Raw genomic sequence first — 72089 nt, forward strand, 5'->3', positions numbered from 1 at the left:
ATTTCATAGATACCCCAACAAATTACCCCATTTTAAAAACGACACCCCTTAATGTATTGACTGAGGGCTGTTTTTACCCCACAGTTTCTTTTCAGGAATTAATGCAATTTAAAGGATAAAAAATAAAATGTCATATTTTTGCAAATATGTCATTTAAGGCTGCGTGTCCTCGGGTGGGACGGAATATCGCGAGCGATATTCTGCTGCGGGGGAGCACTGTCACCGCGCTTTTCCGTGATGAACCTATCCTAATGATAGGTTCATTGCAGAGAATCGCGGCATGCCGCAATTTTTAGTTGCGGGCAATTTTCTGCTTGTGTACATTGGGCTGTGCCTTCCATAGTTATCCTATGGAAAGCATGTCATGCGTGCTCCGACGTGCGATTTATCACTGCAGATCACGCTATGACAAATCGTCCATGGACAGCCAGCCTTAAAGACAGGATTTTTTTTTTGTAGTCTACATAATGAGGATTTGCACCCAAAATGGATACCTCTGTTTGTCCTGTGTTCAGAAACATACCCATTGTGGCCCTAATATTATGTCCATATGCACAATGGGGCCCAAACTGAAAGGAGCATTAAACGTCAACTGTGTTTTAACATTGGATAACGGTGATCACGTGACTGGGGACCACTCACCACGGCCCTCGGTCAGTGTTCCAGACTTTAAATTTCCCAGGCCCTCCCCAGCTTCTGCGCTTGTGTCCGCCATTTTGCAGATGGGCGCATGTGCCGAAGTTGGGGAAAGGTCCGCAGATAAAGATCCCGTAGGGGGACAGCGCCAAAGGACTTAGGTGAGTAATTTTCCCTCCCCTCACTGATTGGATCCGTGATGGGAGGTGAAACTAACTTTTTCTGTACTTTTACGTGTGACCATGTGACTGGGGACCGCGTACTGCGCCCACCCCCCATGAAATCTCAAGGCTCTTGGCTACATTTGGTAACCAGGAGCAGGGAGATTTTAAATTACCCTGTCAATCTGCAGCTTTTGCACATGCGTTGGCCATTGTGGCGGATGGCGCGTGCGCAGAAGTCGTGGTAAGGTCTGTGGACAAATCCGGGGGCCTTGCGTACAAAAACTTAAACTTTTTTTTCTTTTCTTTACTTTACATAATCGCTGTTATTAATTGGAGAGCAGCTATCATGTGACCAGGAACCGCATACAGCAGCTCCCAGTGATATCTCTCGGGGGGGGGGGGGGGGGGGCGGGGGGCGTGGCCCGGGATGACAGCTTCAGGTTGACGGCTACCTCTGGGAGCTGACAGCATGGAGCTGTTACATCCACAGCCTGCATGGTTTTACATCCCTGAAGATTAAAGCCTAGCAAACCAGGACATAAAAACACTATGGGGTGGTCACTAAGGTGTTAAACACCCGTCCAGCTCTGCAAACAGCTGCCCACACATTCCATTGTTCACTCCTGGCTAGCATAAACATGTCACAGACAGAAGAGCATGCAGTCTATTGAAAGATAAATGTGTTTTCCTTATCTTTCAGTGGCTGAATGACAGATTTTAAGTTAACCTTAAAATCATCATTCAAGTGATGCCTGCATTTACATGTTACCATTATCGCTCATTTTCGACCATTTGGACAAATTTTGAACGATAATCGTTGTGTGTAAAAGAGCCTTAACTCTTTTATCACTAATCAAGTAAATAGGGAGACTGATAAAAGTATTAATCACTTAAAAGTACACAAATACCCATCAGGGATGGTAAATGGACATAAATCCATTGTAAACAAAGGGGATTGATCTGATCTCTTGCAAAAGCTTCTATCTGTAAAAAAAAATCGAGTCCTCCTGCGGAAGTATTTTCAACTGCATTTAGTTGTGCATTTCAGGAAATATGCGAGCTAGTTAATAAATATACCCCTGTTTTGCATATTGATCCTATTTTCGCATCTATTCTCTGCAATGGTCATAGAAATGTAGCAAAGAAAGCCCTAACTATTATTGCCTGATCTGCTTTCTGACTATACTAGTAATTATTAGAAAATTATCATCCCAGTGTTCTAGTGGCGCAATGCACCACACAGCTGTGCTACATGCATGTCACACACACAGCACTGATACATGCATTACTCATCCCATACAACAAGGATAAGAAGCAGAGCACTGGAGATGAAGGACTTGTGATGACATCACCATCATGCTTTGCCCCTGATCACAACTGTGACACTCATCCCAAGTGAATGACTTACATGCTCTGCCCCTGATCACATGACGGTGACGTCATCAAAGGTCCTTCATCGCCAGTGAAAAAGTTACATTCTCTGCCCCTGATTACATGCCGGTGATGTCATCAAAGGTCCTGCATCCTTGTGCAGATTACGGGTGGACTACAAAACCCCTGCAGCTTCAGTTGCTATGGAATATTAACGAACACCTAGCTAGACAACAGCTGGGTGCATACAGGACCTGTGATGATGTCACAGTCATGTGATATGGGGCGAAGCATGTAACTCTCTAACTGGGGATGGACTTTGATGACGTCACCATTATGTGATCAGGGGCGGAGCATGTAAGTCACTCACAAACCCACTCACTCACGCACCGACCAATCATTATTAGTAGTTTGATTAGGTCCATCTGCTACCTGGCTCATGCATCCTGGGTCAAGAGATGTGGACATTTTAAATGTGGGTGTTCGGTTATGCATCTCTCAAAAACATTTATTTCATATGTCACTGGCAATTCATTTGATATTAAACAATATATTAATGGTAACACTCCTTATGTAGTGTATTTGATCTCCTGTGTCTCATCAACTTAAGTATGTTGGCTGCACAACTTGCTGTTTAAAGACACGTACCAGACGTCATATCACTGACATACCAAGTGGGACATCCAGGATTGTTTCTGCAGGTTCTGTGCCTTTTTTCAACATACATGCTGATAATTTATCTATCCATACTGCAGGCATAGAATGGTGCAATTGTCCTGTTAGGGGAAGTGACAGCCAGCAAAAATGACTTAATAGGGAAACATACTGGATTTGTCGGTGGAAAACCAGTGCTCCCTTTGTGTTAAAAAACATCAGAGCTGATTTTGTACTGCTGAGGGTTAATTACCAGGTGTTCTATCTCCCTTTTTCCTGCTGTCATATGATTAGTTTTTGGTTTATTGGTTGTATGTTTCTTTTTACACTCAGCAGGTGCGTCGTGTTCTTATGCTCTAAGAGCTGCTGTGACAGCTTGCAATGCGTCACACAGTCCTTCCTCTTGTGAGTTTAATGGTTTAATAAAGTAGTGATTTTATGGATGCTGGAACCTTTTCTTGTGGTCTTGAACAATTCAATCTAGTTAAGTTTGTGCATCCTGCTGGTTCACTTTCTCTGTGAACACTGGGTTATTAAGATGCCTTCAGACTTCCTTCCAGTTTGGAGGCCCAGAAAAACTGGAGCTCTACTCCCAAATACTGGCACTTGTATGCTGAGGGCTAGTCTCCTTCAATGCCTGTACTGCAGCAGTAAGATCTGACACTGCTGTTAAATCAGGAATTACCACTAGATGGCAGGAGATAGTAGAATAAGTTTTTATAATAGGTTAGTCAGAAAAAACAAACACTTTCTTGAAAGATTCAAGCTCAAATTTCTCCACTAATATACTACATGGTGAGATACTGGTGTTTAGTACAAGACTAGTAATTATTAGGAAGTTATAGTACCAGTGTTTCTGGTGGCATACTTACTAATATAATATAGTGAAAGGGATTGGAGTTGTAAGCGCACGGCTGCTGGTTTAGGACCTGTGATGGCGTCACCATCATTGCGCCTCTAGTGTGTTTGATTAATAGACAGCTCTGCTACATTCACGTTCCCCACACACACAGCTCTACAACATACATTCTTCTTCCCATACAACAAGGATCACAATCAGCATAGCAGAATCCTGCACACACTGATAACCCCCTAGTCATGTGATCCCTGGACTCCTTCCACACAAGTGACTGATCACATGACAGTGACATCACCCGCTGTCAGGCTCTGCATGTTTCATGGTTTAGGACCTGAGATGACATCATGTGATCAGGGGTGGCGCATGTAACACACTCACTCACAGACAGGTAGTTCGTATTTTGGCTGGCGGATCTGTGAAATTAGAGCAGTAGACTGTCAGGAGTTATGGTGCTAAAAAATTATGGCAGAGCCCTTACTGCCCTGCGAGGGACATCTCAAGTCTTTCTTGACCCTGGGAGAGGAAGGTGAGGGTGTAAAAGCAGGCCCCACCATTCCCACTGCTACACACAAAGGCCCAAACACACCACCACTATGCTAAGATAGCCACTCTTAAGGAAGCAGAGCTCTTCACCGTGCTCAGATGTTGTCTGGATCAATGCTTTAACAGGTCTAGAGACCAGGTCACAGGGTGAAGGTAGTCGAAGAATCCCTGGAGTGCCAGTCACGTGGCAACAGTGCACTGCAAATCTGGGTAAGCACTCGCGGCAGGCAAGGGCGCTACACCAGGCCACGGCTGCAGTAAGTATATTGATCTAGGTCCTGATGTCTCGTGGGTGTTACATGCTGCATCGAAGGCTGGAACCCCTCTCAGGTGAATGCCCACAAGTTAATACTGGTGCACAATGAAAGCCCCACAGTGAGAGAGATCCTGCCAAATGGAGGATTAGGAGAATCTTCCCAGAGCCAAATTGAAGCGCGTACACTCGAATTGAAGGTCTTCTATAGGGACGTAATGTGTGTAAAGTTTTAAACAAAAAACCAACAAAGCAGTCACGCGACCTATCTGTAATCTCGGTCACCCCCCTTACAGGATGCGGTGTACAGCTCAGGAATCTGACTAGAGAGCAAGAGGTACATTGGGAAAGACATCTCTACAATTCAAAACCTGTTTATGCCTTTCAGAAGGCCCCCGCCTGCCATGACACCTGCACGCCTCCCTGCGATCTCATCGTGGGAGGGACGCGGGGCCTTTAAAGGGTTATTAGTGCTGATCAGCTGCACGGCTAATTGCAGTTATTGCCCGAAGATGTCAGCTGTAATCAACAGCTGGCGCCCGCGCTGTATGAAGGTCACCTCGCTCTTCATACATACTCCGATACCGCAGGACGTAACTGTAGGTACTATAGCAGGAAGGGGTTAAACGCTAGTGTGAAAGAGCTGAGTTTTGTATTACATGAATCAGAATTATGGAGTTATTGTAATATGGTGGAGTTTTTTTTCTTCCTTTCGATAAAGAGGCTACCATTCTAATAAAAAAGGAGTAAAAAAAGTTAGTTGATGTACAAAAACTATTTTTGCTCTTCAGTCTGATGTACAATGAGCAATATGGAATCATATGGATACACAGTTCAAGAATTTCTGCATTACGGATAGAGTTTTTCCCTAGTAACGAAACATTTCAGGAATGTGGGTCCTTTAAAAGTGTACATAAGTTTTCATAAAGAAAAGTAAAGGTCTTCACTGGATACTTTGCTACTGTTTGCACCCAGTTTGAGCTCTTTCAGTAGTTTGCCATATAGCTTTTTTAATTTTTCTGCTGCCCTGTTGGTAAGTCACTTATACCCCACCCGTATGTCTTAAGCCAGTCATTCTGCTCGTACTGTACTGGCCAGGACTTCCTCTCCCACATTTCCCATGCTACCTTGCATAGTCCTGCTCCAATGAACTGCAAAGCAGCATCTGAATACCTCTGCCCCTCTGTTGCATGTAGTAACTAGTAGCATTCCCAGGCCCCTGTTACAAGAAGAGCTAAATGCTCAACGACAGTCAGTAGAAGGCACTTTGAACTTGATTTTCATTGGTAAGAGAAATGGGGTAGATGTATTAATACTTTCTAACAATTGGACTGTGCAAACTTAGTCAAAGTGCACCAAATTTATCACAGCGATTCGTGCGGGACGACAAGTTTGGCATATCTTAAAAAGAAAAGTTTATAGCACATAATTTGCTTTGTTTACACTAGATTGTGCCATAATTTCAATGTAAATTTGGCATTTTTTAGTGCACAATGTCACATTTCGGCCACTCCTCTTGTCAGACACAAAGTATCTAAATCATCATAAATGTGGTGAAAAGCATGAAAGAATATATTTTCTGGCACAATAAGCACCAGAAAAATAGCAAGTTTTCAATAGTGAATCTGCCCATCATTCTATATTAGAGGGGCTTTCTGAGACCCCACAATTTTAATGAAAGCCATGGATCATTATAAAAGCAGCATATTTCAACCTGTCCATTTTGCTGCCATTCCAGAGCTGTTGCTCTGATGCTCTGCACCGGTCTTAGTTTCCAAAGGGGTAGTGGTTGCATGACCAACTACTCATGACAGTTACAGCCAATCACTGGCCTCAGCGGTCACATGGGTGACCGTTACAGCCAATCACTGGCCTCAGCGGTCACATGGGTGACCGTTACAGCCAATCAATCACTGGCCTCAGCGGTCACATGGGTGACCGTTACAGCCAATCAATCACTGGCCTCAGCGGTCACATGGGTGACCGTTACAGCCAATCAATCACTGGCCTCAGCGGTCACATGGGTGACCGTTACAGCCAATCAATCACTGGCCTCAGCGGTCACATGGGTGACCGTTACAGCCAATCAATCACTGGCCTCAGCGGTCACATGGGTGACCGTTACAGCCAATCAATCACTGGCCTCAGCGGTCACATGGGTGACCGTTACAGCCAATCACTCACTGGCCTCAGCGGTCACATGGGTGACCGTTACAGCCAATCACTCACTGGCCTCAGCGGTCACATGGGTGACCCCTACAGCCAATCACTCACTGGCCTCAGCGGTCACATGGGTGACCCCTACAGCCAATCACTGGCCTCAGCGGTCACATGGGTGACCCCTACAGCCAATCACTGGCCTCAGCGGTCACATGGGTGACCCCTACAGCCAATCACTGGCCTCAGCGGTCACATGGGTGACCCCTACAGCCAATCACTGGCCTCAGCGGTCACATGGGTGACCCCTACAGCCAATCACTGGCCTCAGCGGTCACATGGGTGACCCCTACAGCCAATCACTGGCCTCAGCGGTCACATGGGTGACCCCTACAGCCAATCACTGGCCTCAGCGGTCACATGGGTGACCCCTACAGCCAATCACTGGCCTCAGCAGTCATATGAAACGTCGTTAACGTTAGCATCACTGCACTTGAAGACAGACTTGTAGGGAGGACCGGTGATATAACTCGCCTGTGAATTCTATTTTTATTTTATAACAAGCCATGGCTTTCATTAAGTTTGTGGGGGTCTTTAAAAACCATTAAAAAAATAATTGACATGAAATTCAGAACCATTAAGAAAAAAAAATTCTGGAGCCAAATGAAAGCCATGACACCAGTGTGAACAGAGTATTGTTCCGCTGCGGAATAAGTTGGCGCTATAGAAATAAAGATTATCAATTTATATGAAGAGGAAATATCTAACTGCTTTAAAATATAACAAGTTTATTTTGGTGGCATTTCAACTTTAATGCAGAGAAAACATTTGGCTTTTTTTTAGCTGCAGCATAAACTGTATACTAATACAATGGAGTAAGCTGGAAATGTTACTTCTAATAACGCAAAGTGGAAAATTCATAACTGTGCAAACATTTACTTTTAAAGTATTAGAAGACTATAAAAGTAGTGTTAAAACTCAAATGAATGCATCTTTGAAAATAAAGACATCCTATATATAACATGATACACATGTAAAAAAATAAATAAAAAGTCAGCAAAAAAATATGAACTGTTCACATGCAGAGTATTCTGTATCGGTGTACTCCAAACTAATCACATGATAAAAAGGAGAAAATGAACAAAGTGAGACAGCAGGGGACTCCGTGCTCAGACTGGTGTTTGTATTTCATTATTGTTTATTGAAGAGTGAAGATATTGCCAGACATGCCAAAAAGACATTTCACATTCAAGGGCCTGAAGCTAAATGTTGTCCTATGTCAAACCACATTATTTGGGCACTATGGGTGACCAAACTAATAAAAAATATACCAATATAAATCTGTGCAAAATTAATTTTCTTGACCATCATACTTGAAAATTAATTCTATAATAGGGCAAAAGTCATTCTACAAACACCTGTGTTAATACAATGTGGAGACAAATTTGTCTTGACGATTATAACATCGTGCTTAATTATGAACTTGACATACCACTTGAGAATGGCATGGGGAACACCATTTTAAAAAGCTTCCTAGGCCCTTTGGATGATACCAGATCTAAGTCCAATGCATTTTAAAACCCATCTACAGAAACCAGAGACTTCCAAATTCATTGATAACTGAAGACAATGGTAAGCAGTTTCTTACAACCCACAAAAGTGGAATACGGGAGATATAGGATAGAATAAAATAATCCATTTAGGAGTTAAGAGACCTACGGGGAACATCCATCTTTGCTAGAAGAATCTATTTTAGCCTTTCTTCTCATACTTTGTGGCTTTTTCTAAGGCATGTAAAAAATATTGAATTCCACACATTTTTTCCAAGCTTTTTTGGTTCACAATTTTTGATGTGTATTTTTCAGACTTTTTTTTTTACCCTACAGGAGAACCTAATGGAAAATGCCTGGGATGGAAGGGGGAAAAAAAAAAAACCAAAAAAAAACCTACAGCCTGCTTTATTTCCAAAAAACGGCCCCCCAAAAAGCCACAAAAAAATACACTGTAAATGTGGCAAACACGGCAGGGAAAAAAAAGCCACTATGCAGTTTTTTTCCCCTAGAATGCAGTGTGTGAAACCACTCTTAACATGTTTTTCTCAGTCGGGGGCATGATGCGTTTTTTTCAACTGAAAGGCCTGCAGAAAAACTGCTTAGAAACACTACCGCTCCATTTTTTCCTCAAAACAAAAATAAAGAAACCTAAACAGAAGAGGTAAGTTTATTTTAGGTTAGTTTCCTGCTATGCCAACAGTAGAGGTCTTCACACAGCACTCAGGAGATCTTGTAAAGCCTTCTGCTGAACTGGATTCAGCTGTGATACACATTCTGTGAACAGTCCTCCAGATGCCTTAAAGAAAAAGAAAAGTTGAGTAACACTTAAGCAAAATCAACAGTACCGGGTATATGTAATGCCAACATGTAAGCATATCTTACGGTTTTTTCTTTTTATTTGCAATGGATTTTACCTATTGCCATGGAAAGGGTGAAAATTCCCTGGAAAAATGTGCAAACACATGACGCAGATTGTAGGCTCTGAGGTTCACTTTAAACCACCATTGGTTTTAAAGGGCCACTCCAGCAAATTGCTCCATCCTTGCCGGCCTCACCCTGATTGACTGCCACACTCTGGAGGTCTCCTCTGTATATTGCACCCGCGTCCATGCAGTGCAGCCTCCTGTCTGATTATCAGGCACCATCTTGATGTATACATTTGTGCTTTCACTATTCTGTGTTAACAGTCTCATGATACATCAGCACAGCATTACATGAGCAGCTAGAGTCACTACTATCTGTGTTGCAGGAAAAATATTACATTCTACATTTACGTAAATAAGCTACAGCCCATAAGTATACAGTCAGCAGGATGAGCTGTGATCTCCTCTATTATAACTGTTACAAGAGCTGTGTGATCATCATTAGTAACTGTGATAAGAGTGACTGTGTCCCCTTCTGAAAAGCTTGTATATCACATAGGAGATATGCTGGCTGAGGCACTGACTAGTTTGAGAACACATAAACCGAAGTAAACCTGAGCAGGTCAGAGATGAGATCACATCATCTGCCTGAGGAGGACTTCAGGAGTTTCAGACAGAAAACAACTTAAGCATGGTAATACTAGCTGACATTTATACTTGGGGATTAGCTACATAATGAATTTTTAAAAAATCATGGGAGAGGCTTTTTAAAGTTACTGGTCATGCTCCGGTTTTAACCCATTAGTTTCAATATATGAAATCTCTCATCTATGTATTATAGCCAAAAAAGTAATGCCCTGCTTACATTGTATAGAGTATACAAAAATCTAATTCCGGGTGGGTGGGGGGGAAAGGTCTTTTCGGAAAAGATGGCGCCAAAAGCTGCAACATTTTTTGCACAAAAAAAACTTGCCAAAAAATTTGCGACTTTTGATGCTAGAATTCTGGTGTAAAAACTAATAAACGTCTTTTTTAGTTATTTATAGTAGTTTTCTTCATTTTCTGCAGCTAGAACTTACCTGAACTTGTCGTACTACATTAGCAAGTCTCTTTCCACATAATTCTTCACTTTTAACAGATTCATGGACTCCTCCATCTGCTATAATACTAAATATTCTGGGTAAATTGGAGTTGTTAGGTCCTAGTACAATAGGATTGTTACTGTGATAAAAAACAAAAAGGGAAAACAAGTTACATAATTACATCGATGCATTTTCCTTTAACAAATCCAAGCAACTCTCATCACTTGCTGTACATTGCAGTAATACAAGAGATTATTTTAAAGGGGTTTTAGCACTAAACCAAAGATTTTTCGCTATTACCTGATATTTTGGTAATAGCTCCTATTAATTGCAATGAGAACTGCGCTCGCAATTGATGACACTGATCTCAATGTAGCCCTGGCAGAAGCAGGGTCAGTAACGTTGCCTCCTGATGTATGCTCATTGGTAGTTTAGGCAAAGCTGTCTGTGTGCTGCGCAGTGACTAGTTGGAACACTGTTCCACAGATCCTGTGCTGCTTCCCTCACCCCAATTGTACTCCAGCTATGTACCTTCCTGCTTAAGCTCTTTTAGACAACACAAGCGAACAAGCTGGTGACATCAGCCCAATTGGACTGCACGATTCTCATTCAGTGTTTCACATTCCTATGTGGTTGACAGAGATTTTTATTATAGGAGAAAATTTAAGATCATTCAAATTTCCAACATTCTGGTTATTTTTGAAACCGGAGGTTACAGAATCATTCAGACTAACAAAGTTATATAACCGGTTTCGAAGCAGATTCTAGTTCCTTTCTTCAGTAACATTAACCCCTAATAAAATGGAGATAACAACAAAGGACCAAAAGCAAGGAGACGAGGGAGGAGGTGGGGAAACCCATAAGGGGTGGGGAAAGAAGCCAGTCTAGAATACTTTTCCCATTCCTATGTGAAATACTGAATGAACAGTGCTGAAGCTGCATGACCCTGCGATTTTTATGCCGCTTGAAACTGAAGGACGAACCTCACAATTCTCATTCCGTCGTTCAAACTGAAGGATTTTTGTCTTTTCGTTTGAAAGATTTTGCAAACAATCGTTCCATCTAAAGCACATCATTACCCTACTCTCCTAGTTCAAACAGTGGGGTCTAGGCCACTGGTGTACAGTTTCGGGACTACAGTCCACCCAACTGATCGCATCTGATCAATCACCAATATTTAGGGATTGATCACACTGCTTTTTATGAAAATCTCCCCCCGATAAACTGATCACAGTTTGTTCTGTGGCCGAGACCCCTAACCATTCAGCTATAATTTGTAAAGGGAACTGAAAACCCCTCAAAGCACCACTGCAGAGGAAATTAAGTATTACACAATGGACATTGAAATCAATCGGTTGTATATGTAATGTATGATATGTTGTCTTTTTTTAAGTGCAAAGGTTTTTGTAGTAACTTTTGCTCTTAGGTAGAAAAATCAAAAAATGTTCGAACTACAAATCACTTCTTCATTTTAAAATAAATGCTGCAATCTCATAGCAGTGATGCCTCATTAAACCCTTCAGAGTTACTAAAGACACATTGTTTACTAAAGAGTCTAAAGAGCAGAAAAAGAGAAGGATGCTAAAAAAAAATTAGAAAATTGGCACCTTAAGATTATAATAAAATTTCATATTCACAGGATTTATGCAACATGACCGGAACACATTACCTTTCAAGAAGGTCACAGAGAAAGTTAAATGTATGAACAGCTTCCTCTTTGTCTTCATGCAGGGGCAACCATGACAGCCAATGAGGCAAAACTTCATCCACATTAACGCAATCTGGTCTGTATTTCATTATCTTTCCTACAGCTGAGATACAATTCTCTGTTGCATTGATATTCTCTTTGGTTTTAGAGTCGGGGGCCTGTATAACCCCAACAAGAAGTGGAAGAGCTTCTACAATAGAAAGTAGGGGGGAAGAAAATAAAAGCTTGAACAAAAACTAAAATCCAAAAGCCAATTGCACATGTACAAAAAAACGTCATACCTGTACAGTAAGGACGATAGTTATCACCACCAAACTGGGCCATCACACCAATCCCATAAGCCGCAGCTTGACGGACCTCTGGACTGCTATCACAGATGGACTGTAACAGAGGTCTCAAGAAGTATTCAGCATATTTGAAGGAAGTGGGGCTACAGTGTTCAATGATGTCGTCGAAGATACAGAGTCCCCACTGTCTGTCTGGCCAGGGCCGATGAGGACACTAAGAAGAAACATTTTTGCATATAAGGATATGCAAGCTAGATTTTTTTTTTTTTTTTAAATCTCACATTTAAAAATGCACAATAAAGAGTAAATATATGTTATACATGTTACATTCTCTACTAACTACTTTTGATAGAGTTTCCCACAGCCTTGATGATTGTTACTAGAGATGAGCGAGTATACTCGCTAAGGCACATTACTCGAGCGAGTAGTGCTTTAGCCGAGTATCTCCCTGCTCGTCTCTAAAGATTCGGTGCCGGCGCGGGTGACAGGTGAGTTGCGGCGGGGAGCGGGCGGGAGAGAGAGATCTCCCCTCCGTTCCTCCCCGAATCTTTAGAGACGAGCGGGGAGATACTCGGCTAAGGCACTACTCGCTCGAGTAATGTGCCTTAGCGAGTATACTCGCTCATCTCTAATTGTTACATGTGGACTCAGGCAAATGTATCATTTAAACAAATGATCTTCAGAATTATAAAACATGTCCCTCAAATGGCAATATCGTATTAATAAATCAAGGTGAAAACATTCAAACTAGCACGAAACACTTCAACATGAACTTACAATTAAGTTAACGATTAATGGCAGCAACTGTTCAAACCACGGTAACACCTTCTCTTTGTAGCTACTGAATATAGAGTGCAAAATGTCTGCTACTTTAGTCAGAATGTAAACGTCATTATCATCCTGTGGAGATAAAACAAAGGTTACATGTGAGCAACAAGTTATGGTGAAAAGGTCTACTTAACAAGTCTGGTGAAAACAAAGTTTAGGACCACAGATTATGGCTACACTATGAGCCCCTCTGGCACTGTGAACCATACATTTTGACCAATGCTTTCTCTGTTGGCAGGTATATGAACACAAGTCAAACATTTGCTTAGGGACTATTTTAGCATGCACACTGCGCTTTCATCGCATCTACTTTATGTGAGAGCTTAATCCACAGTTACAATTACTTTACTTGCCTGCAACGAAGTATGGCAATCAGTGTAACTTTGCTGGGGACATTTAAAGAGGGTTATGACGGTTTCTAAAACTGATGGCGTACCCTGAGGATGGGCCATCACTTATGCCATATGAGTATACATTTTTACTCCTCGTGGGTACGGTAAAATGTTTTACGGTAGTATATGACAGGTGAAAGCATTGATCAGAGGGACTGGTTTTAGTCCCACTGACAAAGAGCAGGCTGCATTGTTTCACTATTGACAGATGCGGAAACACTGATTGTGAAAATGCTGCAACGTCCCATAATTCTACTAACACTATGTAGACCGTGAGAAGCTTTTATAGGGAAGCACAAGGAACATTTTACATTTTGCAACTGAAATATGCAAAACAGTATTTGACAGTAGATCTAAGGTATACCTCATCTTGCAATGATTCTTCGACCTGTTCATCATAGTCTTCATCTTGTCTTTTTACTTAAAAAAAGAAAAAAGTTAACTATTAAAGATCAATTTTTTCCTGACAGCATTACTGAAAGATTACAGTTCTCTTGACTCTAAATACACAAATGTGTACTTACAACATTAAAGTACCCATAGAAGAATGTTAAAGGGATTGTCTGGTCACTGGGCAACAACACCCTCGATATCTGTAACTGTGTTAAAATGGTAAAAAGATGTACTTACCCCTCCAGTGAAATCATGATCCCGTGCTGCAGACCCACTGTGGTCCTGGCGTTTGTTGTGGTAGATGTCATCACGAGAAGTCAGGTGACGTCTACAGCGTCACTGCTCTGAACTCCTGGTATCATGGCACCCAGGATGCGAGTGCTGATGCCAGGAGAACGGGCAATGCTGCTGCAACCTCTGCGATGAAATGGTCACCTGACTTCAGGTGACATCTTTCACAACACTGGGATGGGCAGCGTAGCTACAGCACTGGATTGCAGTGACACAGGCGGCGTAAGTACAGCCTTTTTTGTTATTTTAGTAGTTACAGCTATCAGGAAAATGTTGTCCAGTAACTATACAGCCCTTTTTAAAGTGTCACTTTTACCACATCGTGAACACCATGATGGAAAGAAATTTTAAAAAGATTGCACTATTGCTTTTTTTTTTTCATTCTATTGCACAAAAATTAAAATAAAAAATTGAAAATAAAAAAACCTTGCTACAGCAATGATGACAGAAAAATACAAGTTATGGCCCTTGGAAGGCAGAAATGCAAAAGTGGAAAAGTCACGGCCAAAACTTGGGTTGGTTTATCCTTCAATATCACAAAACTTTGCAATGTTTCAACAACAAAAAAAAACGTTTGGGTAACTAAAAAATAATTTCTGGTGGAATTAAACAGGTCTGCCATTTTGCATGGTATTATTCATTAGTGTCAGACTCTGAATGCACGTTAGCAGTTTTAAAAACTAAATTGGGATAAGGTTTTGCTCAAAACCTTGTGAAAGACAAGTGCTTTTTGTACATCTATCCACTATTACAAAGATAACAGCATTTTCTTACATATCGGTACCCCAATACCTTGTCTTAGTTCTTGGTTTTTAAAGTGCTCTTCTAGTTTGCTTTTCAGTATGCCTCCGAGTTCTTCAAAGTGTTCATTGTTTAAACAGCCATCTCCCATCACCTCAATGCACTGCCAGAAAAAGAATTTATGACAGATTAATGGGCAGCACTCATTGGTTAGCACGGCTGCTTTCAGTGCTGTGGTCCTGGGTTCAAAGGACATCATCTGCATAGCGTTTATAGGTTATCCCCGTATGTGTCTCTTCTGGGTAACCCGCACACTCCAAAAACATACTAATAGGTGAACTTAAACGGTGAGCCGCAATGGGGGCATAAAGTGATATTCAGCACTCCAGAATAAATATGCGCTATATAAATGTATTAAATAAGTAAATTAAAATTCAAGTGGTTAATTCCAGGAAAGAGCACTGTGTGCAACTTAAATCTTTTCTGGGACATGTATTTTGTTTTTTTATTGTAACTGATGGCGAGAATTGAGATGACCCGGCAGGTGAAGTTTACCCCCCTCTAAGCCTGGGTTCACACACACTGGAATCCTGGCGGAAATCTCGCGGTTTGGCCACAGCGAACAGTGAGATTTCCCCAGGGAGAAGCGCTGTTTCAAACCCTGCGGCACTTAGCTGCAGGATTTGAAGCAGCCTGGCCGCTAGCTCTTCCGCTGTGTCCGGCGCTCCCATAGATGAGAGCGTGGCCGCAGCGGAAGGAAAAAAAAAAATGTACATGCTGCAGCCGGGAAATCCGCGCCGGCATTACCGTCCCATGTGGACGAGATTTCTGAGAAATCTCATCCACATGGCTGGCTAAACCCGGGATTAGCGGCCGCAGGCGGATTTGCCGCAGCAAAATTCGGGACGGAATTTCCACAGTAAGTCTGCCCTGCGTGAACCCAGCCTTAAGCTTCAAATAAGTGAAGATTGTTCAGATACTTTTTTAGTATCTGAAAATTAGCATCCTGAATTTCTTCCGTTTCCCATCCCTTGAGATGTTGCATCTGTGATGCAAGTACGCCTTAGGATTAGGTAAGGCCAGGGCTCCCTCCTTTTTAGAGTTTTATACGTGGAGTTTTCTTACGCCACATAAGATCCCTGAATAGCCTGTTAATGTTATAGAAGATAACCAAACTTGTATTCTAGTAACTTAAGCCTCGTTAAAAGTAATCCCTAACCTCAGCATTCTAAATAGAGTTGGGCGAGAGATTACATGTAACCACATCGCAGCACTACAGATTACTAATACTTATGTCTGCTTAAGTGTATCAGTAAGATGATCTAAACTAAACATGTAGTAGATAAAATAATATTTGCTGTATAAGTTCCAAAACTTACCTTAGCAAATGAGTGCATTATTTCTGAGAGAACATCAGAATCTGGCTCCGTTCCAATTCCTTTTATAAGAGCGTCGCACATGAAGTGCCACATTTGGGTTAGGTACTCAGGGCCGCGCACCCTTGCACATTCCAACAACAGTGGCATGGACTCCGCAGCAGCTACTCTTACACGTAAAATTGAAATTAAGGAAAAAGATGGGGATTTTATGCAATTCATTTCAAATTCACATTACTTGCAATGGCACATATACTGGGTGATTGGAGTCTTCAAACTGCTCGCAATCCTTACCAGCACAGATTTCAGGTACAGATCTGGAGCCAATATGCCGTTATTTGCTACAGTCATCATTACAGCTACATTTAAGAAAAAAAATTAGCTTTAGAGGTCTTATGTAAGAAGTGACAAAACTAGAATATCTTTATAATCACTTGCACATTTCTTTCCTAAAGCCTTTGGGTCATACCACAAAATTGCAGGAAATCACAAAACCCCACAGCTGTCTAATTTGGAGGCCACCAGCAGTCGCCAGGTAGCAGGAGAGCCAAAATATCCAGTAGTGTCATCTTTTTAGGCCTTGCAGGTTACTTGCCCAATGTGACTAGTTCAGATCGGTCTAGCAATTTTCTTTCGCTAGATCCATATATTAAAGATTCACTTGCAAGGATATCATCATGGAAATAAAATTTAAGGAGTGGAACCATTAGCTTTACAACTTGTTCAGTATATTCCACAAATCCTTCCTTCAGCTCTTTAGCATAGCAAACCTGTAGGCATAATAAGAGAGAATTAAAGAAAAATATTGTCTCTTTCCTTCAAATACAAAATAAAACCCAATTCATTTTTGCAACCATCTCTACCAAACTTGTTCAGGCATTGTGTTCTACAGGAACAACAGTCTAAACCAGGGTTTCTCAACTCCAGTCCTCAGGGACCCCAACAGGTCATGTTTTCAGGATTTCCTCCGTATTACACAAGCGATGATAATTATTGTCGGTGCCTCAGACATTGCCGCCGGTGTTCTTACTATAGGATATCCTGAAAACATGACCTGTTAGGGGTCCATGAGGACTGGAGTTGAGAAACACTGGTCTAAACCAACTATCAGTTATACTGACACTAAACAATCCCAGCCAATCCCTACTGAATGCGGCAGATCTGTTGCAGAAATTTCAGTTCCACACATGTAGAAGGGGTTGGTTCTGCAGCAGGCAAAAAGGGGCAGATTTATTAAGATGGGCAAGTCATAAGCCAGTCTTAAACTGAAGTGCGCTGTAAGATGTAACAAGAATTGCGCGTCTCAATAAATTTGATGCATTTTGGATGCACTACATGAAGTCACTAAGTGAAACCTACAACTACTACAAGCAAGCCTAGATTTGTGTTCCATTTTGCTTCATATTCTAACTTAAACGGGTGTTCCTATCTTGGCTTTTCATGGCCAAGATGGGAAAACCCGGCCCTCTGACCATCTGTCGGAAACGGCGGACTGCTTCAGCGCGGTGCTGTTTGTGCAGCTTTTATTGAAGTGTGTAAGAGCTATGGAAACAGCAAAGTGTGCTGTGCTACATTGTTTTCATAGCTCCCATTCACTTCCATGGGAGTCATGCAAACAGCACTGTGCTGAAGCGCTCAACTGTTTTCATAGCTACATGGTGGCCATCGGATTCCCATCTTGGCTATGAAAAACATTTCTTCTCCATAAAACGCCATCCACTTTTGAAATGTATTGAAAGAAAACGCACAGGTTGTAGGACAAATATGGAATGCACTAAAATATGACTATGGCAGAATACTGGCACAAAGCCACTAATAAATTCCTCCCATAGTTTTCTGCAAGCCCCATTCAGCTGAATAGGACAGTCACAGAAATCTTTGCAAGAAGTTTGCAATGTGTGAGTTCAGATAGCAGAAGGGCCGTTTCCTCTTCCCAGACAGCTTCGTTTAGAAACAGGAAAGGTTAAGCCTAAAAAAATCTGCATGGCAGTCAGTTAACTGCTTGAAATGGAGAACACTGAATGACTATGAAACATTTCAGCTGAAACGTTCACTGCCCTTTCAAGAAACTTTGCATAAATCAATAGTCAAGCAAATATAAGAAACGGAGTGAACAATTGGTGGGGGAGAGCTTGGTAAGTGGAGAATGAAGCATTTATCTCTGATAAAATGAATTGCCAAAATTCAGAAATATGTCTTGTAAACTAACTGCTCACTGCCAGATCAGATTACATGCTGCCTGGTGAAGTCTATGGAGAGAAGGGGTGGGGGGCGCAGGAGGGATGAGGAGCTGAAAGCGAAAAGCAGACACACAGGGACGGTGCTGTAGCTAATAGCATTTCAACGTCTCACAGTTACTGGATTCATATCTTCACTGCTTCTCTAGAATGTCTTCCATGCTGCCAATTCTCATATATAGAGAAAGTGATAGGTAGCAGAATCTTCTTTGTGTGTGCTATTGTATGGGGGACATCCTAGCAGCTAGCCTCCACCCACCAGCTCAGGGAAAATTGAGAATTTGAGATAAAGTCTGCAGAGAGGAAAATTGCAGGATACAAGTCATAATAGCTCACGTATGGTGTTATTCCCCATAGCATCTAATTTTGAAAGGTGACCTGAAAGGTTAGGTACGCTTTAAACCATTTTTAGTCTCACAAAAGGATAGCTGCAAAAAGGTCTTAAAAGGGGTTTTCTATAGCTACACTATAAGCAGAATAGTTCATCAATAATTGGATGTTGGAGTTCCACCCTTCAGCTGATTGAAGCGACAGCGGTGCTGGAGTGAGCAGTGCTGCCCCTTCAATCCATACCAGACACAGCGCTGTACATTGTATAGCACTTGAATGGGACTGAACTGCGCTCAGGACACGTGACCGATGAAGGTCATGTCACTGGCCTGAGAAGAGGCTGCAGCACTTACTCAAGCACTGTGGTCTCTTCAATCTGCAGTGATACCGAGCAGCAGACTCCCACAGATCAGCTATTGATGACCTATCATGAGGATAAGTCATCAATGGTGTAGTCCCCCCAAAAAACGCCGTAAAGACTGTTTATATAGTATTCAATATTTTTAACTGTAAAGATGAGATTTCTGAAGACCCAATTCCAAAATGCATCTTTATACATGTGACACTCACCAACATCTGGCACGCGGTCGCTTTTTCTTCAAGTCCAGCAGTTTTGATTCCAAAACTTTGTTGGTCTCCTAGATTTACGAACTCCCATCCATCATCATCGCCCATGCTCTCCATGTCTTGAGCTTTAAAAATTGAACACAACTATAGTTAACCTCTTACTACTGAAGCCTGTTTTTGCCTTAATGACCAACTGTTTTTTTTTCCATTGTCGCATTCATAGAGCCATAACTTTTTAGTTTTTCTATCAACACAGCCATGTGAGGGCTTGTTTTTTGCAGGACAAGTACTTTTTAGTACATATAATGTATTGTATAACTTTAAAAAAAAATAAAAATATATATATATTTGACATTTTTTGTACACAAACGGCGTTTATGTATTCCAAGAGCCACGACATCTTTCTTCTTCCATTGACTGAGCTCTATGCGGACTTGTTATTTGGCAGGATAAACTCTAGTCTTCATTTATCCCAATTTTGGGAAAGATATGCAAAATTTGCCATGTTTACTTCTTCTCACGGCTTACACTATATATGGCTTAAATAGCGTACTAACTTTATATGTGTCACTACAAAAGCAGCAATGCAAAATTTGTTTTTCTAACCACACATACTAAGGCAAGATAAGGTTTGAACTTTTTTTTTGTATGGTTTACACTTTTTTGACCATTTACTCTTGTCTCACTAGGGACAAGATACGCTACAAAACTTCAATATTGTACTGTATTATATATACTGCATACGAAGCTGAACCGGAGGTTTAACCTCCTAGGTCACCGTAGATGGCAGATCCGAAGGCCATCTTCAAGCCTCTGGGTGCCATAGCAACCCATCGGACTTCAGTGATCGCATTGCAGGGGTCCAATGGATGACAGAAGAGCCCCGACCCTTTGTCAGTCTTTTATATGCCACGATTGATTTAAGCGCAGCATGTAAAGGGTTAAAGAGCAGGGCTTGGTGGTTCTTCCGGTCCTCCCTTGTTAGAGCCAAACCCTTGGTGTTACTGGCATGAGACCTCTGTTACTAGTCTGATGTAGCTCTGTAAAAAGTCATATGCTTCAGAATAAAGCCCCTTACCAACTGACGTAAAAAGTCGAGTGGGCAGTTAAGGGGTTAAATGTACCACTTGAGGGATATTTACATCATGTTTAAAGTTTATATTTGGCACATTTGTCAGAAACATTTTCTTGTGTATGTAACTGTATGCCAGTTATATACATCATCCACAGCTGTCCAAATGAAAGCATAATGAAGGTGGCTTTGCATCTCTGATTATTCAGAGCGCTACCTTTGTACCATTTATGTGAACAGTGGTTTTTAATGTAACATGACTTTTTGGGTATCCTCTACAGTATACTCATTTTTACAACAGTTTTTGGTTGGCAATAATCTCTTTTTCACTAGTTAAAAAGTCTACAAAGGCTCCAAACAAGTCTTAAGAAATACTTACAAATGCTTGTGCATAAACACATTTCACATGCAATGGGTTCCCTATCATGAAAACATTTTGTTGATAACATTTATTTTTTTGAACATGGAATAAAAATTACTAACATCAAGGATCTAAAACTCACTGTCAAGAAGAGCCACCTCGGGTTTGATGGAAGCAGTTTTCATGAGAGGCCCCATGACCACAGGAAGGTACTGCTGGAATTCTTTCCCAAGAATTTTACACATACGTGCCCATGCAGAGATCATATACGAAATCTTGGAAAAACAAAGAAAAAAGTAAACTCACAATTCGAGGGGAGGAGGCAAAACACAAACTTTATTGTTGACTACTATCCATCTTCGATAAATGCTATCCACACATTATCTTCTGTATGACTATTTTACACACAAGCACAAACCCATAGCTACTAATCGGTCTAGTGTGAAACTGACTAAAAAACTTGGAGAGGTGGGCAGAGATTCTGGAGTGGAAGAAACGTGAAGGACTGGAGAAAAAAAAATAAAATTGGTGCTGCCGTCCTACTGACACTAGTACATGACACGTTTCTACCTCTTTCTCAAACAGCTGGAATTCCTGAGGGAATTTCAAGATGAGATGTCAAATGAGTTTATAAGCAATAAAAGGCAGGGCCCTGGTGTTACCACTGGGGTTCAACAAAAGACAGTCATCAGGCAGTAGCTTCATAAAAGGTCATTGGCGTACCACCACAAAGAAAAACGTTTTTCATTATTCACTATTCTCTAGACTTTTGTGGGTCATACCAAGATCCTAGTTCTTGGTTTCTCTCTTCCATTCACTAGTCGGTCTAGGACAGCGATACAAACACCGTGGCAAACACTACTGCTTGCCTTTCTGTGACATCAATCAGCTGTCTCTGAGGGCTAGCTGCAGTAGGACTACAATGAGCACATTCGTTGACTGTGCAAGAAAGCCCTTTTGGTTTATACAGGCTTCAGTCACACATTTACAGGCCACATCTGTGTGACAGGAGCCAGTATTAACCAAAGAGAGCTTACCCATCACAGACAAGAAAAGCACTCCTTTACTTGTAGCGGTCAACATGCCATGACAGAAGACGGGGCTGTAGCAGACAAGTACTACAGTGTGGTGAGAAAGGAGTCAAGAGATGTGCTATGGGGAGGATGGGATGATAAAGCTCTGGGGGGAGAGACTGTGATGGGGAGAAATGTTCTTATGAAGTGGAGGGGGTAATATGATGGGGGGGGGGGGGGGTGACATGGTTCTGCGGATGGGGTCATAAGGTCCATGAGTGGAAAGATTGTGGTGGAGAGACCGTTCTATGCAGAGGAGAAATTATGAAGCAGGAGACATGACTCTGTGGGGGAAGACTGCAGGAGAAACCTGGTTCTGTGGAGGGTAGAAGGTGATTTTGTGAGGGATGGAGTGGAGTGGCGTCCAAGATGCTAAAGTGGGTAGAGAAGAGGCCTTTGAGGAAGAGAGAAATGATGTGTGGTGGGGGGTAAAGCTGCCAAGGAGGCATTTCTCAGTATGGCATTTGGTCTTGATCAACGAGTGCTCCCTGCCGAGTGGATCACACAACAGGCACCAGAAGAGAGATCGGACCAATTGATTTTAAAATTAGTTTATTGTAAATTAATTTATTACCCGTTTGGTTTTGCTTGGCTCCATATACCGTATATTCCTGCGTATAAGGCGACGGGGTGTATAATACGACCCCCCAACTGTCACCTTACACGCCGGGAATACAGTGGAGCAAAAAAAAAAAAAATCATTACTCACCTTCCCCGGCGCTGCTGCAGGTTGTCGCTCCCTCCTGGTCCCTGGCAGAGCATTGCTTTCTGGACGCAGGGCCGTCAGCCAATCACAGCCATTCAATGGCTAAAACACACGTGCCTTCAGCCAATCACAGTCATCCAATGATGTCATTGAATGGCTGTGATTGGCTGACAGCGTGTTAGCCAATCACAGTATTAGCTTTCTGCGTCCAGAAAGCAATGCTCTGCCGGGAACCAGGAGGGAGCGACAGCCTGCAGCAGCGCCGCAGAACGCCGGGGGAGGTAATGATTTTTTTTTTACACTTTCTTTTTTTTGTATTACCGGCGTATAAGACGACCCCCGACTTCAGAGCAGATTTTTGGGGGCTCAAAAGTTGTCTTATACGCCGGTATATATGGTAGTTTTTTTTCTTACTGGTCATATGGCTCACTTATCTGTGCCCTGTATGTAATTATCTGCACCCCATAAGATTATTTGCATCCAATATGGTGTTGTCCTGTGTACTCAGTAGTATTTACATCTAATTTTATAATTTGTGTTTGTGACTTACTGTGCGGTTCAGGCCCGCTTTACTTTTTTGCGCATTACTCCCTCAACTTTTTTTTTTTTTTTTTAAAGTTTGTACCTTAATAAATTTTATTGCAGCCCCTCGACGGCGTTACCCAGAAACATGTACAGTACTCCCCCACCATTTTCATTCAGCATGCACCCAGTGAATGCTCGTCTGTGTTATTCAGACGCCTCTGCATTATGCCAGTCGCTGCATTGGCTGCCCATCCACTGCAGAACTAAATTTAAACTCCTCTACCTCACTCACAAAGCTCTGCATGGCGCTGCACCACCATACATCGCCTCCCTACTGTCAGTACACCACCCAGCCCGCTCACTCCGATCGGCTAACACCCTCAGACTAAACACCCCTGTAATACGAACCTCTCATGCTCGCCTACAGGACTTCACTAGAGCAGCACCCATCCTCTGGAATGCTCTACCCCAAGGCATCCGGACAATTCCCGATGCACGAAATTTCAGACGTGCCTTAAAAACGCACCTCTTCAGGGAAGCATACCAAATCTCCTGACCTAGTCCCCTGCCCCTCACTATGGTGCTCCACCCTGTTTGCCTTCTGATAAATGATCTGTACATAATATTTCCTATTGCCTGTGTTCCCCACCCCTTGCACCTCCTGTACCACCCTCAACCCATTTGTGTCTAACCCAATGTACCTTATATTGTAATTGTTGTATTGTTTTGCATTTATCCATGCCTGAAAGCGCTGCGGAATAAGTTGGCGCTATACAAATAAAGATTATTATTATTATCTTCACTTCCAAATACAGAATGAAGTTGTCACAACACCATGTCATGTGACCGCTGCAGCTAATCACCGACTGAAGGGAGCTTGTGATTGGCTGCAACAGTTGCTGAAAAAACGCAGCGAAGGGGTTGAGGTGGTATGAATTTTTTTAAATGTTACAATGGCGCACTGGGCATGTTTTTAAAAAAAGCAAGATAACACTTTTAAATTGGAACATGACTCTGGAGCCCTCACACCAAAAAACATTGTACTCCCCTAGTCAGGGATCGTCCGAAATATGTATGCGGATAACTGCAAATCATTTTTCAATATATTACACACCTGAGGATCATCATCTTCCAACTCACTGAAGTCCGTCTGAGTTTTTAGAAGCAGCTGCATCACATCGGATGCATCTTGCATAAACTATAACAAACAAAATGATACACTGTAAACGGTATGTTATTCAGCACCATAAAACCACCTGCAACGGAGGAAAAAAAATGGGAAAAGGTTTTGTTCTTACATTTAATATATGTTTAAAAAGTTTAGATTTAATAAAAACGTTTTAAAGTCCTCAGAGGGATTGAGCTTGAGATTCCTTTTATTATATGCTAGTATAGAGTACTTATCAAAGTTGCCTATTAGGCCCTGCCACAACAGTCATTCATGGCAGCCCTTGGAGCTTGCACTAGGCCCAGGGCTGACATGACAACCCACTGGCGCTCTGCGACAGCCTTTGGTTTGGTGTCTGGTTTTGACCACAGCAACTAGTTAACAGCAGCAACCATAGCCAAGTGATCGTGGCCGTTGCCAGTGGCTGTCAGCTGTAGAAAACAGCTCACGGCCGTCAGGCATGGAGTGGACTCCCAAGCCAGCCCCCTACATTTTCTGTGACCACATGACATAGATTTGCATTATGTTGAAAAAGGTTCAGTTAACAGCACAGACTGACAGCACTCATACATCAATTTTCAGCAGCTTTCGTGGCCTTAACCAGTATGCCATCCAGGTAAGGAATTGCCACGATACCCTAGGAAGGAACACAACAGCTGATAGGGGCTTTAGTGAACACTCAGGGAACTATTGCTATGCCAAATTGCAAGGCGACAAAATGAAAATTCGACTTGACTGCAAACAGAGAAAGCGTTGGTGGGACTGGTGAATCAGGATGTGGAGATAGGTGTCTGATGTATTTACAGCAGACATTCACCTTGTTCCATAGAAGCAATCACCGCTCGGATAGATTCCATACGAAAATGGCGGACTTTGACATAATGAATCAGGAGCTTCAGCTTTAGGACCCAGTGAACCGATCAGTCTTTTTTTTGGGAACAAACAGGTTGGAGTAAAATCCAGCAAAGAGTTTGTGAGAAGAAACAGAAACAATGACACCTTGGTTGAGTGAAGCCTGAAAGGCTCAAAGGTACTGGGGCAGACTGTATGGAAGGAACTGTCTTCATGCCAAGGATGACATTGCCAAGGGAAACTTGGTTGCCTGAGATTGTGAAGTCCAGGAAGCACGAGGTTTGAAGGATGTTTTTTTTTTTATAGCAGTCCTGACGTAACATTAAAGGACGATGGCTAAAGCGCAGCAATGAAAAAGTAGTAGGTTTCTTCTTCTTGGCAGTCTATCAGACAAGTGGACCTGCACTACGTAAGGGAAGAACTTTTTCTGCCTATTGCTTCGGAAATAAATTTTTGTCTAGGTGACTGCCAAAGGTGAGGTCTGCTGACCAACAATTTAGCAACAGAAAGCACAGGGGAACAAGCTAATCGCCTGGCCACATGCAGGAAGATCTCGCAGAGGAACTTGCCTGCTTGGGAGAACTGAAGGCCCCCCTTACCCCGAGCATGATAACTGCACACAGGTTCACCTCTTACAGGGGCAGTGAGAACCAGGGAGGGGGGAATGGGAAGAGACTGGAAGAAGGGCATTTATACTTTACTTTCCTGGAGGAAAAGTGCCAGATCCTGTGGCATCAAAATCCAGTCTGATCCTTTGCTGTTTCTCGCTTCTCTTTGGTATTCTGTCACCTTGTGAATACATAGTGTTGAAACAACTCCAGGATCTTGAAAAAACTGCAGCAGAAAGCTCTGCCTTCTATGGACACTAAGCTAAAACTGCTTTAGTCGAGTAGCTACAGCAGGGATATTGCTGGTAAGTCGTCAATTCTTCCTTTGCTTTGTGACCGCCTAATGGCAGGTGTTGAACCCAATGTCTTCGCTGTGTCCCGCAATAATACAGCTGAGAACAATATTTACTATTCTATTTAAATAGCTTGATTATTTTATCATAATAGTGATGAAAAGCCTGATGTTACCATATTACTACAGTAACCTTATCGCTTAAACATTACATATGATTATTACATTGGACAAGACATAAGCACAAGTTTATTGAAGCTATAGTGCACATTTAATATTTGTATATGAATGCACAGGCATGACGCTCTTACCTTCTCTTTACCAACAGCTAGGCCAATAAGACTTATGCACTCAATAGTTTTTCCTCTGAGAAGGCGCAGCTCTTTTTGCACAGCATTTTCCACTATGTGCTTCAGGGAGGGCATGAACAAATCATAATAGGGAACAAACTTCTCTTCAGCAGTGTCCGCAACAGAGGCGATTGAGGTCACCACCTGTTCCAAAACCAACTTGGTGCCTTTCTGGATTAACTATTAAAAAACAACAAAAAAAGTGTGAGTAGGGTGGAGGGGGGGGGGGGTTAAGGAGAAACAAAGGTTTTCTTTAGAATTTGAATGTATAATGTTGTAGAGCAGACTACGGTTATGCATTGACCACTTGTCTCTTTAGTCTGCCAACATATCCAGTGTGTTCCTTTCACAAGCCGATGCACACATTGCATTGTAGGGTGCATTCACACTGGCAACAGAGAGTCGTGCCCAACATTCTCAGGTGTGACATCGCACAGCACAAGGACACTCCGTATTGTGTGATTTGCAATGTGCTGAGGCCACACATCTACATGTCCTAATTTTGTGAGAGTCACATGAAAATAGAACATGCTGCGATTTTTCCATCTTGCAGTATCGCCATGAGATAAAAATCATCCATGTAAAATATACCCATTCCAAATAATGGGTTCTATTTTCATGCGAGTTTTGTGCACTCTAAACCACCACAAATGCAGCAAATTGTTAGCTGGATTGTGATAGCATGGTGCAGAAAATTCAAATTTAAGCCATTAAAAAGCTATTCTTTTATCTTAACACAACAAAACCCATAGTAAAAGAAATTTAAAGTGTAAATAAACCACCCCGATGGCACAACACACCTTATACATCACATCAGTCACACTAAAGAAATGCATCTGTATATCTGCTCTAATTGGTTAGTATTGATCATGTGAGCAACAATGGCCAATCAGAGCACGTGTTGTGTCAGATGACTGATACGAGCAATGATGGCCAGAGAGCAGATGTAGTGTTTTAAGACTGAAAATCCAGGAAAACTGAAAGGAATGAATGCTTTTGCATAAAAAGAAAAAAAAAACATACCTCCTGTAGTTTGACCACCATCGTTGAATGCAAATGTTTAACCAAATTATCCAGATAAGGAACTAGCAGTGACTTGGGGCAATCTTCAGTGAAGTTAATAAGAGCAGCAGCAGCATGAGCCTGGACTCGAGGGTTAGCCTGGTCTTCCATAGTTTGCAAGAGGCTTGCAATCACCTGAAAATTAAAAGTATAACGTTTGTGACACACACACACACATTTTAGTATCTTCTGAAGATAGGAGGGCAGAATTGTGATTCTGGGTACAATTGGTTGCATAAAACCTGTCATGTCCTATGAGCCCTATAAACTAAGGTTATGGGTTCATAAAACAGGAGGCACAGAGTCCAGGGATGTGACTTGTTTACTCACAGGACTCCCTGTTCTATCACTGTCTGTTCTCAAAGTCCGTGTTCAGTGAATCAAGTGGACTCCATTGCACATGTGCACACACTGTCACGTCATTATAAACAGTGGGCTTATTTACTAATACTGTCTAGAAGTCCAACAGTGCAAACAGACTAGCGAGTCTTAAAATGTGCCAGATTTATCACTGAATGATAGATAAATCAGTCGACTTAATACTGCCTAGTTTAAATTTAAACCATCTATTAGCTTAATTTACGTCATTATTGCAATATTGCTGTGGATTGCACCAAAGTTTTACTGCAATTATAATTGCAGTAAAACTTTGGTGCAATCCACAGCAATATTGCAATTTTTTTTGACAAGTCAGTAAAACTGTCCAAAAGTGTCTAAAAACATAATAAATGTTGCAGAGCATGTAAAACCTCCTTTACATGTAACAATTATAGCTTAAATGGCCGAATGATTGAACAAATTGACGACATTTTTGCATAAAATTAATAGCAGTAGCGACTGTTTGCTCAGCTGGGTGTGCGTTTATGCGAGGGATTATCTGGCCAGCAGATTCCATCGTCTTCTCCCGCCACGAGTAAACAGTGTACTCATTGTGTATGCAAGTAAAAAAAAAACCTATCTTGCAGCCGCTTAAAAAACTGGATGAATTCCATTCAAATGAAATATCTTTTGAGTGGCTGAACGATGGCTTTTATGCCGGCCAAAAACCTGCGGCTAATGACAAGTGAACGAATAGTGCACTACTGCCCGCAATTACACATAAGCAATAATCGTTGCGTGTCTACAGGCCTTAAGACTGTTTTCTAATGTAATTTGCAACAAAAAAACAGCCGAATCTTGAATAGGAAATAAGCCCAGTGTGCCCGAAAACGCAATGGAGAATGAGTTTGCTGGTGGACAGCAAGGAAACAGGCAAGTATGAAACTCATGTCTCCAGACTGTTACCCAACTTACTTGCACATAGCTTTAGTTTATGGGGCTTAAAAGGTCACGACAGGTTCCTTCTAAGCGCAGCAAAAAAAAAGTGAACATATGCAACGTACCAGTTTTCACATTAAGTATTTTAAACATTTTAAAACAATTCTGAAAAAAAAAAGTAAAATTAAACCACGTGGAGATTTTTTTTTTTCACACAGATGAAGTTATTCACACTGAAGATTAAGCAAATGCAATGTGGTAGCTCAGATGACAGAATTAAGGTGTTTAGCCACACGACTGTCCACACATTCCAAGTAGCAGCTGGCAGAATTTTGGAAACTCATTTGGATTCAAGTGAAGACCAGTAACAAAAATGAGCATAAAATAAGTCAACACTATACAGACATTTACAGTATTAAAAGTAGTAAATAGAAAGCCATTTATGCACTCATACATGTTTGAAATATAAGCTTCTTACCTTTTCATGAAACTTTTTCTGGAAGGCAGGAGCAAAATCAGTTGCCATCTGTCCAATAGCATTGCATGCAGCATAACGCACTCTAGGGTGCTATAAGAAAGGAAAACAAGTTTCATATACCAGTTAATCAAAAATCTCATACAAAAATACAATGCTTAAGCAAGTCTCAAGTGAAAGCACCTTTTCAGATGTTTATTTTGGTGTACTTATGGAACTGCCCTAGTAAAGTAAGCAAACATTGCTGTACATTCAAGTTAAAGTCCACTTCCATACCATTTAGAAAGAAAGTAACAACCTCATTGCTTACTTTCAGTGGATCAAGATCTGTAATCATACTGGTTACTGGCTCATTAGAAGACCGCTCTCATAACTAATGGGCCATTTACACGGGACGATTATCGCTGAAAATTCATTCAAACGAACTTGAATGAATCGTGCAGTGTAAATTCGCAGAAATCGCTATATTCCTATTCGCAAGTGCTTAAAAACTCTCTGGATCAGGGACTAGTCGTTCTATGTAACGCTCAGCACTCCGCATAGAAGGTGAAGTGCTGAGCAAGAAGCCTGCGATGGAGCAGTGAAGCCTGTCAGTGTAAACGCTCTGCACGGGTGCCGATTACCTTAAGGGTGATGCCAGCACTTGTGCGGTCGTTTAGCCCACTGTCAATCTGTGTAAAAGGGCCATAAAACCTTGTTCACACTACTGATGACTACTGCTTATAATGCAGTCTTGACAACTACTTTAGATCTGTTTTCTGATACCATGTAATGAACCCAGGTAGACCTTACTGTTTTATAAAGGGAATCCATCAGGTTTCCAGTATTTGACAGCAACAGTAGCACTGCAGGTTATTGTAAAGACCCATTAATTGCAGGGCACTGTCCATATTATAATAGGGAGAATGTAGAGTGCAGTAGTTGCTTCCATAGTGGTGGCAGCAGTGTTATTGGAGGCTTTTCTGCAGAGGTGAACTTTCAAGTTCTTTTTGAAGCTTTCTAATGTGTCAGGGAGTCTGATGTACTGGTATAATGAGTTTCAGAATATAGGTGATGCACAAGAAATTGTGTAGACCGTTTTGTGAGAAGCAGACTAGGGGAAAGTAGAGGCAGTCTTTTGAGGACTGCAGGCTACATGTGGGGAGGTATCAGGATATTAGGTCAGAGATGTAATATCTTGAACTCGGTTCCCTAAAGGGAATGGAGAGGCAGGATAGTAACAAGGGCAGAGGTGGATTAACCAGGCAGCTGAGTTCAGGAGTGCAGAATTGGACACCTTGTTGCAGTAGTTTTGGTAGTAGAGAAGAACATACATAGCATTTTCGTTGACTCGCATTGAGGAAAAGCCGTATCAAAGAGAGGTTTTTGAGTTGAGGAGGCTAGGGCTTGTATATGCAGTTTGAAGGACAGGGCAAAACCAAATGTTACACCTAGACAGCAGACTTTTGCAACTGGGGAAAGTATAGGGTCACTGACTGCAATCAATGTTGATTTTTAGAAAGCAGGAAGTGAAGGAAGATATGGCCTATAGACATTTGCTTTTTTGATGTGTTTTCACATCTGAAAGCCATGAGATTCTATCCTAGGCCAAAGGTGTAGATGAAGTACTGGGGGCCTAGCACAGGGAAGGTGGGAGCGGCACCAACAGAGAGTCAGGCAAGGATGTTGTATGAGTGGGAGACACTGAGGAAGTGAACATACATTCCCATTAAGCAACTGCGAGCAGATATCTTGAAGACCATGTGAATTTAATGTTTACTAGCTTTTTGGATTCATTCTTTCACGTATACAATGAAAAATATTTGCTGAAACTATTGTAGCCATTTAGGAATTTTTTTTTTTTTAAAGAAGTAGACAGTTATATTGAATGCTACAAATTACTACAGTTCTGCAACAGTGATTGGAATCTATTGATCCGATAGATCATACAATAGACATTTTTAGTCTGAGGTAATGAGGATGGAGAAGAAAAAGCAAAAAAACACTGCTCAGTTCTACTAGCACTTCTAGCTGACAACAGAAATAGTTTTGAGTCTTGTTGTCAACTAAGACCTCCGGGCGATTTTTCACTGCGTTTCCCACGGCAATAATCCGGCCTTGGGAAATGGAGTGAACGCTTTCCATAGACTTATGGAAAGTACAGCCCCACTGTCCACGAGCGGAGAATCATATCGATTCTCCGCTCATGGTCGTTAAATCCCAGCATGCCACGATTCTCTGCGGTGAGCCTATCTGTCAGATAGGCTCAGTGTGGAGAGCTGTCAGCTCTTCCCTGCGGCAGCGATCTACCGTGGGATATCGCTACGCACGTAGATAGGGAGCCTAAGGTTGCTCTCACAAGAGAGTCTGTTAAAACGCGTTTTTAAAACATGTTCAAAAGCATTTAACCCACCCCATTATTACAATGGGTGATGAGGCGCATTAAAATAGAGCAGACAGCAGTGGAAAATCGCTACGTTAGAAACACCGCATTTGAATGCTAGTCTGCGAAGCCCCATTGAAATCAATAGAGGCGTTTTACAGAGTTTCAAACTTCACGGTAAGCGCTGTAAAAAGCGCTGTGTGTGAGTGGTTTAACAGCAAAAGGAGCTTAAAAAAATCCCAAACAACCTAAAGTCATTTTTTTCATAAGACAAAATACCTTATTCTTATACTTAGCGGAATGGACAAGTGTTGAATAAAAATGCAGTTTTGCTAATAAAATTTGGACCTTGAGAATAAGAATATTTTCTAAAATGAAAAATAAATAAAAAAAACAAAAACCAACAACATTTTTACCGGGTCTTGAAGAAAGAGCAACACAAAGTTGACCATTTCATTAAGGATGCCCTCCATCTGCTGGTGACAACCTTCACCAATGGCTGATAACGCCATAAGGCCAGCATGTCTGTACTTCCAGTCAGCTGCAGTAACAATAGAAAAGTATTAACTTGTTGAAGTTTCTTCATGAAAAACATGATTTCAGAAGTAAATGCATGAAACACAAGAGAAGGGGGGCTGCTCAGTAACTAGTCACCAAGCTACCAGAGTAAGCAAATCAGGCTCTGATAACTATATAGCATGCTGTGGACTCTCTGGATTAAAATTAAACCATTTACTACTAGATTTTTATCGCAGTATCTATATTAGGGTGCTTTGACATATTTACTGGGGAGGGGGAAATTCCTTCAAAACTGCTGCAGGCAGATGTTAGCCTAGAGTCAATACTGAAATAAAAGAAATCACTTGAAACAGTATGTTTTTTGTAGTGGCTTTCTTCACTTTTGGGTCTGAGGCTTTTTGACCCCCCCAAAAAGAAAAGAAATAAAATGTCACTAAGAAGAAGAAGAAGAAAAAATAGGCGCTTACAGAAACTAAGGGTATGTGACTGCACTGAAAGCAGAAAAAGGGATGCAATTTTAATAAAGTGTTTATTAGTACATTAGGTTGAATATAAGCCTGTTTCACGCACTTTAACATTAGGTATATAGTGGCCGGCTCATTTAATTGCGCTGAATACATACTTCTAACCATTGAAAAGTATAGACTCACGGTTTTGTAGCATCTGCATGATATGCTCCTTAATCATGGGGAGAACAATTTTTCCACCTAAGCCACAGGCCATTCTGTCCAAGGCGCTTTCACCTGCTACAGCATTGCTGGATGGAGGACACAATAGCTTTTTAAAACAAAATGCATTTTATTTAAAAATTGCTGTTTAACATATTTTATAGCAATCTTCTAATGAGATCGCCACTTTTACTGAAAACCATGGAAACCCCAAGATGAGAAGTTTACATTGTTAGCTCCAGATTACTCCCAAAGCCCCCTTCTCCTCCCTCCAGGTGCTTGCTGGCAGGTCCTTCTGTGTTAGTACATACAGAGGGACCCGTCAATCAGCATCTGGCGGGAAGAGGGTGGCAGAGTGTACATACATGAATATACTTGAGCCTTATTGAACTGCTCTCTAGTATAGCTGTGCAAGGTTAAAGGAATAAGATTTGCAAAGCCACTAAATCAAATCAGTCTAAGTGACAGACCGCTGAACCGAGCATGTCTGCCACTATACCCTGCTGCCCGCAGCCCAGGCGGCTTAGGGAACCTGACAGGTTGTCTTTAAAATATACAAAAGCAAATGGCGATCATTCACAAGCTGCCTAATGATATATACATACAAGTATACCTGTCAAAATCATCATCGTCCAATTCATCAGCATTTGACCAGTCTTCATCATCTTCCAAGTCTACCATCATCGCCAACATCTGTGGAACTGAGAAACAAAAAGGATAATTGTTTCCACTTACAGTTTAGCAATTTCCAGTCAACAACAGATGAAAAATCATTACTTACTAGCTTGGGCAACAATACTTGTATGTTTCCTCAACATAGCTGCTGCGGTCTCAGAGAGGGTAACAATAACCTCAAGTGCCAATTGTCTCTGCATGTTGCTCAAGCTGGTATCTGCGCATAACTACATAGAAAACAAATGGTAAACAATATATCAATGCGTTCACAAGGGTGTATTTGGGGGCCAGTCCTACCTTCAAACTTAATTGCAATGTTGCTTCCAGGTGAGGCCTCAAATATTTTGGAACCGTATCTGCTATTTCAACCAGAGACTTCAGGACGGAGTCATCATTCTGATAACAGGATTCATTTACCGACTAAAAAACACAAATCATGATTTACATCAAAAGTATATAATAGTTTTACAGCAGATTTTACAGGCCAGAAATAAGGGGGGAAAAGGATTATTTTTAAGCAGATCAGCTCTGCCAAATGAGATCTCACCTGCAAGATGCCAGGCAATAAGTCAGCAAAGTGCTTCAGTAATGGAACATTGTGTTCATTGGCCAGAACAAAGGCACCAGCAGCCCGGGCAGACAGCGTCCTTATCTACAAAGGAGAAGGAAGAGCAGTAGAATATTCATGCCAAAAATGTTTATCTTCAGCAGGATATTATTGGCAGAATTGCGAACATACAAGTGGAAAGTGGCAAACCTGTAACATTTACAGCAAAAGCAAAATAGATGACATTTAACTCCTTCATGCAATCAAACATTAAAATCGTGGTTAGCTTGGAGCAGGCACACTCCATACGCCACGGGTACCAGCTGTAGAGAGCAGCTGGCACCTGGCTGGGATCAGAGATGACTACCATCTTGGCCTTTAACCCCCTATATGCCAACTGTGAGCAGTTATATATGGCTTGACAGAGGGAGAGGACTCCCTCCAAGACAAGATCATTGGGTGAAGCTCTGTTGTCATGGCCTGGGGCCTTGTTCATGCCCCAAGGTCTGCCACAGATTACAGGCTATTACATTAAAAGTACAATATACTGGTATACAAAAGCATTACAGCATAGCGTACAAGTGATTAAACACTCAAAGAGCAAGTCCATTACCGGGATTACCAAAAATGTAAAAGTTTAATGAAGTTTTTATATGTTTAAAACATTTGTTTAAAAGCTCAAATCAACTCTTTCCCCAGTATATGCATAACAAATCATCATAAAACCGGTATTGCTGAATCTGTAAAAGTCCTATTAAAATGTCACATTATCAATCCTAAACTATAGTGCTTGTTACAAAAGACAAGCCCTCCCGCAGCACTATTTACAAAACAAATAAGTTATGGGAGTTAGAATAAGGTGACAAAGTTTGTTTAAAAAAGGCAACTTTTTATAGTACTACATTCAACTAGATAAACGTGGTATAGCTGTAATTCTACTGATACACAGAATAAAGTCAATATGGAATGTTTACAGCACCGTGAATGCTGTAAGAACAGTGTCCCCAAAACTAGTGCAATTGCAGTTTGTTTCCCATTCCACTAGACTTCAAAATTTTTACTTTTTTTCCATACACTATATGGTACCATTAAAAAACAACTTCTATTTCTAAAGTTTTGTTCGTTGTTCATTTTGGGAAGACAAAGATCAGTCATTTGCAAGGCATGGAGTTTAAAAAGTGACTTCAGTCATTCCCATTCACTGGCACAGTCCTCTGAAAGGCCAACGATCGAATGAATGACAAAACAAAGTAAACTATTGTCTGTGTGTAAACTGACTGCATTTTAAAGCAAACTACCATTTGCTCGATCAAACGATATCTCACTTCGTATAAAAGGACTCCAAGGGGACTCTGGGACCGCCAATCTTATGATCTATGGGACTGCCAGTGGTTAAAACCTGTAGCAGAGCTGATAATTGCGTATAATGGGAAACTCCTTTAACACTTCTTTTTGTTGACATAGCCATATAAGGGTTTGGTTCTTTTGTGGACAAGTTGCATGTGTCAATACTAATTTTGGGGGGTACATATAACTTATTGACTAACTTAATTCTTTCTGGGGAGGTAATGTGAAGAAAGAAAAAAATCCAGAAACTTTTTTTTTTTTACATTTGTCATTCAGCAGTACCAAATGCAGAACAAACTTTCCCCTGTAATTACTGTGGCCGGATTCTACCTACCCTAAATTTCACTCATCAGCCACCAGCAAACCTGTAGTAGGCGTGTAGTAGCCCCCTACTTAAGGAACCTTTACACTGGATGATTGTCGGGCACATAAGCGCGACACCCGTCCCACAGGCTTCCTCCCAACTATGGCTCCTGTGCTTTACACAGGAACGATAGTCATTCTACTGAATGGTGTGAGAGTGGCAGGGAATTGGTCCGGCCACCCACCTCATTTCCCATGCAAAGATTCAGTGACTCCTGTCACTTGGTTTTTAGTTCTGCTAAAAGCCAAGCGACTACAGCAAGTGAGTGATTTCTCGCTCACTGCCCTGTCGCCAGCCACACGTACGATTATTGCCCAAATTCGCTGCTTCCACAGAAAATTCAGGCAATAATTGATCACCTACATATTTCACTGCACAGCTTATGTATATAGTGTATTATACCTGAACGTCCGTGTTCTATTAGCAGGCAGCCTATTAGACCCTGCCTCTGGCAGGGCCTAATAAGCCTCTGTCCATGACATACCTGGAAGGTATTTCCAGGCCTCTGGCTGCCATAGCAACTCATTGGTAACCTTTAGCCTCCTTGTTGTGGAAGAGAAATGATAAAAGGCTGTCAGAAAATGTACCAAAACCCGTCTGTCGAACTGCACTGCAGCGACAGCTCAACTATATATTGAAATATACTGTATAGCCTCCCCTTATGGAAGGCATTGCCTCAGATCCTGGGCAAGCAGCATATTTCGCATTATCTACCAATTGCATCATATATACAGCACAGGGAAAGAAAGGCATAAAAATCCAAATAAGAAAAAAAACACAAAAAACCTAACATTTTTTAAGGGGTTGTACCGGATGCCATAAAATGACTGTCAGTGCAGCCTGTGTACCTGTCCAATGATAGGAGAAAGCATGTGCAAACCAAATGTGGAAGGGGTGTAGCCTGATGCTACACTACTCGGAACAATGTATCATTAGGCTGTTGGCATCCCCAGCCCTTCCGGTCTGCACATAAATCCTGCCACCCTAAAACGGGTTTCCACAGGCTGCAGACAGTAGTCACTGAACGCAATCAAACCTCTGCATAGATGCAGCCTGGGCAACAAGAATGCAGCCATTTTTCCCTCACATCCCTGGCTGCATTCAGTGAAATAGACTACAACACAAAGGAGCAATCATGTTTGAGAGAACGTGTAATATCGATCCACTGTACTTGTATGAGCAGCATATAAAAGATGTGAGAATATTCACCCCAGGATGATTCTGGTCTTGCATGCACTGCACAAGCATTCTTTTGATTACTTCTAAGTAATGCTGCTGCTGATTTCCAAAAATACCAGGGAAATTCCTAAGAAAACATAGCCAAGATTACATAATGCAATAACTATGTGAGAAGGAATACAAATATTTGTTGTACATAAGCAATATGTATAACCGTTACCTGCAAAGGGGTAAACCGCATCAATGTGTATACTGTACAGATACCAATATTTTTACCTATTTGTACGTTTGTAATGTGCAAAAATAGGTCACATCTCTACCTTCACACTAGTGGCTTCTGATCTCCCTTAAAGGGGTTGTCCAGGATTAGAAAAACATGGCCCCTTTTTTCCGAAACACGGCATCACCATTGTCCATATGGTGTGGTACTGCAGCTCAACTCCACTGAAGTGAATGGGAGCTGAGCTACAACACCAGTCACAACCCACACACAAGTAAGCAGCCATGGTTTTCTAACCCTGGACAACCCCTTAAACAACGGTTAATGTGGTAACCAATACAGCATTAGGCTTCCTTCAGACATTTTTGTGACAGACTTGGGAAAAAAATGCTTTTGTTGCTTGAGATGACTTTTTTTAACACTTTAAAAATACAAATGTGGTATTTTCAGGCATTGCTTCCCTACTGAGAAGTCTAAGAAAAAAAAAAAGGAAAACGGAAAGAAAAAACACCTAAAAAGATGCAGTATTTGAAGTAGAAAACAACAAAACTCCATGCGGTGCGTTTCAGATTTCCTTCTGACTTACAGCTAGCATCTGCTGAAGCGGTTTTTGCTGCAAATCATGTCCAGTAAAAATCCGTGTTCTACGTAGGAGACCGTGTGAAACCACCTTTAAAAGGATATTCTGAGCACATCTTATATAATGAAAGTTACATAACTTTCCAAGATCAGTCTCCGTTTTCAAGATCTCTGCTTGTAGAATGCCATATTGCTTCCATTACAATTAAAAAACCTTGAAGAGTTAAAGGGGTTTTCCAGGGAAATACTATTGATGACCTATCTTCAGGATAGGTCATCAATAGTTGATCGGCCGGGGTCAGTCGATTGGGACCCTTACTGATCAGTTAAGCAAGCGCAAGCTGCGCCGACCTCCATGTAGTGGTCGTCGCTTGTAACTGCAGGCATGGCTCTCATTGATCTCAAGCTAGTTCCAATGTCAGCCATAGCCATGCTAATGCAGTGCTGCCTGCAGCATGCAAGCCAGCAACTCTGGGCCGCGGAGGAAGGGGTGGGGTGTTGCTGTCCTCTGGCTCCCTATGATGCGCTATTTACTATGGCAGCCATGGGTTTATGTATTTAAACCTACTAAGCCCTGCCTGTGACAGAAGTTAAAAAAACTAATGTTAAAACTACAATATATTGCACTACTGAAATAGTGCAGTACATTGTAGAAGCAATCAAAAGAAAGATCGCAAGTTCCACTGCCCTAGGGGGACTGAAAAAAAAATTATTTAAAAAGCCTTCTCCCATTCCCCCCTCCCCCCACCATCTCTCCAAATCTAAACAAGAACAAACAATTGGTTTTGCGAACCATAAAAGCTCAAACTAGTAGCAAGTAGCACATTGTCCCACACGGAAGACGGCATAAAAAAAAAAAAATAACACACTATGCCAGAATTACAGGTTTTGTGTCACCTCCACTCAAAAAAATTGACTAAAAAGTGATCAAAAAGTCATGAATACCCAAAAATGCTGGCAATAAAAACTACAGTCTGCCCTGAAAAAAAATAAAAAATAAAAAAAAGAGATCACACACAGCACTATCAACAGGAAAAAAATGTATGTTTTCAGAATATGGTGACAAAAATTAGTAGTAAAGTAGTAAAACAAAACCCTACATAAAATTGGTCTCGCTGTAATAGTAACCCACAGAATATATTCTTAGTGCACCGTGTGTGCCGTACAAAGAAAAACCTCAAAAAAACACTAGTGCATTTTTTTCTCCCCATTCATTTTAAAGTTATACAAGTTATACAATACATACAACGCTCTGCAAAAAACAAGCGGCTATGTAGATGGAAAAGTTCCTCATAGTAAGCATACGAAAATGTGTACAAAAAAAAAAACAAAACACAAAAACAAAAACACAAATTGATGCAATTACATGCCAAATTTCTGAAAGTATTCAATATGACCCTCTAAACCAGGATAAACCCAGATAGCCACACTGATAGTCTGACTACCTGACATTACATGCTGCTCTTTTTGGCCAGTGCTTTCATGTCAGAATTGCTGGTCAATCAAAGCAGCATGTAGAATTTTTAGACCAGAGGTCCCCAATTCCAGTCCTCAGGGACCACCAACAGGTCATGTTTTCAGGATATTCTATAGTAAGAACACCTGTAGCAATGTCTGAGGCACCGACAATAATTACATCACCTGTGCAATACTGAGGAAATCCTGAAAACATGGCCTGTTGGGGGAACTGAAGACTGGAGTTGGGAAACACTGCTTTAGACTACCAACATACAGTGTGCATCACATAGTCAGCATTGGTGCAGTCAACTTTGTTTGAGACTGGAAAGTCGCTTTAAACTTGGCCAAAAGAAATATACTATACCAGAAAATATGTAGAGCAGATTCACGCAGTCCCACGTCCTGAGAGTTCACAGAGTCAAACAAGAACTTTAATGCTTCCGGCCACTGATTATTGCCATCATCATCTGAGAAGACAGATCCAAGAAAAGGTTCAGATTTGTTTAACACATAAATAACTGAAATATCAACTTGTGTGTAAACAGCAGGATGGCATTCATGTATAAATATTTATATGGTATGTCAGCTAGTAAATGTCTACCACCCACTGTCAGCACTTCCAAGTTCACATCAACACTTGGTAATTAGTAATATACACTGGGCCAGATTTATAACCATCGCCTGTATGAATAACTCTTTGTTGTCCTCAGAAAGCAATAACTTTTCAAGAGAACTATAAAGCCGGGCTTACATGACTGTATGGTTAAATACTACGTATAAATCGCAACGTTTTACCGGCGTGTGGAGCTGCGTATCATCACGTATGCCTGTGCACGACAGCGTATCTCACGCATGCTGTCATTCCCTGGTCTCTTTTTTTCCCCCTTCAAACTTTACTGTAATTGTCTTTTGCAACGATGCATAAAAACGCCATACATACGCAATGTAACAAATGCAGTCACCAGCAGCACTCAATAGGACCCTCATCCGGGTGGGACCAATGATGCAACAGCTGCAGTGTGCGGAGCCCGAACTGTTACCCCAAGTAGCAATATGTCCATAAATCGATCCGCAGCAGCATATACGAGTGCCAAACAGATGTAGAAAAAAAAACTCCTTTATTCCTCCATAGATATGTATGGCAGCGACGTTTTGATCACGCCATGTGATGTTTCTCAAGCCACAGAAAGATCACATGGCGTGATCGAAACATCGCTGCTATACATATCTATGGAGGAATAAAGGAGTTTTTTTCTACATCTGTTTGGCACTCGTATATCCTGCTGCAGATCGATTTATGGACATATACGTACGCGATGTAATTGCCCATATACAGCATTTTTGTATGCAGCCATAGAGAACAATAGGGCTCTATCATGTGTAATAAGCTGTAAAATAGAACATGTGTCCTTTTTAACGCATGTATTACACACAAGTGACTGGATCAATTAAACTTTAATTGACTCCATTCACAGCGTATAATGCGTGCATACTACACAATTAAATTACACTTGTGTGAGCCCTTCCTAAGAAATGTAAGCTGTTCTATAATTGGCAGCTATGGGCAACAAGACTATTGTTTTAGACACTTTCATAAGCATAAGAATAGAGATGAGCGAACGTACTCGGATAAGCACTACTCGTCCGAGTAATGTGCTTTATCCGAGTACCGCTGTACTCATCCTGAAAGATTCGGGATGCGCTGCGGAGCGGGGAGCTGCAGGGGAGAGCGGGGAGGAACGGAGGGGAGATCTTTCTCTCCTTCTCTCCCGCCCGCTCTGCCCCGCTGCGGCTCACCTGTCAGCAGCGGAGCGCCCCGAATCTTTCAGGACGAGCGGAGAGATACTCGGATAAAGCACATTACTCGGACGAGTAGTGCTTATCCGAGTACGTTCGCTCATCTCTACATAAGAACCTTTTCAAATATTGAAATACTTAACGCCTACAAAACAGCACTTCAAACGTTAAATATATGTAATATTGACTTTAAAAAAAAAAAGCGTGAACCCCCATTATATGTCCGTAAACCTTACCGATCAAATTTCTAGCCAACTCTGCAACAATATCACAGATTTTTTTCCTCATACTAGACTGAGATTCCAACTGAATGACGAGTAGAAGTTCACTTCTGATAGCATTCTGCACATCCGTTGGAAGAGATGGATAGACTTCTTCAAAGGATGACGACAAGAGACGTCGCAGCAGGACCGCTGCCATTTGTCTGGCCTGGAACAAATAACCCAAAATAACCTTAGAAAGTCTTCAAATACAACCGCCATATTTATAAAATATCAACAGTAAACGAAAGACCATCAAATATATTGACCATGAATTATTGTATACTTTGGTTCATATTCGAATTCATAGTGCCGTACAACTTTCAGCAAGACGACAGAAGGCCATTACTTCGAGAACATTATGGTTGTGTTTTACGTTTGACACACCATGTCTAATGCCTATGGACATTTCAGAGTACGTACAGATTAATATGGACAATCAGGCACTGTATATAGCAACCCATGATATTCCCATCACTAGAATAGTGCCATAGATAGGCAGGAGGGATACATTACTACACTGTTGTCTTGTAACTCGGACTAGAATACAGAATATAGGTCTTTCCTATAGAGTAGCAGAAAAAGGGATGTAGCATCAAAAACTTGGCGCACACTCTGAAGAACATGCCCAATATTAGGGAGATGATAGAATGATTTCCAAGTTTCAAAGCTTACCTCTTCAGCTGCTGCTGCATTTCGGACAGCTTGTAGAAGAAACGTGATCTTGGATGGCCCAGGGATGCTGTCATAGGTTTCCTACAAAATAAAAGCATATGTATCTATATGTACGTTTCATAAAAACTAGGCAAGTGTACTTCCTCCCCAGGTACTCATCCATGTTAAAGGTATTCTGATGATGGATTCCGGTTCACCCAATGGATGGGTGGCAGAAGTCCATTCATCTCAATGGGCTGCCGAAAAATAGCCAAGCACAGCGCTTTGCACATGTCTACAACACAGAGGAATGGAGCTTCTGCTGTGCACGTGCGACCTGCAGCTCCATTCCCCATTATGCTACAAAAAATGGAAGAATTAATCAGGAAATAGGGAAAGGGACACAGGTTCTCTGTCCTTGGGATCAGTGGGGGGTCCCAACCATCGGACCCCCATTGATCTATCAGTTTCCACCCATCCAGTGGAGAAATGAAAGCTAAAAAAAAAAAAAAAAATACCCCGACCTGACCGAATTGTTCATTGATCCAAACTCGGGGCATTACAAGTCAGTAAACCCCGCGGTCGGGACACAGAAATGTGGTTATAATATGCTCTTCAGTAACCGGCCTTAAAACCGGAATTACTTTAAAAAGAACGATCTGACGCACTAGTAGGTCGTGAACTAAACAACAGCATGCAGCGTCAATCCCCTGCCTCCAAGCCCAGCCGATACCGGTCTGCACGGAGGAAGCATGAGACACAGGCATATTACTACTTAACAAATGGTGCGGCCCAACTGGAATACACAGATCAGTTCTGGGCACAAGTTTGTAAAAAGGATGCCACGGAGTGAGAAAGAAAAATACAAAGAAGTGCAATTAATCTAATAAGGGTCTTGAGGATTTTCATTACGAGGAGAGATTAAAGGAATTAAAGGGAACCTGTAACCTGCTTAATGCATCATAAACTAACTTCTGGTGCTGATTGGCCAGGGGAGAGGGAGTCCGATGCTGTATTCTATATACTCACCCGCATCAGATGAAAATCTTTTCAGAGTCCTGTACGCGCTCCGCCACAGACTTGTATGGGAGAGTGCACAAGCAACTCTAAAAAGAGTCAGATTTTCTTGCGGCACACGGTCTTCAGCAGCGGGCACCACAAGAACCAGGAAGCAGGGGAGTATAAAAAAAATGCAGAACCCGGCTCCCTGTCACCTCGTTAAATAGCTCCACAAGTTAGTTGATGGTGCTTTAGGCAGGTGACAAATACTCTAAACTTGTTTAGTCTTAAGAAGAGACAACTAAGGCTCCATTCAACTCTCATTTCAGGCTTCCATCATGGTACCAGTTTAAAGTCCCGAAGACAGAACCCCTGGATGGAACCTCTCTCACTGTTGAAAACTGCTGAAACAGAGACCAATAAGGACTCACGTCCGGATTTGTATTGAGGACCTTTTGGTCTGGAAAACAAATTGCAGCATGCTCCTTTTGTCTGCAGATCTCGCAGGGACGACTTCCATTGAAGTCAATGGAAGCCATTTGATCTGCGGCAGACCCACAGCTGACACTGCAGAAGGGTCGCGGATTCCGCGGGAAAGCAGATTTGAAAAAAACAAAAACCTAAAATGCGCATGCCCGACGGCGAGCCGTGAGGACCATGAGCAGTACCGCAAACCCAGAAATGGAGGTATCCGCGCGGATGCTGGGGATCCCGCTGCCAGGTAAATACAGGCAAATAGAGCTTACCGGCCGCGGGCAGGCCTGGATTCCGCGCGGGATTCCCTGCATGGAATTCAACCCGCCTGTTGACATGAGGCCTTAATCTCAGTTTCGGCAGGTTTCAATTCATTTCTGGCATTTTATGCCAAAAAGGAATAGTGTGGTAGACTGCGTCATTCTTTTTGGCATAATGAAAACAAAGATCTGGTACGGTGTTAGCCAGTAGAGCAAAATGTGATTGTTCCCAGCAACAGAAACCAAGTAATCTTGTAGATATGATACCTTTTAATGGCTAACAAAAATACATGATGTAATAATAGCGAGCTTCCGAACCAACGCAGGGTTCTTCAGGCTTATGGGTTGGATCTGAAGAGGCATGGATATTTATACATACTTATAACGTGTATAAATATCCATGCCTCTTCAGATCCAATCCATTAAGCCTGAAGAAGAACCCTGCGTTGGTTCGCAAGCTCGCTATAACATCATGTATTTTTGTTAGCCATTAAAAAGGTATCATATCTACAAGATTACTTGGTTTCTCTTGCTGGGAACAATCACATTTTTCTTTATGGCATAAAATGCCAGAGATGTACGGAAACCCGCTGAACTTAGTTCTACTGATCTGTGTTTCAGCAGCTTTCAATTGTGGTCAAGAGAGGTTCCATTTTCTGGATTTTACACAGGTACCCTGATGGGACCCTTGGATGGAGCGGGGGAAAAAAGAGCTGAATGGAGCCTTCAGGGGAATATGAGTAATGTGCATACATTTAAAAGTGAGTTGTACAAAAAATATTCCATGTAAAAGCACCTCAAAAGGACAAGGTAGCCCCCCCTCCAGCTGAAGAAAAGCAAAGGCTCAATTGGCAGAGGCATCAAGACTTCTTTCCCAAAAGTGTGATTATGCGTAGACTATTTCAGGAGCCGCTCACAGCAGTAACAGGTGATGGCTTCAAAAAGGCTTAGATGATTTCTTGGAACAAACATTAATGCTTATGGAAACGCATAGAATTCTTGTTTAGAATGTTGATCCGGACTCATCGCCGCTTGGAATTAGGTGGGGAATTTTCCTTCTAAGGCCGTATTTACATGGGTGAGTGCGACATCGGTCCGGCAGATCACACTGGCAAACCTGTCATTCTGCACGCATGTTGTTTCAGTAGTAAAAATTAGAAATCTAGCGCCACACTTGCATGCGCATCACATGACATGCTAGTGCTATGCTATTTCTTTTGGTTCTAAAGGAAATAATGGACAACCGCCCAAAACAGTAGGACATGCTGTGATCTTTCAAAGCCCCAATTACACGTAACTATTATCGCTCAAACAATCCCTTTTGAGCGATATGTGTTGCGTGTAAATGCTACTATCATTTACTTTTCGGCCAAATGTTGATTTTTAGTTGAGCTTAAAATCCATTGTTCAGCCGGAGAGCCAATAGCAGGGACCGCACGGTATGTTTCTCCACGGGAGCGCTGATAACATTGTCTTCAGCTGCAGCCCAAAGGAGCTGAATGCAGAGAACAGACCACCTGCCGTTCCGTCCATACAGCACACGGAGGCTCATTTACATGCAAATGAAGCTAATAAGCTACTAATGGGCACTAGTGACCATTAGTAGCTTATGCAAAATGATCGCTCAAACTGACAATCATCCTATCTTTTGAACGAATTTTGAGCGATCATCTTTGCGTGTAAATGAGGCTTAACTCAGACTCTTGGTCCGAGAGAAAAATCTCTTGTGTAAATTAACCCATGTAAAAAAATGGGTTCTTTTCACGCGATTTCCGTGCATCAGGCAACGAACAGAAACCTTGTGTGAAAATGGTTCATGTAAATACACCCCACGGGCAGATTGAGTATGGTTTTCATTTTCAACCTTCCTCTGGATCAGTACAGGGAAACAAAGCTCTAAAGTTTACCCATACCCTTTATCCATGTCCTTCCCTACTTGATACACATCCTTTTTAACCATATTATGCAAGAGCTGGCCAGGCTGTTGGCGGAACGAGCGATTGTACAACAGCCAAGATGTATAATTAGCTTGAAGGCAACCTAACAGGTCCCTAAACGTACCTGGCCAACAACGCTCTCTTCCGACCCCCCCAATATACAAGTTAGGAACGTGCTGCCATGTTGCAGCTGACTGTTGGGGATTCCAGCAGAGAAACACCTCGTCATCTGCTCATTGTTGGAGACCCTTGGACGTTCCTTGAACAGACATAAAACCATTCTTCAAGTATTTTCAGACATTTCATTTATATGGCTGCCCGACTCCATGTAATGCTAGTACAGCTATGTATTATAGACCTCTGAACATTTTAGCTGCAAGGGATGTACTCAGACGGGACATTTTGGCAACGCTGCCCCAAAGTGACATCTAAAGGGGTCTAACTGGATCCTAGAGCTTACAGTAATGTCCATCCCTACGTTCAGGCGACAAGGTTTGTATACCATAAACGATACGATTGAGATCAGTCCCCGCACAGGTAAGTACTGCAACATACTGCAGACATGTGCCGATACATCACGTAGCGCTCAGCGTGGATAACAATGGATCAGAGTCTTTAAATAGAGCAAAGCAGGCTGAAACCGCTGGCCTTTCTTTCCCAATTGTCACAAGAAAAAGTGCTGAACTGTGCTATGCAATGAAGTCACTGATAAAACCACCCGCCAATGAAAGACCCTGGAATTCAGAGGCATTCAACAGCGATTCCCCTCTAAGCGTCACAATGTGTCCTGCTGAGGAAGGATTAGGTCCCGTCCAGAGTAACAAAGACCATGGCTGGCTGTAGAATATTTTAGCTGAGAATAGGGAAAGTGATGAGCCCACAGGGTGGTAAATTGTACTTACACCTCCAGAAGCCTATTACACCCATTATATGCAGAATCACATGTATCAAATCAATTCTGAATCTAACTTAGTGACTCAATCACTGGATCCACTTTAATACACAGTAAAGTGGTATTCCCATCACAGCCACGTACGGCACATCAACAGGATAGGACAAACGGCAGGTCCCAGAGGCAATGCCTTCATCTATGTCAAGCAAAAAATAAAGGCTGGTGTGAAAATAGAGTTGTGTCCATATTATAGGCTCTACTGAACATTTCTGAAGTATTGCCCTTACATGTACTATCAGGCTGGGTTCACATGGGGTGGAATGTCTGTGCGGACCCTCTGCATTTACAGTAGCAGCAAAGTGGACAAGATTTTGAAAATCTCAGCCACAAGCTACGGAAATAACCCGCACAAAACCAATGTGGAAACTTCCTTGTGGCGCGGAATTCAAATTCACAACATCGCAATTGTATCGCCATTTCCACTGCGGAACTCAATAAGGGGGTGAATTCCACACCGGAGTTCACAATGAAATCTGCACCGAATGGTGCGTATTTGAAGGCAGGCATTCAGCGGCCGATCTGCAGCGGGACGTCTAATGTCTATTACATTGCACCCCATGTGACCCCAGCCTTAAAGGGGTTGTCCTGTGATAGCAAGTGGGGTTAAGCACTTCTGCATGGCCATATTAATGCACTTTGTAATATACATCGCGCATTAAATATTGGCCATACAGAAGTTATACACTTACCCCCTCCGGTGCTGGCGTCCCCGTCTCCATGGCGCCGACCAAAGCCGCCTTCTCCCTGGATTAGACGCGCTTGCGCTGTCTGCCCTCTTCTGTCCAGCTCCAGCGTGCTTGCGCTGCAGAGGTATTCTGCGCATGCGCAGAAGACCTCTGCAGCGTGAGCACGCCAGACAAAAGAGGGGAGACAGCGCAAGCGCAGAAGACCTCTGCAGCGCGGGCACGCTGGAGCCGGACAGAAGAGGGCAGACAGCGCAAGCGCGTCTAATCCCGGCAGAAGGCAGCTTTAGACGTCGCCATGGAGACGGGGACGCCAGCACCGGAGGGGGTAAGTGTATAACTTCTGTATGGCCAATATTTAATGCGCGATGTATATTACAAAGTGCATTAATATGGCCATACAGAAGTGCTTAACCCCACTTGCTATCACGGGACAACCCCTTCAAGGGGAGTTGCCGCATCAGTCTCTTTAATTCAAGGGCTGATGCACTGGGTCAGTTGATTGCATCGGCTCCGGCTTTTAAGGGTACGTTTACATGTAGTGGATATGCTGTGCCACTTCCGCATCACCTGACCAGCAACACCACACTTAATACAGGCCGCCACCAGATCATTTGCCGCTTTGCAGTTTTTTTTCCTTTAATGAGGTTTTCCCATCTTGGCCAATCACGGGCCCAATGGAAATATAATGGCAACAGCCAAGCAGACTACACTGCTTCCTTCAAGGGCTTGGACAGGTACTTGGCATCATTCCCCCCTATACTAAAACAAAAGCAGCAATACTTACCTGCCCTCTACTGATGGGATCCAGCAGTGCAGCCCTGCCATCCTCCTGGTGTTTGTTATAGAAGGGGATGTCACCTGACGTTGCAACCAATCAGCATCCGCAGCGGCACTGCCTGCTCTCCTGGCATCAGCACTCACATCCTGGGTGCCATGGTGTTATCCAGTGACATCACCTTCCACAACACTGGGAGGGCGGTGGGGCTACAGCGACAGGTCCCCAGGTAAGTACTGCTACTTTTGTTAGTTCAGCACAGTGGGACCTACCTATAGGGTGAATGTTGTTGGGTAACCAGACAAACCATTTAACACCCGCAGAAGTGAAGGTTATACAGAAAGTCCAGATCAGTGAGCTGTAGGAACACCGCTGTGTCATCCAGAACTACTAGCACTTCTATGGAAGTCCTGGCAACAATGTATCTGCGCTGTGTCCATACAACATACAGCCAGCATGGGGTGAGAGGGGGCAGATACGGAGACTGGAGCCGATCCCACATCTACTAGATGGTTATGGTGTATCCGGTGGATGGGTGATAAAAGCCTCAGAGGGGAAAACCCTTTTCACTACCTGCCTGACCTGTCAGTCCAGTGTGGCACGCTAATGGGCAGACTGTCCGTACCAATATCTGATACATCGATTGGCTGCGTTTCATACTTCTGTACTGCGCTGATCCTGTATTCACACGGGCGAGGGCAACTTTAGTTGGTAAAAAGCTGCTTTCTGTGTGATTATTTTTGCACATTTTTCACTGCTCTGCGCCCCCTGGTTCTTTATTCCATGTGGTCGCCATAGTAACCGGTATTAATCTGCAGATATTTTAATAAAATATGGTTCTAACCACCATATGATCATTGTGACATTATGGCCCTGGTCCGTGGAGGCCAGAGTTGTTTTCTACATTCACTTGGCCTATTGTCGTGAGCTCTCCCTGCGGAATCCAGCGAGCTCTCCCTGCGGAATCCAGCGAGCTCTCCCTGCGGAATCCAGCGAGCTCTCCCTGCGGAATCCAGCGAGCTCTCCCTGCGGAATCCAGCGAGCTCTCCCTGCGGAATCCAGCGAGCTCTCCCTGCGGAATCCAGCGAGCTCTCCCTGCGGAATCCAGCGAGCTCTCCCACCAGGTGTTCTGGATTGTGGGAGTCTTTGTGACGTGTCATCCTACATTACGGCTCTGTAGGCAGCTGTCAGGTTCCCTTTAATAACACTGTACTGCACAGATGATGGAAATTCTTGCAAAAGAATCACCCAAAAGTAGGACATGCAGTGATTTTTCTAAGATTTTCTAAGAGAATTCCCTCCTGTGACTGCCGCCATTCTAGCGGACGGGTTATTTCCCTGTACGGGTTCTGTATCTCAGGATTTGCACGGGGGATAAAAAGGCCTGTGTGATTAGAGCCTGAGGCTCCTGGAAGTCCTGGCAGCGATCGCTTCCTCCGGTGACACATGCAGACGTGTGCGCTGTCACCGGCAGCTGTACTACAGGAGGGGTATGCAGGCACAAGTCCCAGCTCTACTCCTGTATTACACCTGATGATACTCCCAGCTACAGATCGGCAGATATTGGACCAATTAGTCGGTGCGACCAGATGGACACAGTGTGATGGCCAAGTGTGACCATCAGGGGCGCTGTAGCGTGCGGTGGTTAGCAGCTGCCAGCTACAAGGTCTCCGGCGGCTCGGCTACTATGGGGCTCCCGGTCCCTGCGGAGGAGGGAAGCCGCACACCGCCGCCGACCATTAGGCCGCCGGTCACACTGTGCAGGAGAACTTTTCCTGTAAGTTTTGGGACTTGCAGTGACACCGCAGCCGGTCCAGGGAGCGCATGCAGGAGGTGATGGAGGCAGGAGTCCCGTCCCCCCGCACTGAGGAGGTGGGGAGCGCCGCTCTCGGCTAACACGTGGGCCGCGTCTAGGACACGAGACAGACTAGAGCAGGAGCCGCCGCCGCCTCCCTCCCGGCCCGCTCACCTCGGCCTGTTTCCTGGTGCCGTTGTCGGGACTCAGCAGGTTTTGGAGAAGCAGGTAGAATTGCTGCTGCTCGGCCGCCATGTCCGCAGCTCCACGCACGGGGAGAGAGCAAGAGAGAGGGCGCGACACTGAGCGCGGGCCGGAGAGCTGCCTGCCGGGGGGCGGGGCCACGGAGGAGGGACATTGGCCGAGCCGCGCTCTGACCTCACACGCCCCGCGCGACGGACATTCTCCGGCACGCCATTGGGTCAGATTGGCAGGGGGCGGGGCCTACGCCGGGAGAAGCCGGCAGGAGGCTTTTGGCGCAGCCGGGGAGACAGTTCGGAGGACGTATCTGATTGGCTCCTGATAGATCAGCTGGTAGGAGGAGAGGCGGTTCGCTGAGGGGATGTCGGGCAGTGACGTAATCGTAGCAGAGGATGCTGGAACTGGGTGTCATAGAAAGCGCGGCAGTGAGGAAAGCGCGGGAGATGCGGCAGCTGGCCGGCCTCACATAGCGACCTGTACAGTACATGACGCTGACCGGGCGGTGGCGCTGGTCTCCCCTCTTCCTCTCCGGAGCCGCCCTGCTATATAGTCCGGTGTGTGCAGCCCTCACTGAGATGGTACCATGCCGGCTGTGCCGCACGTCCTGGTAGTCTCAGAGGACTGGCTGGTGTAGTGTCTGCTGTACTAGAGTGCCCTGCTTACCCCAAACTAGAGGTTACGTCGTACACGTACAGCTGCCTGGACCGTGTTTACAGTGACCTTTATATGAACTGTGAGGCCTCGTGTCCCCGGCGGGTCAGACTGCACCCATACCTGCGCCTGCCTTCTCTTTCCTGCAGTACTGCGGATGCGTGCAGAAGTGCCGTCCGCTGCACGTGCGCACTACAGGGTTTTTTATATTAAAACTCCTGCTTTCCCGTGGAATCTGCGGCCCGTCAATGGAATCCATCCATGCGGTATCCGCCCTAAAATGGAGCGCGCTGCAATTGGTTTTCCGCATGCATTAATTAAGGTGCAGATGCTTCTCCATGGGCGGCTTGGATTACGGATCCCGTAGATCAGATCCACCCGTGGGCACTGGGGTTTATTTTTGGAGTGGGGCATCCTCAGAATTCATGCCAAGGCTTGTGTGGTGATTGTAAACCAAAACCAAGAATGGAGCAAACGTGAGGACAATCGGGGCCGGTTACTGCCGCGCCGCTCAGGCTGCGGTCACATCTGCCGCAGGGATGCCGGGTTTTGTCTTAGTTTAGGGAGCATTAAAGGGAATCCCTGCGGCTGAGCGTCTCTGGGCGGGACTGAACGGCGCCGCCGCCGCAGCCTCCACATCCTGCATTTTACCTTCCAGCCGTAAGCCCGTCCGTTCTGACTGCTAAGCAGAGAAACCGAATTTAAACTAAAATCGGATCCTTTTCCTTCCCTCGTCGATTTCAATGGTTTTTAGTAAACTGTAAGCTTTCTGGTCGCTTCTGCTTTTTATTTTTTTTCATTTAGGCCGGCTGCACGCGGCCGAGTCAGGTCCTGCAGGCGTGAGTCCACAGCGGAGTCCGCCCCTGTGCCCAGCGGCAGCAGCCCGTACCTGCTGTACGGTGGATGGTCCGCACGGCGAGCTGTCCGACATGGGCAGTACTGATTGTTTTTTCAACTTTTAAATCCCTGCTCTTCTGCGTTGTTGCTAGTTGATGATGTGGAATCCGTGACCTTTCCACAATGTCATTGCAGAAGGGCCGCAGGTCAAACAGCTTCCATTGACTTCAATGGAAGCCAGCCGCGCAGAATTGCAGCATGCTGCGATTTTGTTTTTCCTCCACGAACGGAAGGTCACAATTTATTTCCACTCGTGTAGAGGAAAACACATTTTTGCATAGCATGCTATGGGCGGTTTTTGCTGCAGAATCCATAGGCAGCCTTATGGAGGGGTGTAAGGGCTTGTTGTTTGCATGACTTAACTGTAGTTTTTATTGGTCTTGTCTTGGGGTAGATATGATCACTTTGACAACTTCTATTTTTTTTTCTTTTTTAGGAGACAAAATTTTTCTGCAAATAGCGTTTTCTATGCAGGATAAGGGTGTGTTCAGTTTATTGTAAGGGTCGTTACGGATGCGACAATCGCAAACGTATGTTTCTTTAAACAAAAAAAATGTAACTTTAAATATATATATTTTTTGTGAACCTGCGCTGTGTACTGGTATGTATTAGCGCTTACCATAGTGATCACACGACGTTGGCTGTGATTTAATGGTGGAGGGTCGATAATATCAGAGGGAGCCTCTTCCCTTTGTTAACCCCATACATTATGCACTTGACTTTGTGGCATGTAAGTGGTTAACAGAACTGGTGTCTTCCCCAATCCTTGCTGTTGCAGTGTAAGGCCAGCTGTCAGTCATAGGCAGTTTTCATCACGTATGACATGAATCTACGTCACTTTGCGCAAACCCCTTCCTACTCGGGGCTCATGTCCACGACTGTGTTTTCACTAAGTATTACATGTGTTGTGTGCACACTAGGGTTATGACTTTTTAACTTTTTTCAAAATATTAATTGTCCTGATGTTGTATTTCCTGAACTTTTGACTGTTACTGTTCATGTAAAAACCTCCTGCACCCAATATCCTTTTATTTTTGCCATATATGACAAATAATAGGAGTTTATAAGTTGTAAAACATAATAAGGAAAAGAAGTCTATCTACTAGGAAAGCGTTAATGCAAGCTTGAATACAATAACTTCTGTCGGCAAGGTTACTAGGTCCTGTGCAGAGGATGGATAAGCGCTGATAGTGATGCTGTAAATGCTGTTTATTATTCAAAATTGGTTTAAATATTGTTAGCATCAACAATTTACAATTTCTAATAGTCGGTATTTTATTTTTCAGATTTCACACTTTAGGCTAAAACAACATCTCGTCAGGTGCAGAGGTTTTTTTTTACAATTTAACAAAAGGAAGAAAGTTTTATGCTAAAAGCCATCGGTTGCCACAACAGGCTTTCAAAATTGAAAAAAGTCATAACCCTAAATTGCACATGTGATAACGCTGTGAATGGAGCCAATGAAAGACGATGGACTATAGTTGATCAACATACGTGTATGTAAGCACTACGTGTAGATACAAGAAATGGATCTCAGAACACACTGTATCTCTGCGTACGCATGCAGTGTGAGCCCTGTACATTTGTGTAGGCGCTGTGTATGATACGCAGTCTATACACAATATATTGTGTAGGGAAGTGTTTCCATACGCATCCCTGCACTGAAACAGCGGAGCTGGTGTTTACAAAATGGGTGAACCACTGTGAGACCTGCAGTGTTTTATGCATAGGCCCGTGGGCATGAGCCCTTAGGACGGAAGTGTACACCCTGTGGCAGGAAGGGGTTTTCCGGGACTAAACTGTTAATGTATGGGCACTGGGCAGGGTGTAAAACACAGGCAAAATGAAAATTTTACTGAGGCTTAGAAATTGATAAAAAGAATGTCAAAAGCCCTTCAGCTGACTGAGGAGGCCATGACACGCAGGTGAGCGCCACAGCCACTCCCAGGCCTGTGATGTTGTGTTCGTTGGTCACGTAGCCTGAGAGCAGCGCAGTCCCATCCAAGTGAGACGGCATCCATACAGGCAAATTTGTCACAATCTGACAAAGGTATGTGGAGCCCATGCTTTCCAATGGGTTCTTCCACACAAGCGGTGGTTTGTAGCCTGCGACATTGCGAGACTACAAAATTGTGGCATGCTCTATACAGCCGTGACTTGTTGTTTTTATTGTAGCGCATGTTTCCCTATGGAGCCTTCCTTTCTGTTGCATCGTGCGGTGCGATGCAACTTTTACAGTTGGTAATCTTACTGTAAAGCCCTAAACCAAGCCCTACCTGCATTAAAAAAATCACCCAAGAGGCGCTGTCATCTCCTCTCTCCCTCCGGCACTTGTCTTTAGTTTTCTGCCAGCTCTTCCTTGATTGGAGGATCAAAATCCCTGCCTCCAGGAAGGGCTGGCTATGATTGGTTCACGAGCGCCGTGGCTCAGCCAAACGGAGCCAGTGTTCGATGTACCAATCACAGCCATTCAATGAATGAATGGATGTGATTGGTTCATTAAGCCAGCTCTGATTGGTTCATAAGCACTGTGGCTCAGCCAATCACAGCCAGCCTTTCCTAGAGATGGGGATTTTAATCCTCCAATCCAGGAAGGGCTGGCAGAAGACTTCAAGCAAATGCCAGGAAGCTTCAGGGGAGAAGACGCGCCGGAGATGACAGTGCCTCTTAGGTGATTTATTATTATTATTTTTTTCTTTACTGCAGCTAGGGCTTCTTTTAGGGGTAGGGCATATATTTCAAGCCCGCCTCCTCGAAAATTCTTGCACGTGGTGCTACAAAGTACGACTTTGTCGAAACAATAAATTGCATTATCGCTGTGAGAACATGCAGTCCTCTCGCACGGACCACTGATACGATATAGCTGCGATTTTCTTGCATATAAATCGCGTTGCCCATGTGGATGCGGCCCGAATGGGATAGAGCTACTATACAATGTGCAGTTCTGTGTCTGGTATGGACTGAAGCAGTCACAACGCTCACCTGAGTTTACGTGTCACTTCAGCTGATCAACTGTTGATGACCTTATCCTTTGGATAGGTCATTAAGTCTCAGAAACCCCTTTCATGCCGGATTCATACAAGCTTATTTGCACACGCAATACGCAGAGAATAGAACCTTAAGGCCTCATGTCCACTGGTAAAATGTAATTTAAAATCCGCAGCGTGATCCGCACCTCCTAGGGATGCATTGGACACCCGCAGGTAGTTAAATACCTGCAGATGTCATTTTCCCTTCAGGCGCAGATTGCGTCTGCGGGAAAACACCCGCGGCATGCTCCATTTTAGTGCGGGTCTCCCGCGGGGACGGCTCCCGCAGGCTTCTATTGAAGCCTGTAGAAGCCGTCCGGATCCGCGGAACACACGTACCTGAATTTCTGCTCTCAGGCGCGGTAGCGCAGGAGTTCAAAAGAAAAATGCAGTGCCCAGCGCATGCACGCGGCACGCTGCCGGCGTGCCGAGCACATCCGCCAGGCCAAAGAAAGAAGATCCAGCTGCGACGGAGGGAAGATCCGCAGCGTCTGGATAGGTGGGTTTAATCTTATTTTTAGGCCTCATGTCCGCGGGGCAGGAGGGACCCGCTGCGGGATTCTGCATGAAGAATCGGCGGCGGGCCTGATTTTCCCCGTGGACATGAGGCTTAAATGTGCAGATGTCCAACAGGCTGTCTCAGTGCTGATCATTTCTGAACACCACTCAGTGAATAAAGTAAGATAGGGTGGTTGCACACGGGTGAGAAAATCGCGAAATTTTCGCCTGATGCGAGAGTCAGTAAAAAAGCAGATTATGAAACCAATGATTTACAATGGTTTCCTTCCTAGCTGCGATGTTTTCACTTATGCGATGTTGAGCGGTCAAAAAATCGCGGTATGCTGTATCTTTCCGCAATGTGCCATTTTCTTTTTTTTATCTCCCATGTTTCCCTATGGAGGCTTCTTTTTATTGCATCGCAACGCATGAAACATGCATTGCGATTTTAACATTAGAAAGTTCTATTGACTTTCGCGATAAGAAATCGTGCAATTTTATCGCAGGTAGCAGCGATGCAAGATTATTCTAAAAACAAACCCAAAACGTGGCTGTCCATCAAAAAGTGCGGCAAAAAAGACGCGATTTTCCCGGAGCAAAATAGCGATCGCCCATGTGAAACTAGCCTTACTCCCTACTGCAACCAATTCCTTCATGTATCTTGATTTTCTGTTTTTTTTAATCCAGCGCTGGGCATGTGACCCACAGAAGGACGCTTTTGTTTCCACCGATGTCGCGTTCATTCCTGAGCTTTTATTTCCGGCCCAGGCAGTGAACTTTACGTCAGCAGTGATGTATTGTTCACTGCACAAACTAGAAATTCAGAGCTTGTAGCCGTGCCCTCCTGCATGTCCGTTAACGATCACAGATGACCTTGCTGGTCGGATCTGGAAGTGCTGCTGTATCATTAACGGGGATCATTAAGTCAGGTCAACCGCTGGCATGTAATGCATGGTAAATTGCAACTCCTAATATAACTTTACCAATGGTAAGGCCTCTCTCACACAGGCGGTTTTGACAGCAATCGCAGTATAACGCTCCCATTGAAATCAATGGGGCCTTGCAGACATGTGCTCAAGCATTGCGATTTTTCAAGTGCTGTCTACGGCTTTCCACCATGGAAAAATGCACACCAAATCCACAGTATTTAGTGTGAATCTGAAGCAGACTTTATCTCAAATGGCGTAGATCTTTCCACTGGAAAATATGCACCACATCTGCTATATGTGAATGCACCCTAAGGGCTCCTTAACACTGAGGAGGAAATCGTGTGAGGTTTGTGCATTGCAAGACACACAAATATGAACCCCATTTTTTTGAATGGGTTCATTCACATTTGCAGTTTTCCTGCATGGCACCGCATTGCGATTCGATGCAGGAGACAAATCGTAGCATGTCTTTTTTATTTTTTGCTATATTGCCCATTGTTTTCAATGGGGCCGACAGGATCAGCACCGTCCTTGTTGAAAACAGTGGGAGAACATGGTTATGGGTTATGGAACAGGCTCGGGAGGAGCTAAGCCTACTTCCTATTCAGCGGTTACCAGTTGTGTGAAACAGCTGATGCCCACAATAACTGTAATCGAAACTAGCTTCATTTGGGGTCTTTTTTTTTTTTCTTTTAACATTCGTATTTATTTAGATTTTGCATTTCAAAGAAAGGGGAAAAATAATATTGTATCAAATATCAAGTATAACTTGGAAAGTAACAGGTGATCCATAAACAAGGGCAAAAAATAAATGAGGAATAACTGGAGGGTATTAGCAATATAAGAAAAGAATTTACATAAACAGAGCATAATCAAAATACTAATGACCAGTTGTCAGTCCGTGCGTGAGTTACATGCTCTTTCCCTGATCACATCACATGACAGTGACGTCATCAGAGGTCCTTCATCCTTGTGCAGATACTAACGACCACCTGACTGAGTTGCATGCGCCGAACCCTAATCACGTGACAGTATCACAGGTCCTTTATCCCTGTGCAGATTACGGGCAGACTACATCCCCATCACATATATTTATATTACACAACACTTCTGCTCGATTCGCAACCTGATTGGTTGTTTGGGTTGGCTGATTCACAGTGATTGGTTGTTTAGGTTGGCTGTTTGGGTGGGGTCGAGCAGAAGTGTTGTGGAATATAAAAATATACAACCCTCCACGGGCCAAGTTGCTATGGAATACTAACGACCACCTAGCCGGACAGCAGCCGTGTGCCTACAGGACCTGTGATGATGTCACCGTCGTGATCAGGCACCTGTGTAGGAGGAGTCTGGGGTCACATGATGAGGGGGTGATCAGTGTGTGCAGGACTCTGCTGTGCTGCTTGTGATCCCTGTTGTATGGGATAAAATAATTCACGAAGTAGAGCTGTATGTGATGTACATGTAGCAGATCTGGGTGTAATGTGCATGTACCAGAGCTGTATGTATGTGACCTGCATGTAGTGGAGCCGTGTGGCGCATTACACCACCAGAAACACTGGTACTATGTGTGCTGTGCTGTTTATGATCCCCGTTGTATGGGATGAAAAATGTATGCAGCAGAGCTGTGTGTGTGTGACGTGCATGTAGCAGAGCTGTGTGGTGCATTGTGCCACCAGAAACACTGGTACTCTAAAATCCTAATAATTACTAGTCTTTTATATTGAGAAGGGTCACATATCAAACACTGGCCTGGGTCAAACTGAGGGAAGAAAAAGAAAAAAGGAGATGGGGAGGGGAACTTCTTCTCCCACAGCCAAAAACCCAGACAAGCAATACAAGGCCATGTCACCGAAACACAAGAGTCCCCATAACAAAGAAGCTAGAAATCTGTTGTTTTAGGAGAGAAGGGTATAGTCTAACCTTGGGGTCCAGATTCTCAGGAATTTATCCTGTCTATCAGTTATAATGGATGTTAGCTTTTCATTACTCATGTACCAATCCAGACGTCCTTTTACCTTGGAAAAATGTAAAGACACTTTCACCATGACTTGCTTGGTGGCAAGTAAAAGGAGATGAATCACTGAGTCTGTAGAGTCATATAAGCAATTTGCTTATTCACGAGGGTTTCCCATGGGTTTTTTTATCTGTATTACAACCTGTTACACGAGAGCAGGACAAAATATGAAGCACATCTATAGTGTATTGGCAACTGTGGAAACAGTTCGAGGTGTAACCAGGCACCCTAGGGGCTATTCAGGTAGGAACCAAGTTCGCAAGAGGTCTCTAAGTATTATTATTATTAGTAGATTGCCGTGAGTGGGACCAATTTTTGTCGAGAAGGGCTTAGCCTAGTTCTGCTTCCCAACTGGAAACATGACAATTGTTTACGGTACGAGAAGTGAACCAAACTGGAATTGATGTGAGAGATGAGGCCCCTTGCATGTGGATATTTAAGACAGTATGTCTCAAAGTAGATTAAAGTCAGAGGAGAAATAGTATTTTTAGGGAAAGGAAAAATCATTGAGTTGTAAGTAGAAAAAAAATCTCAGAGGACAGAAGATCATATTTCCTTTGAAATGTCGAAAAGGAAGAGGTACCTTCCATTCTGGTCCTTTTAACCACTTAGATGCTGCAGTCAATGCTTGCTGCTCTATCTAAGCTCTTAGCTGAACTAGCCCTCTCTGTTGGCCCATTGTTGTTCTGATCGCAGGATGCACATGTGTTGCAATGGCTAGTGAAGGTGCCCAGGACTTCTATATATTGATGTGGGAGGGCTTAGTTAGCGAACATAGAAAAGTATAAAATACTATGATACAGAAGTATTGCAGTATATTGTACAATTAATAGAGATGAGTGAGCGTACTCGGAAAAGCACTACTCACTCGAGTAATTTGCTTTATCCGAGTATCGCTGTGCTCGTCCCTGAAGATTCGGGTGCCGCTGCGGCTGACAGGTGAGTTGCAGCGGGGAGCAGGGGAGAGCGGGCGGGAGAGAGGGAGAGAAAGATCTCCCCTCCGTTCCTCCCCGCTCTCCCCTGCAGCTCCCCGCTCCGTGCCGGCACCCAAATCTTCAGGGACGAGCACAGCGATACTCGGATAAAGCAAATTACTCGAGCGAGTAGTGCTTTTCCGAGTACGCTCGCTCATCTCTAACAATTAACCATGTCACCTAGTGGGACTAAAAAGTAAAAAGAAAGATAAAATATAATTATATATTTAAGGTTAAAAAGTACCTTTTCCCATTTTCTCATAAAAATACAAACAAACATTGGTATTACTACATCTTTAACCCCTTCCCGCTATGGGACGTACAGTTACGTTCTGCGGGGTCGGGGTATGTATGAAGAGAGATCATGCGGCTTTCTCGCATCATACATCATGGGTGCAGGCTGTTTATTACAGCCAATACCCGGCGGCAACAGTTCCAATCAGCCTCGCGGCTGATCGGGGCTGTTAACCCTTTAATTGCAGCGACATTTAAATCCCCTGAATGATCGTGGTCCCGTATGCCCCTCCCACCCCCCGCGATGAGATCGCAGGGAGCCGTACAGGTGTCATGGCAGCCGGGGGCATTTTAGAAGGCCCTAGGGCTATCTTAGCAGACTGCCTATCAAGCCATCTGCGTGGGGTGGCTTGATAGACTGCCTGCCTGATAGCATTGAAAAGGTACGTATGATGTAATGCTATGGCACTACATCATATTGCAGGAGAAATCAAAGCATCGCATGTTGTGGTCCCCTCTGGGGATGTAAAAAAAAGAAAAAAGTAAAACTAAGAACAATAAAGTTTGACTAATTGTTGAAAAAAAGTTCAAAAAGCCCCCTTTTGCTATATTTACAGTAAAATAATCTAAATAATAAAACAAAAATACATATTTGGCATAGCTGCATCTGTAAAAGTCCAATCTAACACATTATTTGCCCCACATAGTGAACGTCGTAAAAAAAAAAAAAAAAATGTCCGCCAGAGATGCGCTTTTTTGGTCACCCTGTCTCTAAGAAAAGATGCAATAAAAATTGATCAAAAGGTTAAATGAATACAAAAATTGTACCAATACAAACTACAGGATGTCCTGCAAAAATGAGCCGTTGCACAGGTATGTCGACGAAATAATAAAATTATTGCGCGCAGAAAATGGCGTCAGAAAATTTAAAACAAAAAGTCTTAAAAAAATACAAGTAGTACAGCAAAAAAACCACTATATAAGTTTGGTATCATAGTAATCACACTGCGTAATTCCTTATATAAAATGTAACTTTTATTAGATAGGTAAAAAATGGCTCTAAGGTCAAACAACGTGTGACAAAAACTACCTCTAGTCTAATTAAGACTTAGTGGTAGAAATGACAAAAAGGTTACAAAAATCAAGAGTGGCATGAATGTGCGGCCTCAATGTAATATACACCATACCAAGTGTATGTGCCCTCCATATGATGTAATCTATTCGGTCAAAGAGTGGATAAGTATTGTTTAGGTGAGGTGCAGTACCTGCACCAACCTGAATTATATCATAAATACAATGATAATTCCCCGCCTTTCAAATAAAAGGCAGAGATTGGTTCATAAAAAACTGGTTCAACGCGTTTCTGAAGTGTGACCGGATCTTCAGGAACCAATAATAGAACCTCTCTATCAATTCGTAATATTAACCGAAATGTCAGTCCTTTAGGGAAGGTGGAGAAATCGCTCCCCCCCCCCCCTTCATAACACACAAAGATAAAAGATGCCTTTAGATAGGGATTGTGGCTAAATAGTAAGTGGGTATTGTGTCTCCATTGGATTAATATACTCCAATATGGAGAAACCCACTATTTGCCTAGATGACCCTAGCCAGATACACGATCATTCTTAGGAAACCATATGGTCCCTATGCTTGTTTCAATACATGTGTGAGCCACTACGCCTAGAACAATACCCTAGAAGTAAGTTTGGTATCCTAGTAATCACACTGATTCATAGAATAAAGTTATCATGTCATTTTTGTTGCAGTTTGTGCGCCGTAGAAACAAGACGAAAGATGGTGGAAGTTCATTTTTTTAATTCTTATTTTACTCCACTTAGAATTTTTTAAGGTTTTTTAGTACAATATATTATACATTACATATTGCAATTAAAAAATACAACTCGTCCCGCAAAAAACAAGCCCTCATACAGCAACGTCGATGGACAAATAAAGGAGTTACGATTTTTTTAAAGGGGGGAGGAAAAAACGAAAATGGAAAAAAAAAGGGCCGCGTCATTAAGGGGTTAAAAACTAAAATATTAAAATATTGCACTATTTACCACATACTGTGAACGCTGTAAAAAAATGCAAGATGCATAGAAGATATCTATATACCTCCTATGAGGCTGTCTTTAGCTGCCGGGAGCCAAGATCCCCGAAGGTGCACAGCACTCGGGTGAGCAAAGCAGCTCCCTCCTTCCAGTAATTAGCAGGGTTCTTGGCTGGACCCACATTGATCAAAACTTTTGACATGTTTTTCACAAAAGTGCAGCTACTCTTCTTTTTTTATTTTTTATTTATTTTACAGCTAGGCGAATAATTCTTAATTGGTCTTTGCCTTAAAATGTGATTTGTTAGCATGGCTCGCTTGGTTTTTCTCCTAGAAAACATGCAGATGAGTCAACTGGCTTAATATGAAATTGTCGCTAGTGTCTGTGTGCCTGGAATTCCCTTTATAATCATTTCTGTACAACACTCTGGCATATGTTGGCACTAATGAAGCCACAGGCAGTAAGTATATAAAACCTATTCTGTTGCTGATTTTGATAATCCAATGCCATAGGCTTCTATGATTCTTATTCTACTGGCACTCGCCCAAGAACTTTTCACTTAAACTAGTCCTCATGTATGAATTGATGTTTTGATAAATGGGAAATTTTTGTATCTAAAATATTTAATATTAAACCTAATAAAACAATTTGATAGAGTGCATTTTAGGCACACGGAGCAAATTGAGCAGCGGATTCCACGCTTGTCAACAGGCGCGGGAAATTCGCTGCTTAATGTGCCCATTGATGTGTGTGGAGATTCCTCTCTCCACGCACACCAGTGGATTGTATGTGCGGCCACTACGTGGCAAAATAAAATCGCAGCATCTTCCATTTCCAGCGGATCCTGCAGGGACAGCTTCCTTTGAAGTCAATGGAAGCTGTCCGGTCCGCGGCACTCCCGCAGCTGTTACTGCGGATGTGTCGGGGATCCGCAGGAAAGCAGGAGATGGGAAAAAAAGGCACTGCACATGCGCTGGGCGCTTCGGCCGACGTGACCGGACGCATTTGCCATGCTGAAGAAAGAAGATCCGGCCGCGACGGTGGAGACCCGCACTGGATCCGGAGAGGTAAGAACCTGGCTTTAGTGCCCATGTCTGCGGATATGGGCGGATTCCGCTGTGGGATTCAGCAACGGAATCCATGCGTGCCCGTGTGCATGAGGCTTTATTGGTTGTTTGAAACATTTTTGGAAAAATTTTGACTAGTCAAATGAGAGCTTTCTCTTAAGTCGCTGTTTGTGATCCATATCTTTCATGGGTGGTAACTTCTCCGGGGTTTTGGCCTGTGATTCCTGTTCTTGTTCATCTTTCTTTGGTGTTGTAGTGTCGTTTTGCAGTCTGATGAAAGCGTTGATGTCTTGATCAGGTGACGAATCCACAGAAGCAAAATATACTGCTTTAACAAATAAATACATTATGTTAAAGTAAATTGGAACTTCCCCAGCATGTTATTCATTATTGGCATACCTATTTACATGCCTACATAATATGTGCTTCAGTTTTATTGGAAACACTTAGGGCCTAAAAAACAGGTTTTTGTTTCGTGCATTTTCCTAATACAATGTATTAAGTGTTTCTTGTTCTGCCGGGGAGATAATGTGTACGCTGTTTTGCCCTTATTCAGCCTCCTTAACAACACAAAAGCGGAATTAAATTACTTGGGATGTGAATTACCTTTACAAATGGCTCTATTCATTTTGATTCATCATTACTTCTAAGCAATCACATTATTTCCTTGTGTAGATTCACACAAAAGATGAATGATAACTATACTTTATAGCTAAGGGTGCTTTAACACAGTATGACCTGTCCGGTGCAGATGACAGACAGGTCATCCCCGTGATGGTCATTCCTGTGCTTTCAGACCAAAGGATCATCGTTCAGTGAATGGAGGGCGCAGCGGGCCGGGGATCGTTCTGGCCCTCCCACCTCCATTCACAGTAAACAGGCAGTCGTTCATAAATGAAGGACTGCCTGTTTACATGGGATGATCTGTCGTTCAGATTATGTTCATGTAGAAACTGAAGGACAAATTCATCATTCAGTTGTGCATGCATTTAGGCTGAACGATAATGGTTCAGATTCTTGCTGATTGCGGGTACCTGAAAAATTACTCTGCCCATGTGAAAGGGCCCTAACTGTGCATATGGTATCAGGAAGCCCCAGGTTCCACAGGTTCACCCATGAGCCATAACCCAATCATGGCCACTTGTGAGGGTTGCAAAATGGTAGAAATAATTCTCAAACTTCTCTACATATTGAGAAACATTGATGTTCCGTGCATTAGACATTCAAGAGGTTTTACTGTAACCCATTACATTATATATGCCACTACAATCAAATTTGCATTTGGAAATGGTGTCATATATCGCATGTATATTTTTACCGGGGTTTTGCAACAAACAGCATTTATTACTTACCTACAGGGAGTAATTGTTAGAACTCTGGGAGGCACCTTGGCTGTAACCCCGAGGATCTCTTGTAAGAGGATCCCAAGCCCCTTGTTTTTCACTAGCTGATCAACGTCAAGGACTTTGTATGGAATGGTGATTAAGCATATGCGCTGCTGCTCAGTGGATCACTAGGATCTCTATGGCAGTTTTATAAATGGCATGGATACATGCTAACTTTTGGTCCTGGCGCATGTGTGGCCCACACTGCCTGTTTGTACAGCTCTTGATAGAGGGTGCATTTTCAATGCACAACACAGATTTACAGTAGTATATCCATGTGTAATAGTAATGTAGCACATGTAATTGTTGGTGGGCAACTGAAGCCTAGATGTGCTGCAAATTTGTGACATATGTTTTATTGCGGCCCTCTAACCCTATCTTACCTAGCCTATTTTGGTACTGAGGTACTGACAATTTTGGGGGGATATACACTTTTTAAAAGCCATTGTTTTATAACATTTTTCCGTCGACATGGCCATTTGAGGGCTTGTATTTGTGTGGCAGTTGTATTTATTGGCACCATCTTTTGGGTACATATAGTGCATTGTTGAACTTTTTTATGATATGTTTTGGGAGGGCAGGGTGAAAAAAACAACCCCATTTTGCCATTGTTTTTTTTTTATCAACCGCGTTAGTCCTGCAGCATAAATGACATGATAAATTTTTGCCAGTTGGTACAATTACGACAATAGAAAAGTTATAGTTGTTTTTTTTTAGTACAATAAAAACCCTTTTTTATGGAAATTTATATTTTTTTGCAAAGCTGCATTTAATGTCTCATCATTTTTTCTATTGACGGGGCTCTTTGTGGGTTTGTTTTTTGCATGATGAACTGTAATTTTTATTGGTACCATTTTGGGGTACATATGGCTTTTGGATCACTTTTTTCTTTTTTGGGGGGGGAGGCATAATGAGCAAAAAAGGCGTTTTAAAGTTTTTTTTTATAGCATTTGCCGTACAGGATGAAAGTGTTTTCAATTTATTCTACGGGTCATTACAGAAGCAACGATACCAAATGTGAGTTTTATTTTTAAATTTTCTTTTAAGCAAAATGGGGAAAGTGCACAAAAGTTTCCCCCCCACCTGCTTTTTTTTAACCATTTAAAAAAATGTTATGTCCCTGTAGGGAACGTAAACCTTCGATCCCATTTCCGTACTGCAATACATTATCACTATTCACATTAACCATGGCAACCCATTGGCCCTCTGTAATTACATGGTGGAAGGCTGATGATATCACAGATGGAGAGCCCTCCCATTGTGAACCCTTTACATGCCACAATTGATCATGGAGATTGGAATTCTCACCGATTCTTGCCATTGTAGTGGGAGGCTGGCTGTCAGTCTCAGCTAGCTCCCGCAGCGATAGGCATGGGCTTAGCTTCTGAACCTGCCCCATCCAAAGGATGTAAGTCCATTTGCAGGAACCTCTTCTCGACCAGGATGCAAACTTGCATCATGGGACAGGAAGGGATTGAGTGGAACCTTTCAGGTTTCCTATGCTGCCTAGGCTGATTGGCAGGTCCTTCGGTATGCACAGTAACAGAGGAACCTGCCAATCAACATCTGAAGGAGGGCAAGGGGGGAGGGGGTATATATGAATATGCACGAGCTGATTGGACTCTACAGTCCAACTCTGCAATGTTTTAAAAGTAAGATTTGCAAAACCACTAAACCGATTGGTGTAAATGACAGGCTGCTGAAATCATTATGCCCTGCTGTCCACAGCCCAGCTGCTTGGAGAACCTCACAGGTTCCCTTTAATTAGTACATCTATGTGGCTCATAAAGGATTGTACCAAAATTAGCTAATGGAAGACCTGGGGAAGTTGTAATCTGTGAACTCTTTGTCAAACGCACCTGAGTTCAGTCCCTTTCTTCTTAACAAATTTCCATCCAGTTTCTAAAAATACAAAAAAAAAATACTTTGATTACAATTTGGAACTAGATGAACAGTTCTCTAGGTACAGATGTAGCAGATGTTAACTTGACAATGTTTTAAATGAATACTTGCTACATCTGTAACCCAATTTCTGTCCATTATTTTTCTGAATAGGTACAGTAAGATTTAATAGAATGTGTTTTTTCCACCCCTTTCCATATGATCCCCTGGACAACCCCTTTCCCTAAGATTTATTAGGGCGTATAGACTTCAGAGAGTGGAGCCCCCCATCTATCAGCCAGTGGACTGCAGAAACTGAACGACGAGCGAGAAGCAAACCAATTATTGTTTGTCATTCAGTCAGGGCATGCATTTACAACAAACAATAATCATTCAGTTTACGCTGGATCTGGGATTCTGGACAATTTATCGGCTCGTGTAAAAGTGCCCCGAGCAGCAGCAGCTCTTGAGGCTTACTACAGGGATAAATAGGAATGTCATATTCTGTGGTTATGCAATGAAGCCACATAGGGAGGTGCAGGGAAACATGGCGGTGTGATAAGACCTGCTGCACTATAGTCATAGCTGTGGGTGACAGCAGGGGGCAATAATACAGGGTAGAGGCCAGGGTGAGAGTAATAAAAGGTGCAGATAAAACAGGGACAGGCCAAATAATAGAGGCAGATATGAGGTAGCAGGGTTAATAATGAGAGCAGCAGATACAAGGATCACTGGGCAATTATAAAAGGGAAGATACAAGGATCACAAGGACTATAATTAGAAGGGCAGATATAAGAGTGATAGTTAAATAGTAACAAGGGCAATTATACAGATGAAAGCACAGTATTGTAAGGACATGTATCTACAGTAGGTGACCGGGCTTGACATATGTTTAGTTTCACATGAACAATTTACTGGCAAAATTAATGTGCTCGTAATACGGATTATTGTCTCAGCCCGACTGCCAGTCTACTGACCCGAACATAACACATCATAGATTCCTATTCAATTGAAGCCAGTAGACCTGCCATCGGGCCGGAAGTATTGTCTGTATTACCATCACATAAATGCGTCCATAATATCCTCATGTGAAATTGGCCTTAAGGTGATGGGATAATAGGAGGAGCAGGTGTAAAGGTGATAGGATGATTCATGTAAATACAGCTGAGCCAATTCATATAAAAGAGACAACAAGGTTCGGTAAATAACTATATAAAGGGCTTTCTGAATTAACTTTGGTGTCTGGGGTCTGAATTGAGTTTTAGGAATTTCAAGTGAGAAATCCAACTGTAATTACCTTTTCCATTAATGTGTCTATTAAATTGGCTCTAAATTGGTAGAATTGTTCTTATAATGTTTAATTGAACGTGTAGATATAAGATAAGTGTTCACATTTAATTAAACCTCATGATGTGTTCATGAATGAAGGAGGGGTCATGGTGTGAATTTGAAAAAGGTTCTTAGGCTGGATTCACACAGGGCGGATTTGCCGCGGAATTTTGCTGTGTCAAATCCGCCTGCGGCCGCTAATCCGTGGCTTAGCCGGCCATGTGGACGAGATTTGTCAAAAATCTCGTCCACACATGGCAAAAAAGCCAAACAGATCTGGCGCTGTGGTGCGGAATTGACAGTCGCAGCAGGTCAATTTTTTTTTTTTTAATCAACTGCGGCCTCGCTCCTCTCTATGGGGAGAGAAAGCCGCAGCGGTATGCCGGCGGCTGAACCGCACAAAAACCCGCGGCAAAATGCAGTGGGTTTTGAAGCTGCGTCTCAGCCGTGGAATTCTCGCAGTTTTTCGATGCGGCCAAACCGGGAGAATTACACCTGGAATCCGCCCCGTGTGAACCCAGCCTTAAGCTAAAACTGCACAAAGTATAAATAATCTTCAGTTTGAATGCATATTTTAGGTTTTCTGGGTTAAGTCTATTCATGGTTTACACCTTATTTATTTACACCCGTTACTACTGTGCTTTTGTTCTGTACTCACACACACCCAGAACTCTACCTCACTCCATAGATGGTCCAGTTCAATTTCATTTCTTTCACACTGAATGTCTAACTCTTCACAAGGTTGGAATCGCTTGTTTGGATCCACAAAATAATAAAAGCATGATTCATAATCTTCCAGATCCATCATTTTCATTTGCACTCCATGTTGTCTCAGGATTTTTAAACTGATTTTATTGTCGTAATCATGAAAATTATAGAATTTGGAAATGTACAAATTTATTATTACGTTGTCTTTGTTTTCAGTGATAAATTTGCATATTCCTTCACAACAGTTGAGGCAGGGACTGTAGGTTGCGTACAATGTGATTTTATATTTAACGTCTTTTTTTGTAGGATTCGATCCTAAAAATCTGGAGAGTTCCCGTAAAACAATTATCTCAGCATGTTCAACTCTTGGGTTGTTGTATGCATAACCCCATAGCTTCCATAGCGGTTTCTTTTCCTCTAGACTGAAGCACACTAATGTGTTCTTCACAAAATCCACAGTATTAAAGTTATCATTAAATTCTTCTTCTGCTAAAAATTTTTTGATGAATTTTGTCATGTCTAATGTAACTGAAAGAAATTAGAATTTGATATAGGTTAATGAAACTATACATTTACATTCCAATTTTTGATGAATTTGAAGAGAACATTGGCCCAAACATTGATTTCAATGGGACCTCGCAGACCTGCGCTTGAACGCAGCATTAGAAATGCTATCTGTTCTATTTTTGTCGTTTTAGCACTTTTTAACGCACCCCATCACCTATCACAATGATAATGTGTGCGTTAAAAAGTGATGTCAAATTCTGTGACATGCGTTCCATAACGTCGCTCAAAAATCGCAGTTAAAATGCCGTGATTTCAAACTGCGTTTTCTAAACGCATGTGTGAGTGTAGAATCAGACCCGGCGCCCTACAGAGACCCCATACTCACCTCTCCGGATCCGCCGTGAGCTTGTGCAGTGCAGGGTATGACGCGCCGGCTCTGGACTGTGACACGAATTCTCGCAGAACTTCCACAGTGCCCACTGCACAGAATATTGCGGAACGGACGGCTTCCATTGACTGCAATGGAAGCCGTCCATGCGATTTTCCGCACAGAATAGAACATGCTGCGATTCTCCCCTGTGAGCAAACGGAAAATCGCAGTTGATTTCCGCTCGTGGGCAGGGGAGAATCATTTACCATTGAATGTCTATGGATAGTCATTGCTGCAGAATTTGCAACTGGCATCGGGCCGTGAATTCCGCAGTGATGATCCGTCCGTTGGCATTATTTTATAGGACTCATATAATGTCCTTTTATGCTTAATCCATATTTATTAATTTGAAAGGTAACATATCCATAAGCTAACACACATCTCTATGTACTATATATAAAAGCAAAAGCACTCACTCACTGACTCGCCACGAATTCTCTAACTTTTCGGTGTCGTAAAACTTGAAATTTGGCACGACCATTCTTTGGTAAAGGGATCACAACTTTATAATCTACCTCACCTCTATGTGTATACAAGTGGTCGTTCGTTCTTTGATACTGAAGAGAATCCAGCTCACCTTTAGGGCAAAAACACATGGGCGTATGCGTAGCTACTCTTGGCACTACGGAGTGTGGTTGCGCATGAATGAGTTTTTTTTTCTCAGAGTATTCAAACTCTGTGCTACAGCGTGCGAGTCGGAATAAACAAGGGAAGATAGGGCCTGCATCTTTCCCACATGTAGTTAATACTATGTACGAGAAAGATAGGGCAAGTCTTATCTTTTCTCGCCCGCACTATTAACAGGCGAGAATATCGCTAACTGAAATGAATGGTTTGGTTTTGTCCTGTATGTGCCGACGGCCTTCTTCGACCTGTCTTCTTGCAGCTTCCCTATGTTGCGGATGGTCTGCAAGGCTCGCCGTTGGACATACTCCTGCTTATCCCGGATTTGTGCGGGAACCGCAGGAAAATGGAGCATGCTGTGATTTTTTTTTATCCGCAAGCAGAAATCACAATTGGTTCCCGCTCGTGGGCATGGAAAATCACTTTGCCATAGCATGCTATTGAGGGTTGTTGCTGCAGAACCCAGAGGCCGTCACTAGCTACGGATTCAAGAGCCCTAACTCGGGAAAAGCCGGGTATGTCAGCTAGTGTGTAATATAGTAACAGGTCCAAGGGAGAAGTGTTTGCAAAAGTAAGTGCCCCCCTACGTTATGTAACTTCCCGGTGTCGTACAAACGTGCAATTTAGCACAACCATTTTTTAGGTCATGCCAAATTTCACGTTTGTACGACACTGGGAAGTTACATAACAAGGGGGTCATTTACTTTTACACTTAGAATTGATTAATCAAGCTGCGACCCCTTTACTCTTCCTATGTAGGACCTAAAGAATGGTTGTGGCAAATTTCATGCTTGTAAACCAGGAAGTTGCATAACATAGGGGTGCGCTTACTTTTGCACTTAGATTTAAACTACATTGGAAAAGAAAAGGGGTCGCAACTTGATTATTCAATTTTAAGTGCAAAAGTAAGTGCACCCCCTATGTAATGTTACTAATAACACATCTCAACCTCACAAACATGAAATTTTGGAACTAAGTTCTTTACGTCCTAAATAGGAAAACTAAAGGGGTCGCAACTTCAATATTCAATTCTAAGCGTGAAAAATCTGCGATACGTAAGATAGCTCTTTTTTCAAAAACCATAAAGCCTAGGGAAATGATTTGTATACTGAAGACAATCTACCTCACCTCTATGTGTGTATACTAAAGAGAGTCTATCTCACCTCTGTCTGTGTATACTGAAAAGAATCTAATGCTCCTCTATGTGTATATACTAAGAAGAATCGAACTGACCTCTGCGTCCATTTACTGAGGAAAACTTACCTCACCTCTGTGCATATACTGTGGAGAATCTACAGACCTCTGTGTGTGTATATACAGAGGACAATCTAACTGACCTCTATGTGTATAGACTGAGGAGAATATAACTGACCTCTGTGTGAATGTCTGTAAAGTACATAAGGAAGTGGCTATGGACTGCTGGAATGGAGAATGCCTTTAATGCTAAAAAGGGTTTGCAACCTCTAATCTGGGGGTAAATTTGAATAAAAAGGGGTGTTACCTTTAAGGGTAAAAAGTGAGAGGGGTGGCTCATTCTGCAGAGGGACATCAGTACATGCAGTCTGAGGAGAATCTAACACTCCTCTATGGCCCCATGGCCATGTCGGACTCTGCCAGTGGAATATTGCAGCGGAGTCCGACACGGCACCCCCCCAAAGACCCCACACTCACCTCCGGAATCCGCCCCGCGAGTCCCATCTGGCGTGCAATGCAGCGCATGACACGCCGGCGGTGACGCATAATCATATGATACTTCTGCTGTGCTCACAGCGGAAGTATCGCATGACACAGTGGACTACAATGGAAACCAGCCACGCATTTTTCTGCAGCAATTAGAACATGCTACGATTTCTTTGACCATATGAATTCCGCGGTAGAATTCAGCAGCGTGAAAGGCAGAAAGCTATTAGGTTCAATGAAACCTAATAGCTGCGGGATAATGCTGCGGATTTCTGCCACGTGAAACCCGTCGGTGGGCATTAGCCCTATGTGTATGTGTATTTTATTCCTCTGTTCCTATTTACATATCAAATTTCCAAGATTTACGTTTTGATCGTGAGTTATCACGGTTTGACAATGAAATTCTCAAAAGCGCCTGCTTAGTACGCCTCCACGACCTGAAGCTCGTGGGTATGCAAAAGATAATTTCCTTAGGCTTTATGGTTTCTGAGAAAACAACTATCTCCTGTATCACGGATTTTCGTGCTTCGAATTGAATAATTAAGTTGTGACCCCTTTACTTTTCCTATTTGAGACCTAAACAATTTCCGTGACAAATTTCACGTTAGAGAATCAGTGGCGAGTCAGTCAGTCAGTCAGTGAGTCATTGAGTGAGGGCTTTTGCTTTTATATACATATAAATGTGTTTGCTTTTAACTTTTATTTTGCTTTTATATATATACATGAGTTATGTACTATGGTTATCTTGGTGGGATAATCCCATTAACTGCATGTAAACCTTAATGTAATACAGAAATCTGATGCTGTTCTTTTACAAACAGGGAATCCCTCCATTCTCAAGCCTCCTTCTTTTCACTTTCTATTTATGAATGTAATTACAATCGCAAATCATCTCAATGAAATCTATCTTGTAAAAAGCAAAAATAAGCGTCTCTTTACCTTGTTTACATGATCAGCCGTCCTCTCCTCTGTGCTGAGTAAGAGGGTTTGTCCCACACTTAGCGCATGCCTACAAGACATAACACTGAAAGAAATTTAACTCTTGGCTGTACTTCAGAAAGTTTACTCGTTACATTGCAGTGTGTTCTACAAACATTATCAAAGCAAATGTATAATATCTAGTCAAGTCAAAAGAGTGACTGAGTAGCCCAGGGCAGGCAATCAGGTTTCTTGTTCAATTCATGACCTGCCTTAGAAAAATGAGAGCTGTAATCTAGATGTAACAAAGTGGAACGGTTTCACAAAGGAAACAAGAGTTTCTTGTGTGTTTAGTTTTTCTTTTTTACCCTTCTTACCCTATGATCTTTGAATCCAGAATAAGCATGATGTGAGCCTAACCATGATGTGAATCAAAGGTAATCTAAACAGAATTAGATTTATAGTCCCACAACAGCCAGTATCATCAGA

At 42.8% G+C, this 72089-nt stretch overlaps 2 protein-coding genes across 3 annotated transcripts; both read right to left on the minus strand.

Moving 5' to 3' along the window:
* Positions 1–7817: 7817 nt before the first annotated feature.
* IPO5 (importin 5) lies at positions 7818–49945 on the minus strand. Its single transcript, XM_066580326.1, has 26 exons — positions 49768–49945; positions 41737–41817; positions 41038–41230; positions 39369–39471; positions 36778–36874; positions 33858–33962; positions 33608–33730; positions 33417–33537; positions 33249–33336; positions 32618–32724; positions 31865–31989; positions 29090–29179; positions 27316–27489; positions 26254–26472; positions 24137–24220; positions 20861–20993; positions 19289–19410; positions 16825–16921; positions 16155–16327; positions 14827–14938; positions 13715–13770; positions 12908–13030; positions 12125–12344; positions 11805–12033; positions 10133–10274; positions 7818–8986 (listed from the first exon to the last, which is right to left on the minus strand). The coding sequence occupies exons 1-26, from the start codon at positions 49846–49848 to the stop codon at positions 8900–8902; spliced, it is 3285 nt and encodes a 1094-aa protein (XP_066436423.1). The 5' UTR covers positions 49849–49945; the 3' UTR covers positions 7818–8899.
* Positions 49946–60818: 10873 nt separating this feature from the next.
* Positions 60819–71668, minus strand: LOC136580090 (DNA dC->dU-editing enzyme APOBEC3-like). Of its 2 annotated transcripts, none has more exons than XM_066580350.1 (4): positions 71622–71668; positions 67410–67969; positions 65383–65425; positions 60819–62463 (listed from the first exon to the last, which is right to left on the minus strand). In XM_066580350.1, the coding sequence occupies exons 2-4, from the start codon at positions 67956–67958 to the stop codon at positions 62273–62275; spliced, it is 783 nt and encodes a 260-aa protein (XP_066436447.1). In that variant the 5' UTR covers positions 67959–67969; positions 71622–71668; the 3' UTR covers positions 60819–62272. The 2 variants fall into 2 exon arrangements, with proteins under 2 accessions (XP_066436447.1, XP_066436438.1); XM_066580341.1 differs by having other exon boundaries at positions 60819–62466.
* Between the last annotated feature and the right edge of the window lie 421 nt (positions 71669–72089).

Source organism: Eleutherodactylus coqui, chromosome 1 (assembly GCF_035609145.1).
Source record: "Eleutherodactylus coqui strain aEleCoq1 chromosome 1, aEleCoq1.hap1, whole genome shotgun sequence".
Classification (NCBI taxonomy): domain Eukaryota; kingdom Metazoa; phylum Chordata; class Amphibia; order Anura; family Eleutherodactylidae; genus Eleutherodactylus; species Eleutherodactylus coqui.

What these genes read in the sequence shown, in the direction of transcription:
- IPO5 (XM_066580326.1), bottom strand. Translation starts at nt 49,848, where the DNA reads ATGGCGGCCGAGCAGCAGCAATTCTACCTGCTTCTCCAAAACCTGCTG. An exon ending in TATTGCCTGGCATCTTGCAG is followed by an intron (nt 33,731 to 33,857) that starts GTGAGATCTCAT and finishes TGTGTTTTTTAG; the next exon opens with TCGGTAAATGAATCCTGTTA. An exon ending in TGGTGGTCAAACTACAGGAG is followed by an intron (nt 26,473 to 27,315) that starts GTATGTTTTTTT and finishes GTTTTTTAATAG; the next exon opens with TTAATCCAGAAAGGCACCAA.
- LOC136580090 (XM_066580341.1), bottom strand. Translation starts at nt 67,958, where the DNA reads ATGACAAAATTCATCAAAAAATTTTTAGCAGAAGAAGAATTTAATGAT. An exon ending in TGGACCATCTATGGAGTGAG is followed by an intron (nt 65,426 to 67,409) that starts GTAGAGTTCTGG and finishes TTGTATTTTTAG; the next exon opens with AAACTGGATGGAAATTTGTT. An exon ending in AAGAAAGGGACTGAACTCAG is followed by an intron (nt 62,467 to 65,382) that starts GTGCGTTTGACA and finishes TATTTGTTAAAG; the next exon opens with CAGTATATTTTGCTTCTGTG.